Source organism: Parambassis ranga, chromosome 17 (assembly GCF_900634625.1).
Source record: "Parambassis ranga chromosome 17, fParRan2.1, whole genome shotgun sequence".
Lineage (NCBI taxonomy): Eukaryota > Metazoa > Chordata > Actinopteri > Ambassidae > Parambassis > Parambassis ranga.
Window position 1 is genome coordinate 5,177,783 of NC_041037.1, and position 63,308 is coordinate 5,241,090.

Sequence of the window (63,308 nt, forward strand, 5' to 3'; positions counted from 1 at the left end):
GCTCTTTAACTGCCACGCTAGACTGTGTAGTGTGTACTTCAGCAGGATTTCTCAAAATAACGTTTTTTATTGTAAAAGAGAGAAAGAAAGAAAAGCCGACTCGTAATCAGAGGAGGAAGTGCAGCTGCGCGCTGATCGAGTTAAAATCACGCAAATCAAGGAGACACCTCTGTGAAAAGTTTGTAATTCCACGCTCTGCTGTCACAATATTTACTGTAAAGTGTTAAAACCCTGCCCGACACCCTGCTGCTGCTGCTGCTGCCCTGCACGGCAGTAGATGACTGCGTTTGGTGACATGAGTCAGAGAGGGATGAAGTTGTGAAATTCAGCAGCGGCTGGTGATGGAGTGATACACTTCAGGCTCTTTTTTTTGTCTTTTTTTTTTTTTTGTCCAACACTGATCTAACGTTTTGGAAGAGTCGACTGGAATAAGCCATAAGGCGCACAGCTCCATACTGAAGTGTTTAAGTTAGTCTGAGGGGAAATTTAAAAGACCTAAAAATACAGCGTTGGTTTCTTCCCTACAAAGAATCATTTGAACTTCCCACCGCAGAGCGAGAGCGACATAAATAGTTCTGACATGTGGATGTAATTTCAGAAGAGGAAAAAAGACAGATGCATGAGAAATAAAGCGAGGCGGGCTGAGCATATATAGTAGATTATAGGAAATTAAATCGAGGGCAGAGCGAGGCGATTACAGAGTTATGATTTCACAAGCCGCCATAAGCAGCAAGAGGCCAGATGGAGTGAAAAAACACAAGTCGTTCCACTTTGAAGAGAGTTAAGTAGATTAAATATATTTCATCTGAGCTACATCAGTGTCTGTTTGAGCCCTGCAAGGACTCTTGGAGGTATAGAGCTGCCTCAGGTCAGGGATGGGATCCTCACTGCTGCTCCACAGTCTGGACTTTCTGCTCATCTCGCTGCTCAGCGGTTTGTGCCTGGTAAGTGTCATTTTTTTAATACACATAAACAGCATTACTCTAATGTTTCAGTGGTGTTTCAGCTGTGCACAGATCAGAGAGCAGCTGCTGTGATCCATATGAACAGGGAAACAGTGGGGAAATGCATATTGATGGTATTCACTCACTCCCAGCTTTTGTTTTTGTGAGCTTGTGATGCAAAGCCCAAATCTTTAACGCCATTCATAGTCATTCATTGTGCTGCACACTTTCAGTTTGCTGTGGAGTCAATAGCTTAAGCCATGATTGAGCACTGACAGACATTATAAAGAGTATTGACGGTTTCATAACCAGACTTAAGGGGCTGACACGGCCGCCAGCAGCTGCTATTACTGATTACACTCTTGTTCCATTAAGTGCATCTTCCACACAGTTAACAGCACAATAAGTGTTTGTGTAAAGCAGTGCTTGGTAACCCAGTTATGTTTACTACACATTGTTTCAGAGCTCTGCTGCAGCTCGTACCTGCTTCAACTGCCTGAAGCTGTGTGGTATAAAAAGGCAAAAAATCTCATTCATACCTCCAGCAGCTGAACAATTTTAGCCCCTTTGAGTAACAGCTGTAATAATTTACTTTGTGATTATTAATTGTGCTTTCAAATATTGCCATAGCTGTATCCTGAATCCCTGCCACACACACACACACACACACATGCACACACTCTGTGTGCAGGCACACCAAGCTGGTTCTGTGTGTTTTGGCTGAGGCTGTTGTGCATTCAACAGGCAGTTCGCCCAGGCTCTGAGGTACAGTGCATTTTCCCAGTGATGTGGTCCATCACTGTACCGCAGTGGACCTCTAGGCTCATTGGTTGAGATGGCAGAGGAAAACAATTATAACATAGCTGTGTATTTATAGCTGATTCAACATTCAGTCGTTAAAAGGCTCTGTCTGTGAATGCTGTTTACTCGGTTTTTTAAAGTTTGGTGTTTGCTTAGTCTTCCTCTCCACATAAAGCCTTTTTTTTGCAGATTTCACTGAGTGGAAAGTCTGTGTGATTTTTTTTTTTTTTTAAGTTGAGACATACAAATGTTAAGCTGCTGCAGGATTGTGGCACTTTCCAGAGGCTCAATATGTAAGTTTCAATATCAACATGTGAAAGTGTGCATGCTGGAAGGGCCTGTGTGTTATTATCTCAGCTTGGGATAAATAAAGTATTTCTATTCTATTCTGATATTCATCTGCAGCAAATTGGCTGATAGAAGAAAAGAGCAGGAATATCTCCGCTGTGTTTCCACCTCAGCAGGCTGGCTGCAGTGACACCTCACAGACAAAAGCACTATGTAACTCACAGAGCCTGCGTTCGATGTGACTGCCTGTCTCGCTCAGTTATTACATTTGTTAGGAGGAAGCACTGCTTTCAGGAAACCTTAGCGAGCATTTAATTTCTACCTCATGACTGTGTTTTCCTCTGTGGTGACTTGCATGCGTCTCTGACAGTCCTCACTGGAAGGACTGAAGACTGTATGTCAGCTCTGGATGCAATCTGACAGGGAGGACTGTCATGTTTTGTAGTGCACAAGGCAGTTTTTGACTAGTTTGACGAGATGTGGAAAATATCAGTTGTTGACAGCTTTGGCTCCAAACTTTTTTCTGGCTGTTGCAGAGAAACAGCGACTCTGTTCCTCCATGTGGCCAAAAGTTCTTGGTCAGGTTCTTGTGTTGGCCCTGAAACTGTTCGTTTAACTTTGAACTGAGCTGTTTTTTATCCTCAGAGATGAAATGACGATGTTTTCTCAGCTGAAATTGCTCAATTGATGTTCACAATCAGTTCATCTAAAACCACAGGATCACCGTGTAGTTATCAGCTTCATTATAATGCATGAAACCAGATAAAAGCACACACTTTGATAAGGTTTATATAGAACCAACCAGTTATGCTTATAGGTCACCTGTGATGGATCATCACAGGTAGAAGTCTTGTAGGTAGAAGTGGTCCTCATAATAACCTTTCAGAGTAGCTTTATCCATCTCTGTCAAATTATCCTCAGGGGAACCCAGTAACACAGATTAGAGTGCTGGATAATCTCATCTCAATCTGTCTCCAGTAATTAGGGGCAGCACATATCTTCTCACTAATTCAAATGAACTGCTGGTGCATCTGTGAGATAGATTTTCATATTAAAATTAATTTCTGCATGCCCCCTTTTTGACTGATCTCCAATATGACCTATGATAATTTTTTTGCAACGCTTCATCTGTGTGTGTGTGCGCGTGTGTGTGTGTGAGAGAGAGAGTGTGATAGAGTATGAATCTTCATGAATGTATTCCACAAACGTGCTTTTTACCTAATTTACACAAAACAGCTGAGACTACGGCCATTTAATTTGTCCTATTTAATTAGTCACTTCACAAAGTTAACTTAACAAACTTCTGAAGTTTCTGGTGTACACTTAAATTATAATAAACATTTTGTCCTTTTTTTGCATGTTACAAAAAGTGTGTTATTTTCTATGCTATTGATTTGCATTTGAAGAAAACTAATAACATGAGATATTATCATAATATGAGTAAGTAAAACTGTATTTTATTTTTTATAAAGGTGGTAATGATAGCCTCAGTCTGTCACCTATCATTAATAAAAAACTGCTGCATGAATAGGATCTTTCTTTTTCAAATATTTAGCTGTGAATGTGAGTGTTATGATGATTCTCTGAAGGACCTAAGGCCAATAAACTTCTCTGGTAAAACTAGTTAATCAGAACACATTCTTCATACAAACACAATAGAAATGAATAGAAATGAATAGATATGAATGGCCATGGACCTACAAGTATTACCCTTTATCTGGAAAATATTGTTTACAATGAATTTATAACATTTTGGGACACTGTATCCATGGAGATCGTTTTAACAACGTTTTTTTTTATTATTTTACTTTATTTATTTATTTATTTATTGTGGTGGAACTAATGTTATCCTTTTGTGTAAACAGAAAAATACTATGTGGAGCTAATGGCCGTGGCTCTAAAACTTAAAGTTATCTCTGTGGAAACCATCTATTCATGCATTAAAAGTCTTTGTGATGATCCTGAAACCCAAGAGTTTCTTGTTTTTTTTAAATGCCAACTTTGCTTCAAATTATGACATGATGAATGGGCTTAATTTAGAAATTGTCATTGTCCATTGTGCATGGACAGTCTGTACAACATATTGTGTGTTTCTTAACATAATACATAGTTATTTTGAGACTCATTAAAGTCCAGCATGGTCGTTCATGCATGCAGCCACACCAGTTTAAGTCCGGAGTGCACTGCATGTGTGAGTGGGGCTTACATGTGATCAACACAGGCCCAGTATTTCACTTCATTTACTCGGGGAGTTCAAACAGTTTAGACGCAGCCTTGATCTTGAGTCCCCTTCTTACCAGGCCCCATTAGGACACAGAAGGAAAACAAAGCCCTGCCAGCAGCAATTTACACATCCCAGGCTGCACCGATGGTCAACCGTGTGTCATCCTGTACCCGTGTTATTATTACCATTAGTTTGTGATGCCTTCCATGTTGTAAGGGGTACTTAATGATGCATGTTTATGGATGTATGTGTGCTTTTGTACATAATTGGATAACAGCCTTTGTTAGGAGCTAAGGAGTGATGACAGGCTGCCAAATGTTCATACTAATTTTAATTTTCATTGACTGTTTAGAACTGCGGGCATTAATAAGGAGATAAAAATGTGTCTTCATCACTTCTGGGTAAACCATATATGAGCAAATTGGAGCTGGAGCGGGCCCTTAATAATCTGTACACCTGACATGAATGGGTGTGAACTTGGGCATTTTAACATAGGGATTGACACACTTTTTGTGCCACCCTCAAGTGGTCATTGGAGGAACTGCAGTTTGTTGGCTTGCTGTGTTGTATTTACAAGATGTTTTAGTTATTTACTGATTTCTAGGTGCACGTTTTCACAGGTAGCACTTTGTACTGCGATAGTTACAATGAATGTCCTCACAAATATAGAAGCAGACTGTGTGTGTGTGTGTGTAGTTGATGCATGACCAGACTTCATATTATGACCTTTACTTCTCTCAAAGGGAGCAAATAGGTATGGGGTGTGTCAGCAAGTAGCAGTCTTTTTCAGGAAGATAGCATACAGACGATGTTATTTTTGTTTCTTGCCGTACAGTGAATACACTTCACTCAGCCTCACCGATTGTTTTGGGATCAAACACTTTAATGCATTATCAGCAGGTTTTAAAGCAATTAAACAAAGGAACCTGCAGTCTTGATACATTTTATATCTCACCTTATCTAATTAGTTCAGCTAAGGATCTGTGGAGCAGATTGCTAATTGTTACTAAGCTTGAGTAAATGGAGGAAAACTGGAGACCAGGCCATGGGGGGGCAGGGGATCAGCCATCTGGCTGTGTGAATCCACCAAAATCTACACCAGGGAAAAAAACAACATTGTTTGCAAGAGCAAAGCTGCGATGGATGCATTTCAAAGAGGCCTTTCTTGGTATATGTTTATGTTCCAACGGGATAAAAATGGATTCCTAGCTACTTTAAGGTGCTTTACATGTGCTTTAGTGTACTTGTGAGTGTAGCTTTGTTCACCTGGAAATATGATTGCCTAATATTTCTGGGTTACATGAAGCTGAGCAACAGCTGTCATGTGCTAACAGCAACACCAAAACTAATGTGGCATCTGCTTGGCGTGAATATATTTAACGTGTGAAGATGCCTGTTTATTTTGTGGTGGCCCTCCGTCAACCTCGCTGCAGAAGCTTTTATGTTGGATCCACTTCACACTGTGCTCTCTGTCACAAAAAACGTCAGAGCTGCAGAAAACAAATGCATTTACAGAAGGCAGAGACGGTTTGATTGTTCATCACTGGAGACCTTATCGTAGCCTACCTCTCCAAGTTACACCCCATTTGAACCACGCAGTCCCCCTGCTAAGAAATCACCAAACATCAACAGCATGCTCTGTGGGGCACAGACATCACTCATTTCTGAAAATAGAACATGAAGTGCTGTAATCAACCACTTTCTTATACTCAGTTTTACTCAACCTGCCACTACTTTTACTCCAGTTCTACATTTCACGTTACAGTGAACTAAGAAATTACTCCTCGTAATCTGGTCCTGTAAAGCAGAACAATATGATCCAACAATTTATCCAGCAATTTATAGTTATGGGCCAAATTAACAGGCCCCCTGCTACATGTGCATACATATTTTAGCTGTGAGGTTTTCACAGATGACATTTTTGATTTGGTTTTATGCTGATCTATTAAAGCTGAAGCCAACCGGGTCACAACTATCAAAAGTTTGAGTTCCTCAAATGGCCAGTGGAGGCTTGTCCCCACAGACGTTGATGAAATGTTACAACAGAAATAAATAAATATGTCCACTTGCTGCTAGCCAGGTTCCTCAGCTGCACTCATGCTTGATCTATTAGCCAGCCTGTCCTCACCATGAAAACATCCATCCATCCATCTTCAACTGCTTATCTGAGGCCAGGTTGCGGGGGCAGCAGTCTAAGCAGGGACGCCCAGACTTCCCTCTCACTGGACACTTAGCTAGCTCTTCCATGGGGAATCCCAAGGGCATTCCCAGACCAGCCGAGAGACATAGTCTCTTCACCGCGTCCTGGGTCTCCCCCGAGGTCTCCTCCCGGTGGGATTGCCTGGAAAACCTCCCCAGGGAGGCGTCCAGGGGGCATCCGAAACAGACGCCCGAGCCAACTCAGCTGACTCCTCTCGATGTGGAGGAGCAGCGGCTCCTCTCCGAGCTCCTCTTGGGTGACCAAGCTTCTTACCCTATCTCTAAGGGAGCGCCCAGCCATCCTTCGAAGGAAACCTTTCAGCTCAGCTCCTTCTTCACCACAACAGACCGGTACAGCGACTGCATTACTGCGGAAGCCGCACCAATCTGCCTGTCAATCTCCCACTCCATTTGTCCCTAACTCGTAAAATGAAAACATAACATGAGGCAAATATTGCAGCCCTTGAAAACAGTGTCACCACACCTTAATGTGTAGGACCGGCATAGGACCATGGTAGCCAAAAATCGGGACTGCAGAAGGGAGCAGTTTTCCTTGTAAAATATGTTTAATGTTGTGAGTTTGTGATGTTTAAGACGAACCATGATCTTTAATTAACCCCTTAACACTTTTTTTTAAACCCCTAACCTCTTTTTTCAATGCCTGACCCCAACCACACGTGAAAAAGAAACTTAACAGCATGTGACCATGAAACAGCACGAAATGTCAAGTGGAAGTGATCCCCAGTCAAAGTCTGCCACCATCTCCAGCTTCCATACATCACAGTTATTGGCAGCTGTATCGGTCCCACGATCAAAGGACATCAGGCCATTCAGCTCAAACGTAACCAACACGTTGTCTCTGGAGAATGCATTGTCAACCTATGTTTTTGTGATGACGTGTTACGTTTAGAGTATTGATGGTTAAATATAAATTAAACATACTAAAGCAACACATGTAGCCTTTTACATCCAACATGACAAAATAGTAAGTTTAACAGTTGTTGTGAGCGGCGCTGATTTTTTTCTCTAACAGTCTTTGGCAGCCTGCAGGGAGAGAGTGTCCTCACTCATTTTGGCCCTTCATCAGGACCTATAGATTTAATTATTATCTGATGCGACCTGCCTTTCACATTTGAAGCAGTGAAAGTGATGACTGGAGGCTGCCTCAATATTCTGGACATTGATGTTTGCTAATGAGAAAGCAAGAGGAGAAATAGATTTTTTTAAAACCCAAGGTTTCAAAATGGATCCAGTGACCATGCGGCCAAATACACCGTCACATTCTAATTGTCCCTCTTATCTGCAGTGAAATGTTTACAGTGTAGAGCCTGGCAGTCATTAAGGTTAATAGCATGCACACAGCAGTTCTAACAAGCTGAGGTGGGCAATACAGTGAAGTGCGCTACTTTCATGAACGATCGGATTGTGTCCAATGGCTCCTCTAAACAAGTGGAAGCTGGTGAGATGTTTTGTGTCTTCATTTCACAGCAGACTCTTTACTTGTGGTGGAAGGTGGTGCAGCGTGTGTGTGGAAACACAGTTTTGAGGTGTAGAGAGTAAGCTAGTGGTAAAATACAGGCTAATACTGCCTCTGAGCATTTGTAAAAAAAAAAAAAAAAAAAAAAGACACCAAGCCATAATTAACCAGAATCCCATATCTGATGTCACCCCTTTCATGTAGACAACAGGCCGCTGCTAATTCGAACAGGCGTTAGTTCAGTCAGTGTTTCAAATCATTGTGACATCATTGTAATGTAAATTAAGTCTAATTTGGCATTGTTTAAAACACAGTGTGCTGCTGTACCTCCACACATCTCTGTGATCATATTTTAATAGTTAAAAAGAAACAAAAACACTATAATTTCAGATGAATTTTTTACTAATATTCCAGTTAACATGAAGCAGGATGTTGCAGCAGATGCAGCAGAACACCACAATAAAGATGCATTTTTTAGCACAAAATAAAACTGCAAATAATTTTATGTTTTTCTTATAAGGTCCATATTTATTTTGTAATGTGAGACTTTATGGGAAAAATAACTTTGAGAGACTTTCAGAGCTTAATCCATGTTTATCACCAGCAGCAGCTTGATGGGAATTAATAAGAGGGATGACAAAAGGTCAGGAAAACTTTTACATTCGTGTGTGGTGTAGTCATGGAGAGTGCATTAACCACAGGAAGCTCAGCGGAGAAGGTCCACAGATGACACGCTCGCATCTCAAGTGAAAATGTCCCATCATGGAGTCACTGAAACACACCATAAATAACATGTTTACACCCTCAGCATTGAGAGCGTGGTGTAATTGTGCATGATGGACTGTGGAGAAATGGAAATCAGCAGTAGCATGTGAAGCTGAGAGCTTTAAGAGGCTGTATTCTGCTGCACAGATGGTATTTATACCCACCTTGGTTAAGATGTAATTTCTCCATCCTAATAAGATTATGTGGTTGGCAGATTTCAGACATCCTGTTTTGTAATTTAGTTTTACAGCATGTGTTGTAGCTTTAAGTTGTATGAAGGTGTAAACTCTGTATCGGCTGCTGTACGCGGCTTGTCGCTGTGGATTTTGAGTCACTTGCTGTCGTCACTGGTCAGTTTACATGTTTGCCTGAATTTTCCTGGGATCAGCATGGGGATTGAGCTCACAGAGGCAACTTGTAGTGGGGGGAAAAAAAACCTTCACACACATATGCTTATGCTCAGCATTTGACTGCAGAGCTTTACAGTAGCTGAGAGGATTCTTACCCCCTCTCCCAGGAGCACGTACACATCTCCATATCTTTTTTTTTTTGTATTGACTGTCACATTGTTCTTAGCAGGGCTGTGAGTCAGGCTCGTAACACATGCGTTAATAGCAGAGTCTTCAGTTTCAGCAGCGTGGTAAGGTTATACCATGGCTGTGTTTGACTCAGGAAAAGGCTTGTTTTCTTGACTTATCGTGACCTCTGCTTTTTTTCACAACTTTTCCACTCGAAGAATGCAAGAGTATGTGTAACTCAATGCCACTTTTACACCTCACTGAAAAAGTTACACTTCTAACAGATATTTTAATGATGCCCCTCTGCCCTGTGAACTGGAACCTTCAGAAAAATGTGCTGTTTAGCTGTGTTATGTGTAAGTTTAGATAGATTTTTATACTTTAATTTTGTACTCCTGACATCCTCAGATGTGGTGCAGAACGTATGAAGAAATGAGTTCAGTTACATGAAGTAAATCTCTGTGTTTCAAAATAAAAGTACCATTCTGGATTATTCTTTGGAATTGAAATGAGAGTAGCAGAGTGAGGATTTAGGTCAACACTGTGATTCACAAATCGTGCTGTCATGAAACGATACAATAAATTAAGTGACTAAAAAAGGGAAATGCATTAGTCAGAAAATCATGCTGCACACTGGCTCCTGTACGAAATAATCAAAATGTTTAAACTATTTCAGGTTATGGGTTTGTAGAAACAATGTGTACGGCACAACCCCCTCCTCAGAGTTTGCTGCACTGTACAGAATGTAAAGATTATAATACTCCTTACATCAGAAGGAGTCTGTCCAAAGACAGTTAACAGAACCTCTGGACATACGTCCACTCCCTTTACAGACTGCTTCTATTTCCCATTGTTGAAGTGTCATAAACTGGCATGTCCAATACCAGAGAGGTGGTGTATGTGGTGATGTTATCTCATTGGAGGTTAAAGCCATGGTCATGTGACTTATGTGACGGGCTCAGACATTGATAAGGTTGCCTTGGTTCTATCCCTGATACGCTCAGTGCTGCTGACAATGCCCAATTACAACACTGTCTTCACTCAAGCTATGGAGTAAAAAAAAAAATAGTTGGACTGAATATAACTCGACAGCACGTCTGAGACCCACGCCGTCTGATTTCCAACACTGTGATGAGTTTGTGAGCTATGTGGTCCTTTTTCTTCAGTTACCCGCTGTATCAATATTGTGGTGCAGACTTCCTTGTGGGCAATATGCATGGAATCCCAGAGTACCTCACTTGAGTTGACATGTGAAAATCCTCAGCTATGCCGATGCCGTTGACCGACAGTTCAGCCCAGCCCTACCCCCATTGATGGTGAACAGATTGAATTTCAAATATACAGAAGCTTCCACTTTCATTCTCCTCTGCTAAGTGCAACAAGATTGGAAGTTTGCAGACAATTCCGAGTCACTGCGTTCATTACTGAGAGGAAGAGGAGTAAGATTTCATACAGAATTTCACCAGTTGTTTACGTAATTTGGAAGCGGCTCAAATTTTGGGCAGGAATACTCCCCTGGCACATGGCATATGGCTGAGAGGAGGCCAGATTTCTTAAAAGAACCTTTATTAGTTTCATTGCAAAACTCTGGGGCTTATGGGTTAGTAAGTATGCAGTTCACAGCTCCAGATTTTCCAGCAATAAGTAAGAAATCCTAACACTGCAGTACGGGGTAAATCTCAGCCAATTTAAATTCAGATAACAGAGCAAAAGGCTGCCTGGACTTTCCTGCGTTAACTCAATGGCATTTGAAACATAAGCCATTGAGAGAATGTGAAAAACTGCACAGTTTAGAGTTCAAGTCGACACAGACTTGAAGTTGAAGTGCTCCATATGAAGACACTTTGGGAGAAATGTAATTAAGGTTGTGCACTGACTTTTACAAGTGTGATGTTAATCGTGTATTCGAGGTCGGATAGATGATTAAATCCACGTGCAAATGTTTTGCACAAGTTCCTCCAACAAATACGGCTCATTAGTCGGAGTTCCCCCCGTCACTCCCTGCTTGGTGGCCAGTTGTGTTCTCCAGCCAACACCGAGGCCTTGAAGTGGAGTGGATCCTAATAAATACATGAATAATGAACACATAAAATGTTTAATTTAATTTTATTTATTTATTTGTTTTGCATTATCTTTGGTGGCATGAGTGACAGTCATTATTCATACAGTGCATGGTTGGTCATTCAGTCATACACCATCCGTATGTGTACTCACACACGCACTCAATAAAAAGGTAGCCTGCTGTGCACATGCGACCTAGCATTTTTTAATACTGAATTTATTTACTTATCAAAGTTCCCACGTGACTCTGGAGCTGGAACGACATCTGTTAGAAGCTGTGGCTTAATTCTGCAATTATTTTTATTGGACTGTTATAAAGGCCACATGCACTGTGAGATATATTCTTGTTTTCCACAATTAATCCCGAGTCCAAATTCTACTTCTACACAAAGTGTCTTTATAGAATATCTCTCAAGTCACAGGCCCAAACAAATGAAGTGAGTGTGGTTTACACTCACAGAGGGGTGATAAATTATCTCTGTGTCCCAACTGTAATTACATCACGTTTGCATAATGAGGCATGAATGTGTTCATTTTCACAGGAATGATGCTAAAACAAAAATATATATAAGTAATAATGATGAATCATTTTAAGTACCGTGACACTGGAGGCAAAAAAAATTGATGCATTTGCAATTGAAGTGCAGAGTAATTAGAGTGATTATGATTTACTAGCTCAGACTATAACTGCACTGTTGCCTTGTGGTTAAATCTTTATTTCAAAAAGAAGAAGAAAATATGTTTCTAATGGTGAACATTTTCAGACCATCCTCACAAGGAGGACATTACATGAGGTTGATATTTCTTGAGGGGATTTGTCCCGATTGCAGCTGAAAATGTTTTTTCTTGTAAAATGTGTTTTAAGGTGACCTTTACCAAAACCAATACCCTGTCTCATCTATAGGTTTTATGCCAAATTTAACCACGGTTAAAACAAAAACACAACTTAGTAGTGGTGTCGGGGGGGATTCCCCCGGCTCCCTCACCTTCACCAGCCTGAACTCTCACTTGGATGTTTGCAGCTGTATCTATTTAATGACAGCTTGTATGTTTGTATGTGTGTGGTGTGTAGTTAACGTGGAAGGTTCTGTTAACATAAACGTAGCCATGTGTTGTATCTTGTGGATGTATGATGGTGTAGGTTTTTAGGATTACCATCAGTATGACTGGATTCACCTTATGTATTTCATCACATCTTGTTTTGCTGCCACATTTGTGAGTCTTGGTTGTTTACACTGTCCATCCAGAGACTGACAGTGTCATAGGAATTCAATACCCAATCAGTGAAGGACCCTTTGAGACAATTTTCATTTGCATAAATCTTGTTTTGAACCGTATTGGTACTGTATTTGACAAAGGCAGGCATTGATTAGTTCGGGATCAATTTGAAAGAGATCAAATATGCAGATTAAGAGAAACTCATACCACCATTTCACCATCAGTGGATGCTGAGTATTTTACAGCCCATAAAGTAAATGTAGCTGTTTTGCTTCTCAGGGTGACTGATTCCACAAAAGTTCACTTTTTTTTTTACCAGAGAGCTAAATGTGTGATAGTGACGTGTGTGGTTCTCCCCTGTGCACACTGCCTGCCTATTGCTGCTGCTGCCTCGGCCTTTTACTGGCGATTTCAAGCAATTTTCAGTCAAATAGAAACATGGTTCAAAGACCTCAGCACCAGTGACCTTGTAAGTGGAAAGTGGAAAGCTTATGCTGACAGGTCAGTCGCAGGCCTCTCAGCTGGGGTGCACTGTGAACAGTGGAGCCCGTGTCCACATGCATGATCTTCACACACTAAACAGTCTGAGCATCTCTGTCCTTATCTGTGTGCATTAACATTAGCGTCACACTTTAAACACTTAAAGCCATTTCTAATGTTATCTGTAAATGTGTGTAGTTAATCCACGAGTGTGCCATGCAGAGGCTTTATGTGAAAGAAGCTTTAACAGGGCAACTTTTATACTTTTTGTATATTACAGCATCAGTCTGTGGCTTGATTGAAGCTACAGTGTGCGTATGATTTAAAGCTGGTGGCTGGTGTTTTTAAAGTGGACGTGTGTTTCTTGGAAGTCTTCCTGGGAATTGTTCCATGTGATGTGTGTCCACTCTTAATAAAGCAGGGCTCTAGGGGAAATGACATACAGTATGCAACATATGTACATTTTGAATAGCATTTTAAAGGTCATAATATGATGTTCCTTTCATGTGTTATTCTTCTCTTTACAGCAGGGGCATTTGTTTCAATGATATTATTATTATTATGTCCCTGCAAGGGCAAATGTTATACCGGTTCACCGTTCACTAATTAACCTAGTGTAAGATGTAATTCTTACTCTTGCTTTGGCGTGACTTTACCTTTGCTGTGTAATTTGACATGCTGTTTGTGATAGGAAGGCTCCTCTGAGCAGCACTCCAATCAAGGGACCCATCTGCACAAGGTTCACTCTCAGCAAGCACTTGAAAAAGCAGGGCAGATGGGTGCAATATCAGCAGGCAACAGGAGACACCTTGGGTGATTAAGAGGTGCCTAATTAGTCTACACTTTAGAGGCTTTATTGGGAAGGCAGTTACAATTAAGTGACCCTTAATTGTGACTTCCTTCAAACACTGTCCTCGTCCTACTTCTTAGCAGGCTGCAGGCTACTTGATGCCCCTTTCGGCTAACTGTGGAAAAGGGGCTGATTGGAGTGTTGCCCTCTGCATGTGTCACCTTTCTGGCACCTTCTTCACTCAAATGTTAAACGATGTCCACAGCTCTGATTGCTCTGTTAAGCTCTGCTTTTTTTCCGGCCATCACACAAAGTGCACTTTCCACAGTTAATTGGCAAACTAGCTGCTAATTAGATTTCTGGAGATAAAGAGTTTTGTTTACAGTACTGCAGGTTGTAAAATGGTCATTTTTTGGATTTCACTGGACATCATCCAACTGTGGCATCGTGTCATGTTTAATTTCTATGACGGCTTTAAGCATAATTAGGAGTGCAGCTGCTTTGAGTGATAGTAGGCATCAGTCAGGTGGCTCGCTCTCTGTGTAGTAGGTGAAGAGTGGTTAAGGGGAAGAGGAAGAGGAGGTGGAGTGTCACATGACATTCACATTTAATCCTCTCGGTCGTGCCATGTCTGCATATTTTATTTCAGCTAGATTCTCAGTATGTCATGTTACATTGTTTCTGTTGTCACACGGTGGAATGAGTGTTAAAAAAAATGAAAGAATCGCAGCCTGTTAAGATGTGAACCGAGCTATTTCCAAGCAGCTGTTAAAATCGTTCCTTTTTTTAAGCTCACAACAGCTGTGCTACAAATCAAAGCGCCCTCCGATCAAAAGGGCACAACCAGTTATAATGCATTAATTATATGACCTAAAAGTCCCAGATGTTTGTCGTCACTGCTCTTGTGATGATTCAGGATGACTTATCCAAGCGAAGCAGTCATTTAGCTCGACAGAACACACATGTAAGTGTGCAGCCCCTCACAAAGCTCTGTGGTGATTGGTGTTCATTTAGCCTTGTGGATGTGTTTTGTTTTATTAAACAGTGTAACGTAAATTCAATAACTCCTGCAGGTGGCTAATCAGACAGCATACTGGAACATGGCTGAGGATTTGTTCTGGTGAGCTCACATTTGTGACGGATACGGCGGATACTTCACCTGAAGCACAGAAAGCTACATAAGCAGACACTGAGTTCACTCTCATCATTCATTCATGAAAACTCTTTGTGCTCAGAAAGCTTTCATAGAGCTCAAGGCCTTACCTGTCACAGTTTTGGTGAGAGTGTCCTTTTAAAAATGAATGAATCCATTAGAATGTATCTGCTGTCCTTGCTGATAAATATTGTAGAGCCCTACTTTCTGCAGCCTCACCTGTTTAGTTTTCACAATTACTGTAGGTCAAGGCCTGTTTGCAGGTATGTAATTAGATTGACCTACAAATCTGACACTCGTTCATTCATCAGTACAGCACGAACCAATGATACATTTTCAGCTTTGGATGGCTGCAGCTTGAACCGTATATTGAGAACAGTGTCATCGTCTCATACGTTATTATCAGCTGCTGTCATTTGGAGGATTACTGTTGATGCTGCCAAGCTGTGACTGACAGGGTATCATGTTCCATAAACGCTACAGTAAACTGCTACATCTGAAAAAAAAGAGCTTTTATATGGATTAAAATGTATATTTTTAACCCCTAATCCTCATAAACCATACAGATATTTAGTGAGAACTATTGTCCTGCTAGCAGCAGTCTGCCTCATTGACACTTAAGATGACATCTAATGTCCAGTGCATTTGATTGTTGCATAACCATTAATAGTTTTTAAGCTTTTGATGCAAATTAAAAAACGCTGCATTACTGGAGGAATTTTGGAGTATAAAACCTGCTTACATAATGCATTGATTCTTTTTAATTTCAGAAAAAAAAACAACAACAGTCACTGCTATCTTGCCTTTTTTTGTATGCCGCCTCTCAGAGTATACACACAATGTTTCCATCAAGGACAAAAGTGCTGTTCTTCAGGCTTACGACCAGAGCAGGGTATAATTAGGAACTAAATGCTGCTTTAAGTCAGAATGTGGTCTGCTAGCATTTCCAAAGGACAACCAGTCTTGTGGCTTGTGGTTTTTATCATCAAATGCAAATTGCACAGTTGAAGAGGAGTGGCACTGACTCATAGAGTTTATAATATCCAGGAACCTCATCCGCTAAAACATTCATGCGGTGCAATATGTCAAGAGTAACATATTCATGTTTTTTCCAGATAGCAGACAGGCCGTTAAAAAGTAGATTCAGCGAAGTTATAATTTTCTTGCCCCCCCCCCCCCCCCTCACCCCAAACACACACACACACACACACACACTCCCCCCTCCATCCCTATTTTGTGAAGAAATAACATACAGGAAAGTCCAAAAGCCCCTGGGATCAAATTTTGAATATATGCCAACAACAAGGAAGTGAATGTTAGCCTATGGTGTAAAGAATGGCAAATGACCAAAACAAGTACATAAAACAAACATTCAACTGTATTCCCATAATAGAGGCGCTTTACAGCGACCAGAGTAAATATTATCTGTATATTATTTATCATCCATGCGATGAAGTGTGATCTGGAAGGGAAAGTCTCACTTTATACGAGCGTTCACCTAAAAAATCTCATCCTCACTGACGGATCAGCTAACACAGGGAGGCATTATTAGACGGCTCTGATGTGATAGAGTAAATTAATAGGGTTTGTGTTTCCAGTCAAATCACTGCCAGGGTTGTGATCTTGCATTAAGTTTTTTTTTTTGGTGCAACCAAGTTATGGAAGAACATGGTGGGTGTTTGTTTGTACATCTCTCAGTGCCTGATTAATTAGCGCGACGACCGAAGTACTAGAAACATAACAATTTATCTTCAGCATTGAGAAAAATAAAATGTCACATTTGATGCATCACATCTCTGAATTGCCTGCAATCTGCATTTAAATGTATTTTCTTCGTGTGAGAGATGAAGACGGAGAGGCTTTGAATTTCAATCATTACCTAAAGCAGTGGCTCTCAGAACTTATGGCTCTCTTTATTCAAGGTCAGATTTTCACAGCGTTTGTTTATAATACTGAAATGTTCAGTCAACAGACAGCCTGCTGGGAGGAGTGACGGCCATAGTTTGCCCGAATGCTTGATCTTGGCACAAACAACAGACACTCTCACCCAACGCACAACAGAGAAATAAGCTGCATCAGCTACATGATCACCAGGTTTTTCTGCAGCATGGGCGACTTAACAAATGCATCTCGCTTTGACTACTTCCCCCTGAAAAAAAAATACGAATAAAATCCTGCTGCATGCATAGACGGTAAATGTTTAAGTTAGTTTGTACTTTCTTTCTGGTCCGACCTAACCAGGAACAACAGGATTTGTCAGAATGTGAAGTCTTTACGGATATGCTCCCTCTAGTGGTCATGTGATATAAAGCATCTGTAAGGGTGATGATCGTAACTGTGGAAGCCGGGTTGTTGCAGAGGGCAGAAATCTGCCTGGTAAAATGTATTTATGTTGTGAAACATACTAAAACACAATCTTCTCCTTAATCTTAGTAGCAATTTAGACTAGATCAGGTTAAATGCACAGGCAATGGAAATGTAACTTGTTTATTAATCACATAAATATAGCTTAGGTTTCAGCCAGACTGTTGCAGTGTAATCTGTAATCTGTAATCTTGCCGGTAGGAACCCAAAACTGAGGTGCTCATTTATTTACAGTATTTATGTATCTGCAGCACTCAAAGCATTATTCACCTTCAGCTTTGCTGTTGTTGTTCTTCTGAGACACAGCCAATGAGATCACAAATCCACTGGGGATTTATTGCAGATCATTATTTGCCATTGATCTCAGTGGTTTTTGTGGTTCATTTAAACTTTTTGTATCCTACAGTATTTGTTTTGTGCTGTCTAATGAAAGTTTACCTCTCAAGCTCCAACGTTTCACTGTCTGATTCTCTGTAGAGCATTTCAGGAAATGATTTTGGTTAACCACAAAAAAAAACAGAAGAAGAAGAAAGAAAAAGTCTGTCCACAATTAAAGCTGTTGGTAATGCACCGGAAACCCAGTGTCTCCACTCGATGTATGCATGGCGTCTGTGACTTTTTTTTATTTAAAAAAAAAAAAAAAAATCATGTCGCACCAGACAGGTTCAACTTGTATTAAGATACGGAAAACCAAATGCTGGGAATAGAAAATGAAAAGTGTAAAAGTACCCTCACTGTCCCGCTGTATAGTGTTAGTATTTAGTCTTAGCGGTTCAGCGCTCTCTCGACAGAGCAGCCTAAATACGGTTCTCTCAATATTGGTCTTATATCCTCGCAGAGAGCTGCAGTTTAAGTCATCAAGCCGCAGTTTGCGAAGACAAATAGAAACTTGTGGTTTATTGGAGTGGAGTTTGCATTCTAGCGAGCGGTGATGAAAACACACATATTTATATGGTGTGTATTTTTCTAATTTTCATTTTGGCGCACATTCAAATACATTGAACAAAAAGAATACTGTGTTTAGAATGAAATGCAGTAAATAAGAATGTCCATGTTTCTCCCTGTGAGAGTCATGTTTACTTTGGAGGTTTGGACTTTGGCCAGTGGAGGAGGAATAGTTTTCAGAAATAATCAGGGGGCACACTTATTACCCAGGATTCACTTGAAATGGTAAATGATACTCCTCTATGTCCCAGCTAGCGGGCGTCTGCAGATGAAGGAGGAATTCCTGTCGCTGAGAAAGAAAATAAAGCCCCTTATTTCAGGGCTGAAGCTCCATGCCTCGGTTTAGTTTAATGTTTCACAGAGGCTTAGGCTGCGCTGTAAAGGTTAAGGTGTTTGTTCTTAATGTGTTGGAACAGCAGTCTCACTTACAAACTGTAACTGATGTGCATGCTGGGATTTCAAAGTGCACTAAACTAGCTGACATTTTAACTTCCAATAGATCTTAAACTGTGAAGATATCCTGGCTTCCTATTGGCCTAACGTTCAGTTAAAGTAACACCAGGCAGTCATTCAGATGAAAATAGTGCGAGCGTCTGAGGAGCTGTCAGTGGAATATTCTATATTGGCATAGTTAGTACAGTAAACAGGTAGTATCTATCCTTGTTCGCCTGTGGTTGAATGTTGTTCCATCTGTGGTTGTTTACAGTGCAAAGCCATAAACGTCTTCATTCTGTGACCTTATTCAGCTCTCAGACTGGACATCCTTATTTCAGGGCTGAAAGTAGTGAAAATATTGATGGATTGAGGTATTGTGGGTTTGTATGCAGCTAACCCACAACGGCTCCATGTTTACATTTTCATTTTTAAAGTTCGTGAAATTACGCACTTGCAACAGAGACAATGTATAAATGTCTCTGCTTTCAAATGCTCCCTGTGTCTGCAGGAAATATTTAGATGTTACTTTGTTGGGTTGGGTTTTTTGTCAGATTATACACAGAAAAAGAAAAGATTGCAAAGTCTGGAAAATAAACATTTACTTTTCTGCAGAAGCTGCACTTCAGTGAGAGTGACAGCAATTTAACTTCAATACATATTAGAGAGGAATTGTGGTTTTTAAACTCTATTAATTCTTTATTTTATTTCTGAAAGCATTTATTGAAATATATTTTTGCAGTTTTACCACAAATGCAGGACTACACAGCATCTTTTTAACACTGCACTTCAAACAAAATGTGAAATTGTTCTTATTTATATCAAAGCTTGCTGGAGGCCTGGACACAAGTGTTATTATTATGCAATCAAACCTTCACATCTGTGCATCTTTAGCAGATAAACCATGCAGGTGATGTTAAAAACAAGACATGTTGTATATGTTAGTTTCCATTTTGGAGCAGCTCAGCTATATTTTGCTGTTTTGTTTTGATGTATGCATACGTAATTTTGTGAAACGTGAAAACGGCTCTTAATACATGCTCAGAAGTGGAACTTTTCCACACTCGCTGGCTGGTTTCCATCACTATGTGCACTGGCTTGCTTATTGCTTTGATAGCAGCAAAAGCAATGTGATTTCTTTACATCCAGACGTGCAATTTGTGTCCAATACTGACGGATGCAACTGCAGCCAGGGAGTCAGCTGCTCTGAGTAAAACGCCTGTCTTTAATTTGTGCTGTTTGCTCTGGATCACTGAACCAAAAAAAAACAAGACTGGGAGTTTTTTTAGCTGCACCTCCGGGCACACTGTACAGCAGACGTGTTAGCTTGTGTTTCATTGTGAAGATACATATTGCTTTTTTTCATTTATTTTTTGCTGCAGTGTGGCTTAAAGCAGCATGAAAGACCCTTATATGACAGTGTAGAAAATCACGGCGATATGTGCGCTGATCTTTGCTTCGGTTCGACCGCTGCAGCTTGAACTCCGTGTTTTCATTTCCACTTTTCTTGTCACGCTCTGTTAAAAATGAATGCGCTCATTTTCAATACAGTCACATTTGTCATTGCCTTAAAGCGATTCCCAGGCAAACAGCAAGTCAAGTCAGAGTGACCTATTAGACTGGAAAATGTTTCCTTGACTGGAAAACCAACACCTGAGCTCCCACATCACTCTTAAATTTTCAATAGCTAAAAGTATATGAGTTATAAAAAAAAAAATAATAAAAATGTCTTTTTTTTTTTGTCAAAGTTACAACATTTGTGATGTCCGAATAGCCAACTGGAGACAATTTCCTTGGCTTTATTGAGACAGAAATAAACACTCTGCTCAGCTCATTCAACACTTTGACATGTGCACTGATGTGGTCAAAGTACAATGTAATCTAACCTTCCAGGCTGTGTGACATCCAGGCCGCCATGTTGCTGTCACTCATATTATTCTCTTTGAGGAAATGTCACAAAGGTGCATTTAGGAGAACATTTCACTGTAGGGTTTCAGTCCGCGCCGTCCACGGCCCTTTGAGCAGCGGTTACAGTCACGTCTGGGTGTTGGCCTCACTTTTACTCGGAAGCAGAAGCTTCAGCTCCAGAAGGGGCAAACACATCTGCAGTTATATATTTACACAGCTTTTGAAATGTATTTATTTATTTTTAGAATAAAACCTGTCAATTATTATGTTAATGAAAGGGTTTGGTGTTGGAGCCGGCTTGTGTTTCACGCCACTTTAACTTTTAACCTCATCTCTCTGCTGTTTTGCAGGTGTGTGCAGACGACGTGCTGACAAAAGATGAACAGATAAGCCTGTTGTTCAAAGCCAAACGGAAGTGTGAAGGCAACATCAAGTCAAAGCACAAGGTTCCAGGTGAGTACAGAAAAAACTCTGCACAAAAGTCACAATGTAGGTATAAAGATAAACATGTGAACATGAGTGCTGCAATGCAATGCTGCAATGCTGCAATCTCCAGGGCTGAGACATGAAGCCCATGCAGAAGTGTTCAAAACTGCAGTTCACCCTGCAGCCTCTAGGGGCTGGCTCCAAAAGTGAGTCCATACCAATAGACTCCCATGTTAAAATAGCCATCTTTACAGCTGACATAAATTATTCTGGTCTCTATTGATACATTTCCTTTTTGTGACAACTGTACGTGTGAATTTTTATTATAACTCACACATTTTTAGGTCTAAAAATTCTGCATAATTATGGCCATGATCCTTTGCCATACACAGCGAAAGCTGCCTGTTCCACCTCTTTGCCTGTATTTGAAGTTTAGGTGGACTGAGACGCTGTCAACATGGCGACAGTCAGAGCCTCCAACAGACACCTAAGGGTGATGTCACGGAAGCTTCATCCATAGTTATAAAGCTGCCTCCACTTGAGGGAGTCAATCCGCACAGACTCACAGACTTCCATTACAGATCATTGTTTTCATCGTTACAGCTAATTTCACAGTTCATAACTGTTGTCTTAAAAAGTCATGGTGTGGTCAGGTAGCATGATGGACATGCCTCCTCACATCCTTAAGCAGTCACAGTTTGCACTCCACCCTTTTGCTCATATTCAGATTACCTGAAAGTAAGCTGGAGTATCCCCAAGTACCAAATGCAGACCTTTGTTAAGTGTTCAATCACAAAATAAGCAGCAGTGTACATTTATACATTATAAGGCACACAAAGATCGACTGATACTGGGACATTTTATCATTTAAATAAATATGGGTGGTGGCAATCATATTGTGATCGATTTAGTAAATCTGTAAAATCAAACATGTTGCTCTTTATTGACAATGTTGTGGATCAATAGTGTTTAATGAGCTATACACAGCCAGTATGTAACACGGAGGTTAACACTGGATTTGAATACTGTTTATTTACATAATAAACACCTAACATGTATAGAGTGGACTGGCAGATACTGTGTCTTTTGTATGCAGGATTAAATTGTTGATCATACTAATTGCTCAGAGCACTGGGGTTGCAATCCATAAGCCCTTCCTCTTTGAACCAAGCAGCTGGTTTAGCAACAGGTTAATACAACCAGATGAAGCTGAAGGACACCAGTTAAACAGAATTTGTGAAATTAAAACAGGATCATGTGCTTGCAAGGTGTCACTTCCATTGCTCTGAATAGGCTTTTTTCAGTCTGACTTTCCACTACCTGCTACCATTCTTTTGAAAAGAATTCTGTCAGAGCTGCTTATGTCAAAAAGACTGAGCCCTTTATCGCTGAAAAAATGGTTTTATTTGTCAAAAGAGGCTCTGCTATTGAGAAAGCTCCCCCATGAATTCCAGCTGGAGGGAGAGGTTAAATGGGGAGAGCATTAAATCCTCCTGGGGCTGTACAGAACAGAACCCGACGGACGCCGATTTGAAATGCAACGTACAAAGCAGGGGATGCCATCAGACATAAGAGGAGAAGCAGCAGGAGGAGGAGGAGGAGGAGGAGGAGGAAATCATCAACACTCGCTGTGAAGTTTGCCAAATTGTAAACTGCATAACTCTCAGCAGTGTAAGCACGATGGTCGCTGTAAGAGTGAAGCCGCCCATTACCATGATTGAATGTGATTGGTGTCTTGTTCGAATGTGCCTGTTGATTATACAAGCTTATACTAATCAGCTGGTGTGCACATTCCAGCGCTCTGCAAAAGCTTATTTTTTATGAAGCTTTCTTTTTTTTTAAGGGGGGGTGGTTTACCTTTATTTTTGCTGATAGTTCAAATCTAATACTCTTCAGAGGGGGGTCATTCAGTTGATGGTGGTACATGTAAAATGCTTCTTTGTTTCCTCTGTCCCTCCTGTGGCTTTCCAGAGTCTGAGATTGGATGCTGAACTGATCCGGGGTCTATCCATGGGTGTCTGCAGAGCAACCATTTTCCAGCAGACTCCATCTACTGTATCTCCGTGTGGTTTACTGTCATTTTCTCAGTTGATTGTTCAGAGAGGATTTTTAAATTCCACGGCCAAAACCAGTGCTGTTATTTTCTCTCTAACCCCAGTGCATTGTGGTTACATTGAATTCTTTGACCCTCCAAACCATACCCCATGTAAATGAAACACATAATTAAAAACGTTTACTTCCAGGCCCCCGAACACAAAAGCTATTGTTGTAACTATTCCCTGTAGTTGCATTCCCTGTGTGGTATTTCCCAATTTTGACATGGTTTTGATAAATGTCCACACATCTCAAATTAGATTTAAAGAAAAATATGACAGCACTGCTACTATTGAGAATTACAGGGGTGAATTGGCAGTTTGTGTTGGAAAGCGTTTATGTAACAACAACACTCTGCTTTCTCTCAAAGCTTACTGAACACGACGGCCATAGGTGCTAATGCAGAGCAGTGCTATCAGTCAAACAATGGAGCTCTCAGCTGAGGCTCTGCCCTGCTCATCTGACCACTGTCATGCTTAATCTATCGTGGCATGTCGTAGTGACTGGAAAGTCTGGTGTCACACTTCAGCATACACCTCCGAGCATACACACACTATTTGCAGCATGAACTCAAGTGTCAGCAATTTAGGGATTTGTTGCGTTAAATAAAATGAGACATTTTGCTCAATCATTAAATATGAGTACATGTCAGTTATTTTAAACTAGTTGCGTATTTTGGAGATGTATTGATTTTCTTTCTTGCAGTGTGATCTGTGTGTGGTAGATGTGCTACATCAAGTTATACAAAAAACAAAAAAATGTCTAAAAAACAGACAAAGAGAGTTCACCCATCTCCCGAACAGCATAGTGTGGTCTGAGGTCTGACCAGTGACTTTCCAGTGGACCACATGGGTCTGCTGTCATCAGCACCAGCTTAGCTCATTTCACCTCAAATTCTAGAACAAGAGAAAAAAGCATTAATAGTTGAATATAACAAAGAGAAAACATATATTTGTGTATTTGTTGGGCCAATATATTGACATACAACTTGATTACATGGGGAGATTAAGACACAGCTAGCTTAGCTCAGTCTGAAGATATCAAAAGCAGCTTTTGAGCTAATTTGGTCTCTGAGTTGTGCTAAGCTAAGTTAAATTGCCAGCCAGGAGTAGCTTCAGTGGCATCAATTTTCTTTCTCTAACTAGTGCCAACAATGTTTTTTCTCCTCAAAATATCAGACTATTCCTTTAGCTGTGAATGTGAGTGTAATTACTGCAATTCCCCTGCAGTATATAGCTTGATCAGTTCTTTTAACTGATCAATACTTTTTTCCCTTTATTTATTTATTTATATATATATATATATATATGGCTGCTTCTATTTCAGTGCCCCACATCCTCGTTCAGCAGAGTGTTCCTCTTTGTATATCACGGGAAATCTTGAGGGTGAATCTAGACTCTAACAAGCCCACCAGGAATGTGTGTCTGACTGGGTTTCTGCAAAATGCTTTAGGTGCTGTTTTGGGGGGGTCCATCAGCGCAAGAGAGCTGACCTGCATACCTGATGATGCAGGCACCGTATGTGACTCATCCTGCATGTGGTGGCTGTTTTCTGACCTCTTTTGGAAGGTTGCACATGTCCGTTCAATCACATAACAGTTGAAGAAATGAGAATAAACATATTACGGTAATAAAGAGCGGGGAAAGACTGTGCGGTGTGGTTGTACCGTATGCCTGGATAAACACATATGTGCTTATTTAACATGCTTGATTTGATTTCCTTTTTTTTTTTTGACTTAATGACACATTAACTGCTTTGACTTTAGTTCATTTGAACTTGATTTGAACTTAAGAGTCACATCTGGCTCTTTGTAATTATGGAAATCATTTGAAATCTGGGCAGTGGGTTTTTCTGTGATGTAGACTCGAAATTGTGGTGACTGTCAAGATTTAGAGATAAAAGTTCAAGGGACACATTAGTTTCCCCTTTTAAACCCTGTGAATATTCTCCTTGAAGGTCCAGTAAGTCCTGGACATGATTCACTTTTGTAATATCTTCTAAAATCTCTCTCTCTCTTTCTTTGTTTTTTTGGTCATATTGTGGTGTGACCTTGAAGCTGTGGTAAACAGATAATAGCAGCTAGAGTGCATATTTAGGACTCTACCACCCCCAGAGGTTTTCTGTCTTTCTTTTTTTCTGGCACTGTAACTGTAAACGTGTGGTTTTCTGAACTATGGAAGACTAAGAATGATGACTACTTTAAAATAGCGGCGTGAAATGTAGAATTTGTCAAGTGTAATGAATCAATCGCACTAATAAGGGATGGGTAAATGAGGAAGAGATCAGTTGCCGTGTGAGTTGTATTTACATGTTTTTATTTCACATTTGTTCTTAAAATACACAAGAGTCTCCATTACCCAGCAGAGACAAGGTTTTCTTTGAGGGGGGAAACACTGAGGTTTGCCTGGAGAGGACATTGGAGGGATGTGGGTTCAAATCCCCAGACTTTGCAGTGTGAAAATAGCTCAGCCTTCAAGCTTGTGGTCTGAGTGTAGAATAACATCAGCGATCATTATAAAAAGCTTGCATGTATCAGGAGAAAATGCAGTGTGTGTTTTGACATCTGCAGGTCAGAATCAAATGGGTTGGGGGGCTAAAGAAAACCTTCCTAAAACCCCAGTGACATCACTAATACCAAAGTCCCACCGTAGTCACGTTTATATTTAAACCGTGGTCAAGAAATTTACGGGAAATTACATATGTGTGTGTGTTTGGTGTTTAATTTAAGCCTGTTAGTAGGTGGTCCTATGGTAATAAAACCTATGGCAAAAGTGAGCAGCAATTCTACTTTTACTCCCAGGATGTGTGGTCAGTGTGATTTTCAGAACTGAACTCTTGTTTCTCTCCCAGCAGCGATCTCTCTACGACTCAGCCAGCTCCTCTCGGTCTGCTCTTTAATTTTGCGCTCCAAGTGACAGCCAAATAAAAAGCGAGTCCTCATTGCGTCAGATGTTTCTTTGTAAGTTTGATTACAGGAATGAGAAAATAATGGATCTACTGCAAAGGGAGGATAGTTTTAGTTTTATCCTCAGCTACTTATTAGTGGTCACAGTGGGGCAGATGTTTTCAATAATGCAACATAAATGCCAAGCCATGATGGAGGCTTTTTTGCCAGGAATCTGTGGTGACTTTGCTCCCACTATCAGCAGAGGGTTGAGGTTCACGACAGACAATTTAATTTTTTCCCCCCTCTCCCTTTGAACCTGCAGCTTTTTGTCCAGACTAAGTGTACATGGATTATTGCCTCATGGGTATATGTTTCTCTGGAAGTTTCTCTGAAACCACACACAGTCGTCTTGTAGGAAAGTGAGGAAATATACTGAGAAAGTTTATGTTAAAATGATGCAGGGTGGAGTTTTTACATGTAGACTTTAAATAAGGATGGACCACTCTCCCTTGATGCCTCGGGGTATCTGAAAAGTTCACACAAGCTGACAGCTGAAGCATCTGTCACTTAATTATGCATACATTTAAGCCTAATTTAAAAGGTTGAGTTATTGAAAAATGCACCTTTTTTATATAAAAGGAGAAATGACATGCTGCATTTAACCCTTTCCACCCACGGCCCCCATAGAGGGCTACAGGGATTGACTCACACAGCCTCAAGTGACGACTTAGGGAACTGCAACCTCTTTTTTATTTACTTATATCTTTACTATATCTTTACTATATCTTTATTTCTTCAGAGGTTGCTGTCTATTTTTATATAATTGTCGTTTAAACTCTTGATTGTTGTTATTATTTGGTCAAATTATGCAACAGTTGAAATGTAACAGTATAGAAATGACTCCTAGACCATCACTGTGCCCAAGAATTGAGACCAATTTAGCAATAATTAGCTAAAATTATAGATTATCTCACTGTTTGTTGCAATAGACATTGTCCTCCTCAGTGATCAGAACTGTGTCCATAACAGTGGTGTGTGTGAAAATCCATCATGGGCTAGCTGTGTATTGATGAAAACTCATGATAGTAACTGGAAGTGAACTATACAACATGGAGCTTTTATTTGTCCGTTATAGGCTGCTTAGAGTCTTACAATAGTGCTAGTGTTGCAGGAAATCTTTTAAATGAGCACCATGCTAAAACTAATTCCATACAACAGTAGCTGTGTCATCAACAATGGAACTGTTATGAATATGTGCAGCAGCTAACAAACAAGGCTTAATGCGGGGAATTTCATGATTGCAAGTCCTAATTATGTTACGTTAGACAGGAAGTGGACAAGTATGCGTTTCCCCCCTCAAGCAGAACAAATGAAAGGTCTAATTTACAGCCACAAATCACACGGCGTCTTCTAATTTACATACATATACACACAGCTCATGCATCTGGCCTACTTTTGTAAAGGACAGAATCCTTGAAAACAGCAGCACCCTGTGTGGAGCTCTGTGCTTAAATGTCATCACTCCTTTTGTCTCTGCAGATGGTTTCTGCTCACCAGAATGGGACGGCATTGTTTGTTGGCCTGAAGGGCCTCCTGGAAAGCTTGTATCCACCACCTGTCCAGAGTATATCTATGACTTCAACCATAAAGGTAAGGCCGGCCCTGGATGCAGTCAGTAGATGATATCCTGAAGCACATTGAGCACAGCGTTACATACTGTACAGTCAACCCCTTAACCTCCACTCTTTTTGCTATTTATACACAGATGCAGGGTTAAACTGGTAATTAAAAATACCCCTTGTTGGTTTTTTTGCTTGATGTCTAGGACTAGCATACCGCCGATGTGACAACAATGGAACGTGGGAGCTGGCCTCATCCAACAAGACATGGGCCAATTATAACGAATGTGCAAAATTCCTCTACCATTACAACCACAGCTATGAAAAGGTGGGATTCATCTCATTTCCATGTACATGCTCATTGACCCAATAACACCGTCTCCCTTCTAAAATCATTAAGAGCAATATAAGTCTGTGTGAATGAATCACCCGTTGTCACACTTAAAGATATTGCAGCCATTTAGGAAACTATTGCACCATTCCACCCTGCAATTACAGTCCCTTTGAAATGTGTAACACATTTGTGACATCCCTTCTCAGCAATGTGCAGTACGAATCAACCTTAATCATATTTAACGAAATGCTGAGATGATGACGGGGAGATAATGACAGGCTGGCAGTGTGGTTTTCTCGCCATATAGCTGTAATTAACAGAATTTGTGTTCAAATAGAAACAGAAAGGAGTGTCACATAAGCTTTGGTTCAAACAGATGAAGCTTGCATCATATATGACTAAACCTGGGAGTCACTTAATAATACAATAAAACACTAGACTTTGACTCAAGGACTCCTGTAAAGTTGGAGTCATGCTGCCAGTGAGAATTTACATTTCTCACTTTCAGATTTCGGATGGGTGTCTTTGTTTTCTCTTCTCTCTCTTCTGAGCTGTTTTAAGTGAAGCACTGAACTTAACTGTCTGTATTTTATGGATGTCCAGTTTCCCCTTTATAAACTCACACACCACATATCCACTGAAAGAATGAACTCAAACTTGGCTGATTATGAGTGGCGTGCTGGTGGAATGGTTGGCGCTGTCGCCTCACAGCAGGAGGCTTCCTGGATTGAATCCGGCTGGGGCCTTTTCTGTGTGGAGTCTGCCTGTTTTTCTTGGGTTTTTCTTTCTTCCCTCCACATACCAAAGATGAGCATTTTAGGTTAACTGGTGGTTTTATGTGTGAGGATGAGTGGATGATCTGTCCAGGACGTGCCCCCGCCCGTTTGGCCCATTGACAGTCGGGATAGGCTGCATCTCTAGAACATGGATGGCTGATGATTATCATCTACTTTTGACACCATGAACATATGGCATCCTTTTAAAACAGCCGTCAGTGTCCTGTGAGGGCTTACAGGGATTTGCCTTGACATGGCCACAAGAGGCCTGACGATTGGTGATAAGCTCCGGCGCCTGGTCGGCTCTCTGACTCATCCCAGGTGTCCAGAAGGTGTTTGATGGTGTTGAGGTCAGGGCTCTGCACAGGCCAGTTAAGTTTTTTTCTTTGTTAACTTTGACAGCTATTGCTCTATGGACCCAGCTTTGACCAGGGGAGTACTGAAATGGGAACTGCTTTCGTCAGACTGAGGCCAGGAGGTGCACTATTTGCACTATTGTCATAGTGTTGTATGCTGCAGTATATAACTGAAGGATAGCTCCAGAACAGGAGCATCATTTTGGCCATTCTGTTTTCAATTTTAGTTCATTTTTTGTCATTTTCTGTTGTTATGGTTGAAGGAAACCCTAATTACAGTGGCAGAGTTAATGTGGGGATAATTGCCGTTTCATACCTGTCCTGTCTGTCGCAGGCCATTTCCTTGTCATGTATCACGACAGCATGTCAAACGGTTGCACATTTCAAGCAGTTTTCTGCTCTGCTAAACTACAACAGCATCATTGTGAGTCTTCCTGGAAAAAGTTGTGTATATATATATGTAACAATGGTCACATGGACGTCAGGGTTTTTCCCAAGTTCCTCTCTTATACACACAGTCATCTACTTCCTGTGTATAAAATCTGAACATAATCACTAACACAACGCTGTGCAAAAAAAATGTACTGAAAACGCACCCGCCTTTTCCCCCGTCCCAATGTGATGGACAACCAGTGTGTCTGCACTCTCAGTGAAACGTACATGTAGGTTATTGTGAAAATGGCGACATATGTGTCGGAAGTTGTTGAAGAAAAAGACGTCCCATTGAAATGCCATGAAACAGCACAGCACAACAGAGCCAACCTCAACATGACTGTTGCATGCAGGCGTTAAAGCACACCACAGACCACCACCACCACAACTTTAAGACATACATTTAACTGGATCCTGATGCTAAATGATAACAGCAGTGCAGTATCTGTTTGCATCACAAAAAGCTCTTGGCCCCTTTTAGCGTGTCGATGCACGCAGGGTTTGCTCAGTGGCTGCTCCTTACAGTGTCCTCTCGCTGCCGGCTGCCACCAGAACATCAAACGTGCCCCACCCTGCCGTTCCCAGCTCCGTCACACACGTCAGATGCTGTTGCCATCAGTAACATCTGAGTACTGGAGGCATCTCGGTCAGCAGGTGGCAATGTATTTTAAAATGAGGGTAGAAGCATGCTGTGGACGTTTTAATGCGGAGTAAATGTTAAAGTAAAAACATAAAAATAGCCCCGAAGCATCAGTGGCTGCTTAAAGTAAACTAAACAAACAGGAAGAGATGAATCCACATTGCTAGGTCGACCGTCACTATGTGTGGAGACATTCCTGCACAAATTTACCAGCTTGTAATTTGTTATCCATTCATTCAGCCATGTACCATCTCTTAGTGTTTCTATCCTTTTTATTTTGTGGCCTTTTGACACTCTAACAAATGATCCTCTTCCAACAGGAGGTCTTTCACCGCCTGTATCTCATCTACACCGTGGGCTACTCCATCTCTTTGGGATCCCTCATGGTGGCTGTCGTCATCTTGGGGTATTTTCGGTGAGTCAATGCTGATTTTTCAATCAATCATTTTAACTGCACATTTTCCCATGAGGGGAAGCGAGCGATGTTGCTGGTACGGGGTCAGAAATTAAGGTTAAAGCAAATTGCCAAAGGGATCAAAGCAGCACGATGGAAAGCTGCAGACATACAGGAGGAGAGGAGGAGAGCATATTCATTCCATGATGGATAAAAGAGGGTCTGATATGAAGTCGTGCCATTGTACCCCCTCCCCCTGCTGGATAATCACGCAATGAGATAAATATTGTGCCTCTGCAACAACATACACACACACACACACACCGTATCAAACATTACCTTTGACTTTTACTTTGACTTTTAGCAGGCTATGATATATCTACCTTTGAGGAGCAATCTGCCTCTGGGCCTGCAGTAAAGCGTGCATCATCATCTGACATTTAAGTTTTTTTGTTATTTTCATGCTGATTTCAGGTTTCAATGACAAACAACCAAAGCTTGTTCAACTTCACTATGGTGTTGGTTTACCTCCTTTAAACACAGTAGAATTTCTTAACTCTCAGGGCCCCGAGCAGTTTCTCTGCATGTTTCTACTCCAGTCACACTGGCCTCATTTTAGATTTATTTTAGTAGACCTAATTATGTCACCTGTATTATACAGTTATAAAGCTTAAAAAATACATAAATGAACGTTGATCCTACTAAAGAGAGCTGGTGTTTTAGCCAAAAGTGTGACTGTTTGTTTCAAATGAACCAATGTGATTCTAAAAAGACGATTTTGGTAATAAATTCAAAATTTTACCATTTTAAGCCATGATTTGGTTCTATTTTCCTAACAAAACCCTGTGGGAAATGCTTCATGTGTCAGCCTTACGATACTTTAAAAAAAAAACCTTCTTTTTGAATTTATTATTTATTATTTAAATACAAATTTACAGGTTTTTGCACATAGGGAGCATCAGGAATCGACATGTTTACCAGTGGTCCCAGCTGTGTCACTCACTGTACAGGCGGGTAGTCAGAAGGCTTTAGGAATGCTCCCAACTGGCACCGGGAAAACTACGAGCCAGTTGAGTTTAATAAGTTATCCCAGGGGCCCATCTGACATTCTGGTGCAGCCATGTCTCCCCTTCAACACATCAGCTTTTAGACAGGAGAACTCATAAATGTTTTCCAGGGAGAGATTAGCAACTGTGTTCATTTTACACCAGGGAAGTGTACTCTAGATTAGTTTTTCTGAATCAATATGGTTCTCTGTGTGTAGCTTGTCAATAATTCAGGTCAGTAATGAGGATTTAAAGATAGAAAGTAGTGGATGGAGATAATAAAGGGGTCTAACTTCAGTGTCCACTAACAGTTAAAGATGTTGGAATGTTCTTGTTGGCTCCTGGAATTTTTTGGCACTAATGAATATTCAGTAAATATTATCACTGACTTGTGTTTCCTGGCTGCAATAACGTAACCTTTCAGGCTATTGATCCAGCCAATTGATTCCACCCTGAGCACAACGGCACAGTAAAGCTGTTTTTCTTCTTTTTTTTTTTCTCACATATAAACTCATGCTTGTCCTAAAAACTTAATTTGCATGCTCTTGCAATTACTCAACACATGCTTGCAATTTGTTTTTTTTGTTGTTGTTTTTTTTACTGCTCACGTTGAGCGTAGCAATTCGATATTTGTGTGTTTTTAAGCCTCTAAATCTCAAGAATGTGTTATAGTCAGTGAGTATTGTCGGTGTGAAAAATACTTAACACTTACACGAAGGTGTGCCAGCGCACATAAAACACACATCTTTTGTGCGGATCTGTTTCTTTGACCTTGCTGCTGCTGTTTGTTTTCTCCTCAGGCGGCTGCACTGCACCAGGAACTACATCCACATGCACCTATTCGTGTCTTACATGCTAAGAGCTATAAGCATTTTCGTTAAAGATGTTGTTCTCTACTCTGGAGCGGGACTAGAGAACATGGAAAGCGTCACAGTGGAAGACCTCAAATCCATTACTGAAGCTCCTCCTGCCAACAAAACACAGTTTGTAAGTAAACCAACACACATAAAACACACATATCGGTGTCAACATGAAGAATTGAGTCCTATATATATGTACAGGTTATTTATGGAAATCCACATGTCCTTTTCAATGTTCTCTGGAGAAAATCTAACATGTAATCGATCAATATAATCAAATATTGATTGCTGCTGCCGTGCTTTACATGCACAGATAATTTGATTTGTGGAATAGTTTGGTGTTTTTCTCCCAAAGAGGAAGTTGTAGTCCCACCTGCTTTTCCAGTGCTGGAGCAAATAAACTGTTTTTGTCATCATGCCAAGGTTTTGCTCGGCCAGTGCTTGCCTTCCCTTTTCACACTCCAGTTTAAAAAAAAAAAAAAGGTCTGAGAGGTCTGTGTACTTTTCATGGATGCTTTAACGCACAAACAATTTGCGCAATATGTGTCGGGGACACTTTCATCCTGTGTCTCTCCTGATTGAGTTTACTGCATAAAAAAGTGTTTTTTTAAGTAAGTCATGCAGAGTTTGTATTTGTATATATGTGTGAGTGGTGTGTGTGTGTTTGTAAGGTCCACATGTGACCTGTTACCCTAATTTAAACTGGAGCTGGCATTTTGCAGCACTTTCATCCTTTAACCAGTCGTAGATATGAAAGAAAGTCAATGTGAATAAAATGACCTTTTACAATGAAAGCATTTCCAAGAGTATAAATATAGACAGTATTTGATGCTAGTTTAATTTTCTGATTTTGACTGCATCTTTATCAGAATTGAATCAGCCTGTCTGACCCCTATTCAGCCGTTTTATTAGTCTTGGCCTACAAAGGCCGTACTTGGAAGTCACTCACAACAGGGAGAACAACTTCAAGACCAGCAGCAATGTGAGTTTTCTTCTTAGATGTATAAAAATAGATGGACTGTCATGACTTTCGTATTCATCATACACGCAAAGCTCTTTGTATATTTCTAAAAAAAAAAACTCTCAATTAAGAATCCACACAATGACTGATCTGCGGGCTTTCGGGTGTTAAAAACAGGAGGGTCTTGGGAAATGTGCACTGTTCAATCTATAGCCATACTGCTTCAAGAAATCTGACACACATACTTTTTATTGATTTCTAAGAGAGAAGAATGCTGAATGATGAGGACAGTAAAAGAGCTTATAAATCATTTTAAATCAGATAAACAAAACCATAAAAAGCAAAAGTGTCATGATACAGTGAATGTTTCTTTAGAGGGATCACAAACTTCAAACCACAAAAAATGAGTAAAACTCATTTTTCACAATTAAAAAAGCTTCATAATAATGACCCCCTTTGCTACAGGCCACTTGTTAGAACACCAAGTGAGGCGCTAGGAGTGACAATAATAAGACTATCAGAGGAAGGAGCTCTGAATTGGTGTGATAATAGAGCAGCAGCAGCAGGAGCGGAGGTTGACCTGGTGTGGATCGATGGCTGACTAAATCAGTGCTGGCTCCTGGGACTCACTAACTTCCTTCCTGTCAATACACCAGCTCACAATACAAACTGGATTAATAATATGCTGTGTTTACACACAAAGAATCTGGCCACAAAGGCATAGATGAAAAATGTTCATTTTAAATATAACAGCTTAAGATATTGTCTAATGAACTATTCATGCCACATCATTCTGTTAAAAAAAGTTAAAAAAAAGCTATTTTCAGACTAATTTGTGGACAAAATGAGCGGGGCAGAACCTCCAAGGAAGCTCGGGATAAAGCTTTGTGTTCCCCAAGTGCAGATAATGACTGTAGACGGTGAGACAGAGAGATAAGTAATAGGCTGTCAATAACGCAGGCTCCATCTCAATTTAAAATGTGTGGATTTAGACACGCATGTACACATAAACACACAGTAGCATCAGAGACATAGGAGTCAATAAACATACGGTAGTTTCTTTTCTCCATATCACTGTATTACAGTAAATTGATCCCCCGTCTTATGTCAGATGAAGGAGAGCAGAGTATATCTGCTACAAATGCACATATATAAATATCAACATTCAGGTGCTGCTTTTATATTTTATAACCTTTATGTGTTTTTATTAAAAAATGAAGCACTCTGAAAGCAGAGCTGTGTGTCTCTCAGAATTATGTCCTTATTGGATGTGTCTGCACGTAGGCTAAACAATTCATCCAATAATAAATTGGTCGACCACATCCCACTGAAGCACAGACGAATTCAGAATCAAACATCCACAGACACACTGAAAAGCTGCATTTAGGCGCACCAGCGCTTTGAGCAGCAAGTTAACTAAATCAACAATGATATCCTCACACTGAGCAGGTCATCTTTACCAGCTCAGCTCACCAAACTCTGCATGAAAGAGTGATGAAATGTCATTATTTCTGGTGTTTGGTTTCTAAGTAGGAGCAATGTTGGTGGCCTCATGGTGGCGCAAATTCAAAACATAGGAGATTAGTGTGAATTTAGCCTCCATGCATGTCCATGTAAAAAACATTAAACTCAAAATTAACAAATATCAGCCTCCAAAGACAAATAGAGGGACCACACATCGTCACAGTGCTGACTCCCCCACTATAAAATCAATAACGACCTACTTTGATAGTAGTTTCTTTAGTGACGCTCGTATTGCACCTCAGCCTCCTGGGCGAAAATAAGCATAATAGCACATTAGCATAGCTACAAACAAACTGGTTGGTGTTCACTGTCAGTGCAAGAACATGCACATGACAAAGCTGCATTAAGTTAAAAAAAAGCTTTGAAACAGAATGCAGACTGTATGAGAACCTCTGAAGCTTCGATTCAGGGGAGAGGTGGAGCCGACCTGCAGTTTTATCGAGTATTCTGAGAGTTTATTTCAAATATGTGCAGCGTAAAAAAACTAAACTGAATGTTTCCCCTCTGTAGTTCTGACCCAGGGGGACAGTAAGGAAACCTCTCCGAGACAACCTGACAGCTGTGAATGCTTCAATGTATTTTGGCCCTAAACCGTTCACTGCTTTTAAAACCAATACTTTTTTTAACTTGAGTTAGTTACAGGCAGAGGAAAGCAGTGCAGTGCAGCATTGTTCTGAATCAGCTGGAGCTGTCTGATTAAATGCTCTAAATCGTGCTTCATTTATTTTTTTATCAAGGAACACGTATTCAGCCGTCTGGAGTGGAATATTCCAGAGGTGCTTGAATAAATCCTCTTGTTCACTTGTGGCTGTTTAATGATGTGTGACTGCGGTGTAAATGTTATGGTGTGTTAAAGGATGCGTTTGGTGTTAGGCTTTCTACAGTTTTGCTTGGCTCCAATGGGCTGCATGCTCCGCAGCTACACACTCCCTGCAGATTAAATCAGAGGCAATCAACCAAATAACAGAAGTGGAGACCTATCAAAAGTGTCCTTCTTGGTGGCGCGGTAACATCAGCCGTAGCTGAAATCAAAGTGCGTTCACGACCGTACACGTGAATTATGAGAGGAAAAAAAAATGTGGCATACAGGTGACAGAAATGTAATATATCATCTGTGACTCTTTGTCAATGTGATTAAATCTATTGATTGCAATAATCTGCTCTCCTTGTCTGCCTTTCTTATGTATAGATTAGCTGCAAAGTGGTCGTGACCTTGTTCCTGTACTTCCTGGCGACAAATTACTACTGGATCCTGGTGGAGGGTCTGTACCTCCACAGCCTGATCTTTATGACCTTCTTCTCAGACAGAAAGTATCTGTGGGGATTTACTCTGATTGGATGGGGTGAGCTTTGCTTTATGTACATTGTACACTCATGCACATGATTACAGTTTAATTAGTTGATTTAATTCTATGCAAATGAACCTCCTGTAAGTTTTTGATGCTTTAATGAGTATGCAGAAAAGTTTGACTGCATGAATGTGGGGGTTACAGCTCCTGCATTGTACACACTGTGCGTATAATTTTACATAAGCACAGCGCATACAATGTGGATGCTGTGATACCCAGCTTCTACCTGTACGGTATGAATGAAATTATGAATGTGCACAATGATTGTCATTCTATAAAAAACAAGGTTCATGTTATTTTGCAGGAGTGCCAGCTGTGTTTGTCACCATTTGGGCAACTGTGAGGGCCACTTTTGCAGACACGGAGTAAGTCACCTGCATGAAAACAATTCATTATTGTTCATTTTAGACAAAGGTCTGAGTTATTGAAATAAAGTGTGTTGGCTGCTGTTCACCCTTCATAATATGATTTTTGATTCTTAGAACCTCTGCTGCCTCTGCACTGAGTTTAGATTTGTGTTGAAAGCGATCAATGAATATTACCAGTGACCTGCTGCTTTTACAGGATCGCTGCTCATTCAGACATGAAGCCAGGTGCTACCCCTTTAATGCAGAGTGCAGGTCTAAAAAAATCTTAGCCTCTATAATTCACAAATCAATAACAACCAAAAAAAAACAGTATGTGTGGACAGGTGTTCAGAATAAGCACCCTCATAGGGAGAAAACTACCCCACACCAGCTGTGGGGGGATGTGAAGCTCCCCCTCTGAGCAGCCATATCTGCTGTCTCCACATTGGTCCTCCACCGTGCTCGAACGCTGAAGACTGTGGAGCAGACAGCTTACAGCTAAAGTGGTATCCAGTAGCTGTAGAGTGGAACTAAACCACGTGTTTCACTTCTCAGTCAGCCGGAGAGCTGCAGGACATTTCTGCTTCTCTTTTTGGGCTGAAAAAACAACCCAACCGTGATAAAAACCGCAGCTCGTACATGTGCCTTCGCTTGGCCGAATTGAGTAGAAATAATTACACATTAAGCTAAAAATCAAATCAGTCTGCAGTTGTTCAAGATCATCCTAATCAGGCCCTATTGATGACTTTAGTCTACAAATGTATGACTTTTTTTCCTTGTTGCTAAAATATTAAATGACATTTGGAGCCAACTTTGGTACAAACTACTAAGTTCAATTCATGGAGAACATCATTTGTTTGATATGTGTCTGTGTTGGGTAAATGTGGTGGAGAAGGGGGGGTGGAGCCACTGCCCTATCTAAAGCTCTAAGTGCTATTGTGAAATGGTGGCAGAGATCATTGGAGATTCCAGAAACAGAGGGATTCTGTGTCATCACATCTACCAGCTTTATCCTCCCTCATCTCATGCTGATCCCTGCTTTGTTGTTGTTTATTTACTGCAGGTGTTGGGACTTAAGTGCAGGCAATTTGAAATGGATATATCAAGTGCCTATCCTGGTGGCTGTAGTGGTGAGTGCATGCTTGGGGCTTGTACCTTTCTCCTGCTGGGTGGGAAATGACAGCTTTTCACTGCACCTGTGACATTATAGCTGCTGGATAAGACACCTTATTATGTTAGCAATTACACTTAATTGTGTCATTATGTTTCTATTTTCTCCTCAGATTAATTTTATGTTATTTCTAAACATCATTCGAGTCTTGGCAACTAAACTACGAGAGACAAACGCCGGGAGATGTGACACGAGACAGCAGTACAGGTACGGAGTTGTAGCAAAGTGGTGATTATTTTCATTTTACATCTTACTCATACAACTGCTCCCTTTTGATGCATTCATCATGCAGCACCTGCAGCCAGTGTCAAATCAGGATCAAATCGGCATCATGAGAATAAAAATAATGATGCCCTTTTCTAGCCTTCAGAATAATAAAGGCTGCAGCCTTAGCAATATATTAATGCTTATTGAGACAAGACTGTCAATGGTTTTTTTTTTTAAACTAGATTATTTTTATTCATAGAGACGTAAAAGACAAAACAAGTGGATTGCTGATGATTCCTCAGGGTAGTATGATTAGTGAGTTATGAGTAGTATGATTTTCCAGGCTCTGTGTCCTTTTGCAGATATCTGATGTATGGCACCTTTCATTTCCATATATCGTCTGTGCTGATACTGAAGTATCCACATATTTTTTTTCCACTTCATTAAAGAGGTAGAGGGGAGATCTCTCCTCTAGTGAAAAATTAACATATTAAGTTTCATAGTGCTGGCAGATGTGATGTCTTTCTCATGACAATCACTGAGCAATCATTGCAAATTATAAAGCCATTACTAATTCACACCAATGACTTGCTGCTATTATCGTGCATTATGCATTCCTCGTTACAAAGGGGGGGCCTCTCCAATGTGTGTCAGGCTTATGCACCACTCTTTTGCTGCCATGGTGACAACTCTCACCCTGACTGTGAGATTTTACATGCACTTATAAGCTACGTAAACATCGAATGTTTAAACCACTACTGTTGTTTTCTGCGGAGGATTGCTGATCATATGGAAGCTGCTCTTCAAGTAGCATGGCTTCATCTATTAATTACTTTTTTTAGGCATTTAAATAATGTTCTTGTGTTAAGGCTGCCATTATGTTACTGTTGCAGAAAACTGTTGAAGTCCACATTGGTGCTGATGCCACTCTTTGGCGTCCACTACATCATATTCAACGCCATGCCGTACACAGAGGTGTCTGGAATTCCGTGGTTGATCCAGATGCACTATGAGATGCTCTTTAACTCCTTCCAGGTAAAGCTGCTGCGGTAAAACTCCCAGAAATGCAAATGTGCTCTTAGAGGTCCAACGTTAATATTAATGTGTCCTTTCAAACTGAACAAGTCTGACTGACCTGATCCGGATATACGACATGTCCTCAGGGTTAATGTTATCACCAGGAAACAGTTACCGGATGTCCAATGTTAGGTTATTGTGTAGTTGCGGATATGTGGTTAGATCCTAATTAAGATGAAGAGAGCAACAGGGATAACTGATGTTTTAAAATATCACATGTAATGCCAAATTACACAGTTTAAATGTCATACTATCAAGTGCTTTCTAAGGGTACCTAGTTCATTGATAGTGTGGGTAAAGTAGTTTTTATTTCTCTTTTTCAGGGATTTCTTGTTGCAATTATTTACTGCTTTTGCAATGGGGAGGTAAGCACTGGAGTTGTTTTGGTTTTTTATAACATTCTTAACACGATGGAGTTTCTCAGGCTTGTGAATTCAATGATATTTTTCCCTTCTAAGGTACAAGCTGAGATTAAAAAGTCTTGGAGCAGGAGAACTCTGGCCCTGGACTTCAAAAGAAAAGCTAGAAGCGGCAGTAACACTTACAGCTATGGACCCATGGTATCACATACCAGTGTTACCAATGTCACTGCCAGAGGCCCCCTGGCCCTCCACCTCACCACCAGGCTGGGCCCGGTGCCTGTGAACGGGCACAGGAACCTGCCTGGGTACGTTAAGAATGGCTCCGTGTCTGAGAACTCAATACCTTCATCAGGACAGGAGCTCCACATTCCTGAGGAGGAGCAGTCTGCTCATACACGGCCCCTGCAGGAGGAGAAACCCTCCCCCGTGGTCGAGGAGGAGAGGGAGACAGTCATGTGACCTCCAGGGCGACATGAGTAGCAATGAAAAGTAGACAAACAGTTCATAAAACGGTCTCAGGATGGTCTGGGAGGAGGGGCGGGGGGGGTGGCTGCATGCATCAACACTGCCAGTTTTTTTCTCCTGTGAATTGAGCCAGGACATCACAGACTGATGAGGCTCTAGGAAAAAAAGGGTGTATCACTTTTTTCTGAGTTTATTTGAGGAATGATGATAACCCCCAACTGTTGTGGCAAATACACTCAACTTTCACCGACCACCTGCCACGCTGAATGTGTTAAAGGCTGAAAACAGACTGCTGTTTCTCATTCCTTTTCCACTGTTGTCGTGTTTTCTGTTTGGCTCTTGTCGCAGACGTCTTGTGGTCATTATATGTGCATAAACTGGGTTAATTACAGTAGTTACCAAGAACAGCCTTAGTCACCTAAAGCTAGGTGTGCTTTGAGTGTACTTAGTGGCACAAATGTGCGCAATTCCATCCTCAAGCTTTCAGATAAAGTGTGGGCTTGGCTTAAACAGAAATGATTCATGGTACTATTTTTGAGTCATCAGTTCATTTTTCCTGGCATGATTTCTCATTTGTTCTGCATTGACTAAAAATCCACTTCAGTGTAAAAGGGAAGTTACTCAGGTAATTGAAGTCCTCTGTTGTTGCACACATATTTTTTTTATACTTTTAAAGTGGTGTTTTAGCATTCTTTCCAGAGGATGCTTGTTCATGCTTTGTACAGTTTCTACTGTTTAGAACAACACAGTAAAAAAAAAAAAAAAAGCTCCCTCCGATTATTATACAAGATTTTAAATGGTTAAGATGAATGTATCACGTTCAAATTTCCAAAGTAAGAATGCCAAAGTAAAAACATTTCATTGAGGGCTGCCTTTCACTTTGGGGTTTATTGTTGGTTTTGGAACAGAAATGGCTTCAAATATTCTCACAGATTCATTTATAAAACACAGGGTAGGTCATTTATTCCAGTGGAATGCCAATTAAATAATCTCAGTTTGCGCTGGAATTCAAAGAGCGACGTTTGTGGTGGATATAAAGAAAACAACTCAGATTATCACAGTCATTTTTTTACAGATGGTTCAATGTTGTGCTGCTTTTTTCATGTAAATACAAGTCACAATGTTTACAATGATCAGAAATACATTATAATTGTGAGCTATAAGTGTTCATATGTATGTTATAAAGCTGTATTATTGTATTATTTTGTTAATGTGTTTGTTTATGGAATGTTGGCAATATTTGATTATGTACATAGTCCAAAAAAACAGAGCTGGTGAATCTTATATTTACAGGTGACAGAGGGGCATTCATATTTCCATTTAATGAAGCATTCCACAATATATTTGAAAACTCTTAACTTGTAATTTACTGCACGGTTGGCAGGGTATGTCACATTATCTAATGCATACCAAAGAGGGAAAAGGCACGACGTGCTGCCAGATAAAAGGTTATACTGCAGAACTTATTTGAATCGCCGTCCGTATCATCTTGTTTACTGCGACTAAATCACCTCATCATTGCAGGAATATCCGCCAGCAGTGAGCAGAATGAGATAAACATAGCACACAATGATGGGCCGATAGAAAAGCTAATTGGGGTTTTGTTTTGTTTTTTTGTCTCATTTTTTATTTGAGCTCACAGTTTAAAATTAGTCACTATCAGTGATGCTTAATTGATGCACAAAACTTTCGACAAGTGACCTTTTTTTTTTTTCACCATTTAATTGCGAGCTCATTTCCCCCTCTTGCTGTCTTGCTTCGATCACACTGACTCACTCTTTGTTGTGTCGCTTCTGGTTGTGTGGTGGTTGTTGTTGTGTGCTTCTCCTGACTGTTTTGTTATTTGGACTTATTTGTCCCACCAGCATCATTATGCTGCATCTTTTCACACACCTTAACAGATCATCTTCACTGCACTTCCATTACATTCCAGTTTTGTCAGTAATACCACGACCAAAACCTGCAATGATTTGACTTACAGTGAAGGTATACTGTCAGCTGAATAACCTGGTTGCTTCTAAAATCATTTTCTGCTGTGGCAATAATGCACCTTAACGCTGGTTGACACCTGCCATAAAGACAGGACAAAGAAAAAGAAAGTCACCATAATTTCAGAAGAGATGATGAAAGCCAGGTCAGATAATACTCTAACAAAACAAAATGAAGAACTCACTGTGTTTTTCTTTGACCCATACCGTACATCCACTGTGTGACATTAACCTTATTCAAATACACCAGATGTGCAGCTGCAAATGGTCCCTGACAAATGCAAGACTCCTGTTTGTTTTTTTTAATGTCTCAATAAGTAGGTTAGCATTTAACACCAGCAACACCATCCAAAACGTTCATTTGAACAACATCAGCCAGCTTAAAACATTCCCACCATGGGGGTCGACCATGATTGTGGATGGAAGGTTGAGCGGACTGACAGTAGTCACAGGTGCATGGCAACTGGCTACAGAGATGGTGGAAAAAAAAGAAAACGGCATTACTTGAAGGAACCATTGCAATTTTACTGCCACAATAATGACCTTATTTTTCTCTTTATTTTTTCATGTATAACCCTTGGTTGATTAGATCATGAAAATCCTCTGTTTGAGCACTTTAATACCCTATAATACAGTATTACGTTCTGATTGTATCATGTTCAATGATTGTGTTTGGAACTCAAGTGTACAATAAGACCAAGAACCATAGAGCTAATCTTGTATTTCATCATTTTAATATAATAGCTCTCATGAAGTGTTTCATTGTCATTTATTTATCTCGTGCTGAAATGTACTCAGTGGAGTGGATATTGTAGTCTCCATGCTTTAGATGCAGTATGTGGGCCATATTTGCTGAAGACACCGTGGCTCCATTGTGATGTGAGCATGTTGTAGATATCAGTGTAAACTTTGGATCAAATAGGACGATGTTTTCTGCTCTCTAATGTTCATCAGTGAATTGTGAATAAGACAATAAATCTATAATTCTACTGTACTCTTGATATTCTCGCATAACTGTGATGATGAAAAAGACGACGACGCATTTTTACACATATCCGCATTTATTTATCTTAAATACAATCTATCATAAAAATTTCATTTTAGAAAAAATATGTGCTGTGAAAAATATGACATGATTTAGTTCCGAGTTCACTTTTGAGCTTTCTTTGCTCCCCCTTTCGCCCCTCCTTTGCCACCTTTTTCTCCCTTGTCACCTTTGTCTCCCTTCTCTCCAGATTTCTTCGCTCTTCCTTCACCATCTTCTTTCTTCTCACTTTTTTCCCCCTTCTTCTTTGTTGATGCGTCCTTTTCATCTCCTTTACCTTCTTTGGCACTCTTGCCCTCTTTCTTGCCCTCCTTTGTCTTCTCTTTTTTATCAGCGTCCACTTTCCCGGAGACTGTTGCTACCTCCTCCTTTTCTTCTGCTTTTGCGGCTGCAGAGTAAAAAGTAGAAAACCCCCCCACCAAAAAAAGGTTAAAGGCTTTATAGCAGCATCAGGGTCCAGAGAAAATACAAGCAGCAGAATGTCAGGCTAAGTAGTTTGCATGTAATGAAGGCACATCTGTTTCTATCTGGTCTAATAAGCATGCTCTGTTTATTCTTTTAATAGGGCTGTTTGAAGTGCCTCAGTGAGAAATAGAGAACCAAACTTTGCACACACAGCTTTGTGTGTATTGACAGCAGTGACAGTGTGTTTCTCATTGTTATGCAGGAGGTGAAACCCTAAGGGAGCGCAGCGGAGGTAGATGAATTTTCTTGATGAAGTTACCAAATTGAGGTTGTGGAAGGATACATTTTGAATTCATATTAGCTAACAGAGCGCTGTGGATATCTGCATACTTGAGTATTTCCTATATTAACAGCAAATAAATCAAATTAAAACCTTTAGGAGCCTATTCCATCTGGTAATTGAGGAGAAATAAGAACCGTGGGCAGGTTGCCTGTCTGTCACAAAGGTAACGTTTGTAAACATGAGATTGATTTTTCAGCCCTTGAAAATAGAAAGTGTGGGGGTGGAAACTTATCCTGACCATCCGGTGGGCAATACAATCATATCTTACCATAAACGCAATCATATGTCAAACTTACAACATGTAGGTTGTGCATCTGAAGTAACGATGCAAACCTTCACTTGTGGCACACAGGCTTGGCATAAACAGAACAGCCAGCGCACACTCCTTTACATCAATATGGCACCATCTAAATGTAAACGAGCACTTCAACCCGCTCTTGGAAACTTTCATCATGAACACAAGACTGATACAAGATTACAACGAAGGCTTCAAGTGAGAAAACAAATTCTGGCATGAGCACACTTCCAAAGACCCACTCAGACTTTTGACAGACACAGACAGAGGCTATAATGAAAGAGGGGCTGTCTGCATCCAGGAGCAGAGGGGAAGGGAGATGCCATGTAGATGGCAATGTGGAAGGAGATGCAGGAGGCTTTGAACAACCAGTCAAGTACTGACTTGTACACTGTGCCTGTACCGACCACTGTGCTGTCAGGCTAAGTAAGCTATGTGGTTCTGGATTGAGTGACTGACAGCTGTGCATAGTGAGAAGCAGCCCACTGACATACACAGATCTAAAGCAAACACTGGTGAGAGTTCTTTCGCTACAAGGACATACCAGCTATGGTCATATGGAGCGTTTTTTTTTTTTTTTGTTCCATTAGAAAAGCAAACCTTTTTCCAATTACTCTGCTGGATACACAAACAAAGACAAAAAAATCAAATGTCAAACACAAAGCCAAATGTCAAAAGTTCCCCAAGGGGGTCAGAGTAAACGTAAAATTATTAGAGAACTATTTTCGCTTCATTGAGTAAATCCAGATGACTTAAGGTAATCAAGCAATCATCAGAATGTTTGTGAACAGATTTCTTAGTGTTTTGACTGAATTACACTTCATGCAGAACCTGGAGAGCTAAAGCCCCAGTGTAAGAGGTCCAAGCCTGGATCAGATGTTACATGTCATTTACAAATTGTGACTACACTTGGAGCTTGCCTTTTTTATCCAGTGTCCAGCTGTTTACATCCTGTGTATGAACCACGCCTTGCCCCCCACACACCATCAAATATCAAACATTCAGCTCAGATTCAGCTGCCACAACTTTTTGGTCAAACTTGAGGGTTCACTTTGTTTTGGCATTGTGACATTTAAATCACATCTTCACTTATTGACAAACAACGTTTCTGATATGGTCTCATATCATACACCTGGTTATGTCTTCTGGGGAACAGTGCTCGGTGGACTTCATTCCCCTTTTCTCCCAATCATCAATCGGCATGCTGTGAACCTTCCGCTGCCTTTTCCTCACTACTTATTCCAAGCTATAGGAGACAGATGAGTGAGAATTGTAGTCGTCACAGTATAAAATGCAAGTGTTCTGTGATACTTGTTCATTTATCAACTACGTTCTACTCTGTAGGTAAGAAGCAGCAGATCTGGTGGGAGAACATGGCAGATATGTCAAGGTGGCAAATTGCACAAAGTGTTTTACAGCGATGCCTTTTCTGTGCTGCATTTTATTCAGGTGTAAGTGCCTTATATATGGAGAGTAAGGGATAATAGCTAGAATGACAACTTTGTGCTTTCCATCTCTTTCGATGTTTTGGCCATGGAGCTGAAGCCAGAAAGGCTCTCCACTTTCTTTTGTTCGTTCTTTCTTCTTTCTGTGCTTTTTGACAGATTATTTTAACAGATTTGTATTCTTATTGGAAAATGACTCCCTAAATCGGCTGTTTTTTAACTTATGCACAACACACACAAACAGATAGGTAGGTAAACAAGTCATGTTCATGCATACATCTGCGGGATAAAAAAGTGACATTTAATTAAGGTTATTTTCAGTGCTAGTTTTTTGCTGATTGCTTTGGAAGAACATTTTATGAGTGTACTGTTGCTTTGCATAATCAAATCCTCACTTGATTAAAAAAAAGATAAACTTGTGAAAGTTTTGATTACAAATTTCCAAATATCTCTGCATTCAGCCACACTCGATGTCCTCTGTATTATCTGTAAGCAGTCATTTGGCTTGTCAGCTGTTAAAGCTTATTTCATTTGTGTACCCTCAGCTGGGCATAATAACCGCAGAAACAATTTGAATATTTGCTTGTACAATCATGTTGCCCTCAAATAGAACAGTATTTATGTTTTTTTCACATTCATGGTTGAAATCAACAAATAAATAAGCATTTATCCTCACTCTTTTAATCATGGCTGCATACATTTACCCTTCAGCCCCTCTCCAATCAAGCCATCATGCTTAATTAGTCATATAGTCCAAAGGAGAGCGCTCACTGCAGTGCACATTAGATCAGCTTTCCATTTGAGAGATTGCAGGGATATCTCACCACAGCAGATTCATCATGCCCCCTCCCGTATTGACAGTTGAGTACCTTTTCCTATCATTAATGAATTCTGGAATAACAAATAATTCAATTTATACACATGAATGCATGAGATGCAGTTGAGAAGAAGCCCTCAGTCTGTATCTGTCGCAATGATAAAACCTAGAAAAATCCAGCTGAAGGGGCTTAAGACAGACACATAACCACGGTAACACTTATAAGTGCAGTTCTACAATAAAAGCATTTACACTGGTAGCACACAGTGTCAAAGATTTGATTTATTCTAGTGAGCAGACAGACAGGTGGCGAAAGAGGCAATCACATAAGGTGTGCTGCATGCTGCACTGTTCCACATCTCATTATTAGCTTCTAACATTTACATGCAAAATATCTGCATAAAGCTACAGTTTAGTTTTCTGTTGCATTACTACTACTGTACTAAACAGAGGATGGTGATCTTGTGCTTTGTATTTTGTATTTATAAATGTCAAAGTGATGTGCTCGTATCTAAATTCCCTCTGCATCCCTATAAGCTGTTAGGAAAGCACGAGTTGGACTACATGCAGGGTAGACTGATGCATGCGTGACAAATTCACCAAGGGGACTTTCATGGCTGAACACTATGATTTTTTGAGGTGATTTAGCCAAGACGAGTGTCTGAAGGACGATAAGAGCAGAAAAAAGAGGGGGCGGGGTGTGGGGGTGGTAGGGGGATCAGTTAGACTCTGGCAAAGTGTTGGAGCCAGGGAGCTCCTCGCTGACCCTAACTGCTGAGAGATGGCTGTTGTTAGCACTTTGAGTTTGGACCTGTTCAGAGACTGTCTGTGCTGCAGCAGCATCAGTGGTAGCTGGAAAAAGAGAGAAGAGGAGAAGGAAGGAAGGAAGGAATAAGGAAGGAAGGGAAGGAAGGAATAAGGAAGGGAAGGGAAGGGAAGGGAAGGGAAGGGAAGGGAAGGGAAGGGAAGGGAAGGGAAGGGAAGGGATAGTAGATTTAGTACCACAGGAAAACAACACACTGTGTGTTGTGAGGTGAAAAGAGGAGAGAAAATATAAGAAATAAAAACTGCCCGAGAAAAACATAGATATAGTAGATATGCAACCAGTGCATTTCAAAATAAAAACTCATCAAACAAAAAAACTCATCAAACAAAAAAACTCATCAAACCAAAAACCTCATGTGCCTTAAATCTCCTGTACCTCTTTACCCACAGCGCTGAATGAACTGAGGTTATTTCCCCTGTTTTTCTGTGCTTTGAACTGCATTGTGCTTTTTTGTAAAAAAGCAATCACAAACTGGTCTAAGATTGCACTACATACTCAGGGCACTTTATCGATGTCGTACAAAAAGTGTATGGAAAGTTGGCAAACATTTTGTGCCCTTTCTTTGGCTGGAAGATTAAAAAAACTGAGTAAAAACAGTGAAAGAGTTAAAAAAAACAAGAACAATCTGGTAAACAAAAGCTAAAGCCCACACTCAGGCTGCTGCCTACAAACATTACCAAGGAATGTAAGAAAGTTTGCGTTGTACATATTTAGAGAGATGATACTTACATCCTGGGATTTCAGTCAGCTCATTTAGAGGTGGCACTGTCTCTAACGTGTTGGCATATTTCTTGGCTGCCTGTCTTTGTGCGTGCCGTGCCTCTATTTCCTTCTTGGTTCTCGGGATCCGGCATTTGAATATGCAGCACAGAGTGATGACTGAAGGAGAGAGAAGCAAACACAGACATTTGAGAGAAGATGATTTTTCATAAATATCAAAGGTTGTAGAGGGTCAGTTCACACCTTTTCAACAATTCACTTCACTGTGTTTGTGAGACTGAGCATCTGACTGTGGTGACTGTGTGTGACTGATGCAGCGGTTGTTTTCTGGTGCCATAATTTATCAATGTCCCCTTCAATCTTTATATGCGGGCGATCAGGCACTGAGACTAGCTTGATGGGAATATTGATACATGTCAATATAATAAATATACGAGTCCAAAAGTGTTGGGTGGAGTTTATTCATAGCAGATGTCCTGCTCCTTTACCAGAGCACTAACACACAGACACACACTTGTCCTCAGCACTTCTTCTTCTTAGACATTTTATCTAGCAAATTCTGTACCTGTGATAAAGTACCCTTTTCTGCCTTTCAGTGAACAAGATGTATTGATCTTCTGATGGTGTGCTGAGTTTTAATCCCCTTTAGAAACTTCCTTTGCTTAGACAGCGGACTTCTTACACTTTCACCTGCTCTATCACAGTAAAACTTCTGCTGGACACTTAAGGCACAGCCACATTTACAACAGCTGAACAAGGGCTGCAACAGGACTTTCCTAAACCAGCCTCTGAACAAATGTTGGTGAGAAAGTATTAGACATTTTAATTGAATTTTATAACTCTATAATCTATATAGGAACTTAACCAAAAAAACAGCAAATTATCTTCCAAATACAACATTATGTTAGGTTTAGGTGGAGAAACATATGATTCTACTGGCCAACATCATCCGATCAAGCAACCAATACAGTCACAAGTAATTATGGTGAACAGCTGACCTGCCAAATATTGCAATATTTATCATGGAAAATATTTTTTGTATGCCAAGATCAGGCCATAGATTAGCTGTTTAACTGTGAAACACATCACAGAGGTCCACCAGGTGTACTGTATAACGATGCATTGAACAATTATTGGCTAACATTTAGAAACAACTGGATTTTGAGCTTTATGATTCAGTCTAAAACACTATTAGAGACACTAGAATGAATGTTTGTCTGCCCTCATGTTTCTGTCTTCATGCTTCAGTTGCTGCTATCGCTTAGATGACTCACTGAAGACAGGGAACACAGAGGGGATCCTTCTTCCCCCCCGACATAATATCAGTGTTGTTACTGCTAATCACACTGTGCTTGACAATGACTCTGTGGACACATAATTGAGGACATCTTTGGTCTGCAGTTTCTTCTTAAGATTGGCAGCTATTTTGAGGATGTTGCTGTGTGAATGTGACAATGAAGTAGTGTCATGAGACATACTAACCAACTGCCAACACAAACATTGCAAAGATGCCAATGACCTGCCATAATCGCAGCCCCCAGAAAACAACAGTCTCTGAGGTGACAGGGTCGGGCTTCTTTGGGGGATCTGTGGGTAAAAGCTGTAGGGAGAAAAACAGAGAGAGAAAGCACTGATTTACTTTTAAGCATCTGCACACCATAAATAAACCTGCACAAACCACAGCACATGGACCTCAAGGGGGAAAGATCTGAGAGAAACTCACCCACATCACCAATTATCATCAAATGTTATTATTACTGTTGCTCAGTCAGACAATGTCAATAAAAATATAGGTCACCTCTCTGTCTCTCTGACATGAAAACAGGATTAACTGTTTCTGAAGTTGTACAGTAACAGTTCAGATGATCCCTGACCTTGTAAAACCCCATCTTTCACTCTGAACAATGTGCATGTCAAAATAGCAGAAGTTGAAATAATATTCAGAAAATGGACAAAACGTGCAAGATGTGTTTCTCTTCATCATGGCACCGGTTAGTGGGTGGTATATATTAGGCAGCGGTTAACTTTGTCCTAAAGAAACAATGGACAAACGCATTTGACAAGGGCCAAACTGTGATGGCTAGGCAACACCTCTCAACGACAGCTCATGTCAGGGGTGGCAGTATCTATCAAAAGTGGTCCAAGGAAGGAACAGGGGTGAACAGGGTATAGGATCATGGGGTCATCTGGGACCAACATGGGGAGCGAAGGCTGGCCTGTGTTGGTCATCTGTGACCAACATGGGGAGCGAAGGCTGGCCTGTGTGGTCCAATCCAAAAGACAAGCTCAGGAAGTCAAAGCTGGTTCTGAAAGCAAGGTGTCAGAATACACAGCGCATCAGAGTTTGTTGTGTATGTCCAGGTGCGTTGCTTATCTGAGGAAGCACGTGGCACCAGGATGCAGTATAGGAAGAAGAAAAGTCGGCAGAGGCAGTGTATTGCTTTGGACAATGTTCTGCTGGGAAATCTTGGGTCTTGCCATCCATGGGGATGTTACTTTGACAGAAACCAACCCTGATGGTTGTGGCTTCTTTCAGTAGGATCCACAAAGCAAAAAGGGGTCAGGAATAGTTTGAGGAGCACAACAATGAGTTTGTGGCGTTGACTTGGCCTCCAAATTCCCCAGAATTCCCCAAATTCAATCCAATCAAGCATCTGTGGGATGCGCTGGACAAACACATACAATCACTACAGAGGCCTGCTAATAAGTTCTTGGTGCCAAATACCACAGCACAACCTCAGGGGTCTAATGGAGTCCAGGTCAGGGCTGTTTTGGCAACAAAAGGGGGACCAGTGTTATGTTATGGGGGGAGTTTGGACCCAAATGCAGACGCGGAGGCTGAGGTGAACTAAAAGAGAGCTTTTAATGAAGCCAAAACAGGTCAAAAACATAAAATCCCGGAACACAAAGTACAAATCAAAGGAGTAAAAAACAACTAACTAAATCACCAAGAACAAACAGTAAAAAACAAACCAAACCTAAAGGAGATCCAAAAGGGAGGAAGGGAACACACACAGGAACATGGCATGGATACACGGACGGACTAACAAGAACAAAGGGGAGCACAGGACTTAAATACAGAAGGGTAACAAGACACAGGTGAGACACATCAGGGTGGGGCAAGCAATCCTAAAGGCGGGAAACACAAGGAAGTAAAACACACAGGAACACAAGGGGAAACATGGACTTTCAAAATAAAACAGGAAACACAAGACACAGCTGCAAACACACAGATCACAGACTCAGGGCAGGAATGAAAACTAAACAGAAAACAAATCAAGAAACACAGAATCCTAACAGTACCCCCCCTTCAAGGGACGGATCCCAGACGTCCCAGGGAAAAAAAAACAAAAGTCACAGCTGAGCCGGGAGGGAGGGGGGAGGTCCGGAGGAGGGATCAAAACAAAACCACAAGGATCAGAGTTCAAACAAAAGGGGACCCAACGGGCAGAAGTTCAGGAAGAGGGAAACGAAGTTCAAAGTGGCCACTGTGAGACCACAGAGTCAAAAAACGGCCAGGGGGCCAAAACAGTCAGGGGCCTGGGACTCTCTGGGTCCCGGCAGAAGCCCAACAGAGGCAGGGAGAAGGGCAAAAGTAGAGGCAGAGTCATGGGCCCTCCAGGGTCTGGTCAGAAGACCAGCAGGGACAGGGAGGTGAACCCTCCAGGGTCCGGGCGAAAGACCAGCAGGGACAGAGATCTGAACCCTCCGGGGTCCGGGCGGAAGACCACCAGAGATGGAGACGCGGACCCTCCTGGGTCCGGGCGGAAAACCACCAGCGATGGAGATGCGGACCCTCCTGGGTCCGGGCGGAAGACCACCAGCGATGGAGATGCGGACCCTCCAGGGTCCGGGCAGAACACCAGCGAAGACGAGGCAGCAGACCCTCCTGGGTCCGGGCAGAAGACCAGTGGAGATGAGGAGGCTGGCCCTCCAGGGTCAGGGCAGAAGGCCGGCAGAGACGAGGAGGCTGGCCCTCCAGGGTCAGGGCAGAAGGCCGGCAGAGACGAGGAGGCTGGCCCTCCAGGGTCAGGGCAGAAGGCCGGCAGAGACGAGGAGGCTGGCCCACCAGGGTCAGGGCAGAAGGCCGGCAGAGAGGAGGAGGACCCTCCAGGGTCCAGGCAGGAGACCAGAGCCGAGGACCCTCCAGGGTCCGGACAGGAAACCAGAACCGAAGACCCTCCAGGGTCCGGACAGGAAACCAGGGACGAGGACCCTCCGGGGTCCGGACAGGAAACCAGGGACGAGGACCCTCCGGGGTCCGGACAGGAAACCAGAACCGAAGACCCTCCAGGGTCCGGACAGGAAACCAGGGACGAGGACCCTCCGGGGTCCGGACAGGAAACCAGGGACGAGGGAGGACCACCAGCAACGGCACTGGAGGCCAGAGGCGAAGGGCCACCGGCGTCGGGTCTGCAACTCGGGAGCGGTGGAACACCAGGGTCAGGGCAGGTCACCAGAACAGAGGGTCCATCAGGATTGAAGTGAGAAGGTTCCCCAGAGTCTGAGCAGGCAGCCCATAGTGGCTGTGATGGAGCCCCCCCATAATCCAAACTGGCAATCCCCAGAGTTACAGTCAGAGCCACCACTGTCCCAAGATATACAAACTCCAGTACCTCAGCAGGAACTCCACTCAAGGCAGCACTGGTAGCCTCTGAAACAGGTGGTGACACGTGGAGTCCAAACAGCATCAGGCTAGCCTCTGGTCCACCAGCTAGCTCAGGAGCAGGAACACATGAGGAAGGGGGTTTAGCTGGCTCCGCAGACGATGGGGGGAGAGCCCTAGCGGGCTCAGGGAATGAGGAGGCGGGGGCCATAGCAGGAACTGGAACAGACAGGGAGGGACGAGCAGGCATCAGACCATCAGCTGGCGCAGGAATACGTGAGGGGAGTCCAGCTGGCTCCGCTGAAGACGAGGGGTGAGCCTCGGCAGGGCAAGGGGATAAGGAGGCAGAGACAGCAGCTGGAGCAGGAACTGGAACAGCTGGCGCGGGCGAAGATGTGAGGCTACCAACCTCTGCAGAAACCCACGAAGGAGGAAGTCCAGTTGGCTCCATAGAGATTGGGGGGCGAGCCCCCGTGGGATCAGGAGATGAGGAGACGGAGACCAAGGCTGGAGATGCAGGAGATGCTGGTAATGGCGAGGATGTCGGATCACCAGTTGACACAGGAACACACAGTGTAGACCCAACCGGCTCCATAGAAGGCTCAGGATCACCGGCTGGCACAGGAACTAACGGGAGGAGTTCAGCTGGCCATGGCGTAGACGTCAGCCCACCAGCTGACACTGGGACAGGCGGGGAAGGGAGTCCAGCTGGCTCCGCTGAAGACGAGGAGGGAGCCTCAACAGGGTCAGGGGAAGAGGTGGCGGAGAATTCAGCTGGAGCAGAAACAGACAGGGAGGAGTGAACTGGTGGACATGAAGATGTCAGACTACCAGCTGCTGTAGAAACCCATGAGGACGGTAATCCAACTGCCTCCGTTGAGGACGAGGGGTAAACCTCGACAGGGTCAGGGGATGAGGAGACGGAGACTGCAGCTGGAGCCGGAGCAGGAACAGACAGGGATGGACCGGCTGGTTTGAATACAGGCTGGGTGAACCAGGGGGGAAGCATTGGGGCCACTGGCGTGGGGAACCTCTCCATTTCCTCATACGCAGGTAGGAGCAGGTCAATTAGCCAAGGCTTATCCTCCAAAGTATAGATTATCCGGGTAGATAGTCTCTCCTTTTCGAGGCATAGGTCCCCCAGCAACTGTAAAACCGAAATCCGGTAGGAGACCCATTGCCGGATCTCCTGATTGTCTTGAGGGGGAGGAATTAAGGAGTCCACCTCGTCCACCTCTGCTTGGAGGAATCTCCATTGTCTTTTAATAGCCTTCCAGGCTGAAACACAGTCTGCTGGGTCCATTTATGGTTAGTCCGTTCTGTTATGTTATGGGGGGAGTTTGGACCCAAATGCAGACGCGGAGGCTGAGGTGAACTAAAAGAGAGCTTTTAATGAAGCCAAAACAGGTCAAAAACATAAAATCCCGGAACACAAAGTACAAATCAAAGGAGTAAAAAACAACTAACTAAATCACCAAGAACAAACAGTAAAAAACAAACCAAACCTAAAGGAGATCCAAAAGGGAGGAAGGGAACACACACAGGAACATGGCATGGATACACGGACGGACTAACAAGAACAAAGGGGAGCACAGGACTTAAATACAGAAGGGTAACAAGACACAGGTGAGACACATCAGGGTGGGGCAAGCAATCCTAAAGGCGGGAAACACAAGGAAGTAAAACACACAGGAACACAAGGGGAAACATGGACTTTCAAAATAAAACAGGAAACACAAGACACAGCTGCAAACACACAGATCACAGACTCAGGGCAGGAATGAAAACTAAACAGAAAACAAATCAAGAAACACAGAATCCTAACAACCAGTACAATATTAGGCATGTGGTCATGTCATGGCCGATCATTGTATAACCAGTGAGGTTTTGAGCTGTACAAAGTTCTGTCTTTTGCATTTCAAAACACCTTACTCCTTACACACAGTGTGTGTGTGTGTTAGATCAATGTCTTGCATCACTAGAGCCAGCCAAGCATCAGGTCCCTAATAAAATCATCTTCCTGTCTAATGTACATCGATCAGATGATTTGATGATACAAGGTTGTTTGGGAAATTCTACATTGCAGTCCATACACCAACAAGCAACAGATCAGAAAGTGGACGTTATTAGATTTGCTGCTTTTACTGCCAATATTTTGATGCTGTAGAACAAAAAATACAAGGGGACTGTGATGCAAGGAGTGAGTCTTCAGAAAACATATGATGAGAAATCTAACATGTCCCCACACAATGATTCCTGTAACAACACACTGTCTGGCCACAGTAGTGCACAAATAGAGGAGGTAATGTAGATGTTATCAATACGCCAAGTCATCACCCTATTACATCTAATTAATTTGATAAGGTTTGGGCAACAGAACTTTCAAGTTTCTTTCTCACCAGAAATCAAACCTTGTAGAGCACCGACTGTAAAAGTCTGCTAAAACTCATCCTAAATATAAACAAGCTTTGAAGAATGGAAAATGCGGTATGTTAAGTTCTTCCACTGGAGATAGACAAATGAATCAGCTGATCTTACTGTGATCTTAGAGCCCAGACATAAGAATGCTTCCTGTGTTTCTTTTGTGCAAGCACCAGGGCAAAATAATCCTGTTGTTCTGTGCCGTTTGTCAGACCTGATCGGCTTCTGCAATCCAGCGTGCCAAATGTGACAGTACAAGCTGCTTCAGGGCTTCTGCACTGTTTTGTGTACTGAGGAGGACACAGGAAGGGCTGTGAACTTAAACAAAGAAGTTGCACACACAAAAATAAGAGGTTGCTCTACTCATTTTGTCTGTGTGAGTGTGTGTGTGTGTGTGTGCAAATCCCACAGAAGGATTAGCCTCAATGAGGATAGTTAACACTGCCTCACAAAAGTTTTTCTTTCAAGGATGATTATGTAAGTCACTCACTCCAGAGGGGGTTTTCATGTGGTGGGATTAGTGGCTGTAAGCTTCAAGTTTTCTCCTGGTGGAACAAACATAACAGGAACATAACGACCTCAAGTGACCTCGTTATTACATCCCCACATATACGCGTTTGTTGGAGGACTGTTTGGTTTGTCTGTTACATATTCAGAGGTGTGTTTGAATAATTTTCTTCAAGTACGTGTTTTTCTGTGAGGAATTCATAATCACTAAAGATTAGTATAATTTAATAGGGGGATTAACATTAACAGAAGCTGCACACTGAGATGAAAGCTGTCCTACGTATTACGGAAAAAATATTAATTAATGAGAAGGATTTAACAAATGCTATAAAGGATGTCACCTGTGATTAATTTCCGAATTGATCCAGCCTATGCTGGGACTAGTATATGTATGTATTTGTTAGGCATCACTCTTTGTTGGAAGCACTGAAGGGATCACTTGAGAGAGAGGGAGCTGCTGGTGGAGCTTTCCTCTGCTCTCTCTCTCTGATCTCCTGTAAAAAGCAGCTGATCAAAGTTCTGTGGATGAAGGTGTCACATACCACAGCATTGTTATATACCGTAGGTATAAATAGTAAAAAAATAAAAACAGGCTCAACCTATTATAATAGGGTACAGGCACACGTGACACAGCCCCTTTAAAATCTGGCCCTCAGTCAGGATCCAATTTGATGCAATTTCATGAAGGTTTAATCTATTTGTCTACAATAATTGCAAGTGTAGAGTCACTTTGATGTTATATAAGAAGGTTTTGTATGGATCTGTATCTCCTTCATGTTTCCACAGTGTCTATTTTTGGGAGCTGAAATGTTTTATCTTGTTCCCCTGAAAACATGATGAATTTTAGCATCTTCTGTCAGAAATCTGCCATATATTTCCTCCAAAAGCACAAAAACAGCAAGTTTCTCTTCACATTCACCATGTTATCATAGCCCACATTTAAACATGTGTTGATTCACTGTTCGTGTAACCTACACACTGTCTCAGATTTCAACATGCACACTCCTTGTTGTTTAGTAAAGCAAACAACAATTCAGCCGACCAAACAAAGACCATAAATCACACCTAAAGAGCTGCGCCCACCACAGAGAAGCCCTCAGGATAATCCTGAAAGGAACCTGTGGAGAGAACCTGTAGTGATGTATCGAGCTCTTACCTCAGGATCCGGAACCTGTGAGAACACGGAGGACAAGCACTGAGACAGCAGCACTGTTCCCCAGCCCTGCAGTAGGAGCTGAGGTGGACATACAGGCTGATCCCCAACCATTCTCTCCCCCTCTTTCCTCCTGCAGCCACCCTGCCCCCTCTCTCCCTCTTCCTCCTGCTCTCTTCTTCTTTCTCTGTCTGCCCGCCTGCCTGCACTGGCGCCGTTTACAGGACAGGACCACAATGGCCCTATGGGTGATTAATAGTGACTCTGGTGCTGAAGGCTTCCTCCCATCCACAGCTGCCTGTTTTCTCGGCTCCTCTATCTGTTGCTTTTTCACCACAACCCTGCCGCCCAAAGACAGTAGCAGTCACCACTGCAGCCAGCTAAAAACCGCTCCACTACAATGGAGGGAGCCAGCCTTGCAGTAAGGGTACATTAATTAATTAACAGACCTGGTGTGGTTTACAGCCAGCTCATCCTGCTGGGGACAGGCAGTTAACTCAGAGGGTGTGTGTGTGTGGGGGGGGATGGGCAGTACAGTTGACCATGATGAGGTGGCCTGCGCAGGATGGGGAAACAAATGGCTGTGAGTCATCATTTTTATAGCCTCAGAAGGCTGAAGTGTAAAAAATCCTCACAGCCTCATCCTGCCAATGTGGCAAAATAGAAGGAGCAAAGCTGCTGTTGAGGTTTTCAGAGTGCACTTGCTCAAGGAAAGCGTCTTCAGGCATTTATTTTCAGCTTATAAGTTAAAGAAGTGTTACTTCTGGTTTCTTTTCTTTGTTTTGTTGTTCCTCTGTTTGATGTAAAGTAGCTGACCTCTATAAATATAGGATTTTTACTTTGCTGGTGTTTTTGTATATCTATATTTCAGACAAGGCATTGAAACAAGACATGGAAATGGCACCCTCATGACAGAATTCCCTGTAATGAATTTTCCTTGCTGCCTTTAAAAAGGAAAGTTGACCACAAGTGAAAACAAAACAACGTGCAGTGTTGGGGGAAGTTGAACCTTGGACTCCTGAGTGAAAGTCCACTTCGTTGCATGTACCCCCATCATCTCCAATCTACCTCCTCATCAAAATTTTGTATTGTATTGGATGTATATGGTGTATGCATGATTGGATGTCATCAGGCAATATGATGAATCTCAGTCAGGACTGATCTCAGCATTTATGCTAGCTTAGAAAATGGTGTATAAATTGGTCACAAATGGTTTGGTCATGGTCTCATGTTGTTGTTTTCACGGTTTTCTGTACCCTGTTTTTGTCTGTTTCTTGCCTTTTGAGATTCTCTTGTATTTCCTGTTTTATTTTGAAAGTCTTGTCCTCTTTGTGTATCCTCACCTGTTTTACTCCCTTGTGTTTTCCCTCCCTTGTGATTGTTCTCTCCGCCCTAATGTTTCTCACCTGTGTCTTGTTACTTTGTGTATTTAAGTCCTGTGTCCTCTTTGTCTTTGTCATTTTTGTCTTTGTTCATTCCTGTGTTGCACTCAAGTGTTGCTTCTTGTGCTTTCCAGGTGAGTTTTCTTCTTTCTGGTTTGTTCCTGGTTTTTGTTCTATACCTCTTTCATTTGTACTTTGTCCCACTAAAAATATAATACCTTCTAACATAAGTTTAATATTATGAAAAACTGTGATCACTTTCTGTGATCTCTCACTAGTAATCCTGGTAGAAGTATCATTCAGTTGCCTCTAAAGTGGGGTTTAGACTCTTATGCATGATGAACACAAGACTGTCGATACACAAGTGTTACGTCTGTCAGGAGTCCACGTTCTAAAAGCTATTAAACCAATTGTAAAGATGTGTGCTGTAAGAAGGGTCAATGGGTGTGTGAGGACTTGCATTCATCCAGGTCATGCTATATTCCAAGAGTTTAAAATCAAGGTTCAGTCCAAGGACAAAACACAAAGGGACACACAGAGCAATGTAGTCTATGCAGCTAAATGCATTTAGAAATGCTCTGACCTGTACACTGGTGGAACTAAACAACCATTTCACAAATGGATGGCACAGCGCAGGAAAGACAGGGAAAGGAAAATGGTTTGAGGAAAATGCTCTCCGAGCAGAGGAGGAGGGCTCAGACATCAGTTCTCACCTGCTCATAAGTCTTTGCATTTCTTCCTAGGAGGATTTGTTCCCATTAACAAGGTGAAAACAATGGGCTGTGACAGTTCAGGCTGTTAGCCAACCATTGACGACAAAAGGGCCTTAAGCACACAGGTAGGTAATAGACAACCCTAGTTATATGGCTTTCACTAGAGAGACACCCACAGAGGTTCTAAGCACATTAAACACAGTCACACCACCGCAGCAGCAGCAAAAGAACTAATGAAGCTGCTCAGGGAGAATTGGTGGGTGGCGGATGTCTGCAAAGAGGTCTGCATTTTGCAGCTGAGCAGATCTGAGCTTTTTACCCCATTGCATCCCTGAATTATGCAAATAGGACATTGGTCAAAGTGGATTCTTTGTCCTTGCAGTGCCATTTCACTATCCAACATTTTCTTATCCCTGAGTAAATCTTAAATTACCTTTGACTGTGACAGACAGAATCTTATCAGCTGAAATGTGATATAGATTCTCCAGTAATCACCACAGAATAGAATGGAGACTTAAGTACAACAGTAGCAGCATGAATTAGAAAAGATCAACCAATTATTGTTTATTTAGTGTTCTTATAGCCAATAGGAAGAAACTTGACCCTCTGTAGTGACTTCTTGTCACCAGCCGAGCTCCCAGCATGCCACGCTGTGATGGAGTAGGGGAACACACTCTGGATAGTGGACTGATAGAAGGACACCAGTAGCCTTTGGTCCAGCCTATTTTTCCTGAGCACTCAGAAAATGAAAACTTGTCACTCTGCATTATTTGTTCTGATGGATGAACATATGCTGAGCACACTTCAATCTCACTTTCCTGATTATGATCAGCAGTAAATGTATAATGATAATGAGAACCAATTGTCTGCAGCCTTAGTCAGAAACGGCTTCTGGTGATTGGCTTTTGTCAGAGGTGTTGGATGCAATCACTATACCTGTGCTTGATCAGCCTTATGATGTCCATCTGATGGCAAATAAGAGCCTGCCACATTGTTTACTGAGTTTTCACAAAGCTTTGGTTTCCATCATATAATCTGTCTGTGTCAAATGGTGATGTCTAAAAGCCAAGAAAATCTGAACTTGTGTTCCTGTAATTTGGTATTCTATTTAAGCAATACTATGGGCTGTTTGGGTGACAACCTTCGGTGGTGATAATGTGTGTTTTGACATTTATTTTTAATCAGACTGAATTATAACGACAGTAGGCAGGCAATTCACATCCATTTGAAAATTACCATGACACAAGGTCACAATACTGGAAATGTTACCAGCTGGTATTTGTAGTTTGTTGTTTGTGATTGAACCCTGTGCACTCACTTAGACGTTTAAATTGTGTATCCTTTAATTTTGTATTATAATTGCATTATTCATTAAGCAGAAATGTGAACATTAGAGAAAGCAACAAGTAACATCAAAACCTCTTAAATAGGACAAAGGTTCAGCAGTCTTTCGCAAACAAGAGATTATCAGAGAATTTTTTCCAGCATCTCAAACCTGCTGATAAGATTTAAGTGGTGTTCACAGGCTGATGATCATCATCATCATGTTCTATGGTGCAAAGGAGTACTGCTTATGGACTAGCTGGTAAAGCGTCACACTTTTAGAGTGGCCTATTGATTGGACCCGTTAGCTATAGGAGGACATTATAGGACAGCTATAGGAGAGAATCAAAAAGATTCAGCACTCCTATTGAGAGGATCTTCCACCAGTGTTGCTTTGGTCCATAGTGGTGATGGCTGCTGTCCAAGAATGTAGATTTGCCCTTTAATCTCTGCAGAAGGAGCTCAGTGGATATTTTGACAATTATGATAATTTTGTGGACCACTTTCCATAGTTTGGACATACTTGAGGAGGCGGTGTTTAAGTATAAATGTGCATTTCATTTCAAGTTCTTTTATTTTTCAAGTTAAAAAATCCCCTTGTGTGGTTCACAAGGTTATACCCTAAAATGGTTTAAGGCAAATACATGAGTGACTGGCACTAAGTCAAACACATGAATGACTGGCACTGAGGACACCCATGAGGACAGCAGCATCATTTTTACCCTTCATGAGCATTCGTTTTTACTGGTTTGTATATTGCTGTCTTTTGTGTTTGTCAAATATAGGTTAAGAGTGACATGTTGCATCTTCAAGCTTCAAACTCAGAGGGTCACATGACTTGTCTGATTGTTATACAGGGAGTCAGAAGGTCTCCTCCAGTGGCACAAACTGTGAGTGTTTGACATTTTCGTCCTATGCTGACTGCTGTGCTAGATTCTGTGCAACAGAGGAAGCACACTTGCAGCCATTGCAGCCTGTTATCAGGGGGTAAAGGACAAGTAAGGTGGCAGATGCTCCACTCAGAGCCTGAAAATATGCTGTATTTTTGCCTTTTTTTACTGAATTGCAACCTTCCATCTCCAAATAGTTTTAATATGACACATTACATTTTTGGGTTGTGTGCAAAGATTCAAAGAGCATCTTATTTTTCCTTTATTCTTATTTGATAACATCTGACTGTATAAGCTGCAGCATATGAACAGACACATTGAGGACCTATTAAGTATTAATGCTGTGTCACAACAAGCGTCCATACATTTATATTCATAAAGCATAGAGACACTATTTCTATGAGCAATAAGCAGCCTCCTGAGGCGTCGCAGTGGCTCAGCTGGTGTGTCATCCTCCTCGGTGTCTCCCAGTTATTTCTGTCTCTCTCGTCTCTGTGAAATATCAGATAAAGGTAAAACTACAAAACTCAGCAGCCTGTTATCAGTGGTGCTGATGATGACATTGTGTCATTGTGTTAAGGGACTTGCCTTCACATTACTTTCGCTCCTGCCTTGAGTCTTGATATGTGCGCCCACTGCTATATTAAGGATATCTGCACCAGTGATGATGGATACGTATGACACAACCAATGATTCGAACTTCCAGCTCTGCTACAGTCAGAATAAATACACTGTATACGCTGCAAGTGATATTAAAAAGCAACAATGTTGTTGAGGGAGAGTATGCTTGTCTGAGTATACTTGAGATAAAGCTGTTTTTTTTTTGTCATCTCTTCTGAACTGTCATGAGATGTCAGGTGGATTGTTTTCAGTAGAAACTGATTATTTCCAAGTTTGACCGAACATGGTGAGCAATTCAATTTAGACTGAGAAAATTGCTGAGGGGATGAGAAGCGGAAGAGCCACTAGTCAAGAGTGACGGCTAGGTTACTACAGAGACTTGGAAGGAGGGGGGTGCAGCCTGTAGTGACGGAGCGTGCAGAGTGTGAGGATTGTCAAAAAATAGCAGTCTTCTCAACAATACTGTCTCAATTGCAGAAACAGTTTGTTTTTGTGACCCTCTGTGCCTTTGCACTGTTGTCTCTCAGTAGCAGAAATGCAGCTGGTATGCTAGTCTGTGTACTCCTGTGTTTTTAATATAAATGAAAGAACTTTTTATTAATGCTTGGCTATTAAAACAAATTATATCCCTGAGCCATCATTGTATTATTGTAATATTCCATGTTTGTAGTCCAGAATCAGGAGAATTGTTAATGACAATTAAAATGTTGATAATGCACATTAAAGTTATTGATATAATTGACATGTGTAGCTTTAAACCACGTAACAGTCACTCTCAGAACCCCATAAGAAGTATGTAATGCAGCACATGACTAACCACACTGCCATCTAGTGATACTACATATTTAAACTTGTGTAAATAGGAGAGAGCATCTGGTATTAATTCATTAAATTAGAATATGTTTCACGTTTGTTTGCAGCAAACTATACTAAGAGAGAAACGGGCCCAAATACTGTAAGCATAGAGGACATCTTCACACCTTACATTGAAATGTTAGTGACTTAATGCCTCCACACAAATTTTTATTCTAAGGTGCTTATCACTACTCCACCCCTGTCTTAGCAAAGATACCGACTCATTACTGTAATTCTACTTACTGTAAATGAGCACATTAGGGCTCTGCTGTTTATTTTCTTTCCATTACATGTAAATGACAGGCACTAGGAGATGAATGGACTCATAGAGGTTCAAACCGTTTTCTGGCCTGAGTAAAGTTCACAGATCCTTCGTATGCTGATGGCTAACTTTAACCTCTGCGTTCACAGCTCCTCTATTTACTTTAGTTTCTGGATGCAGTCAATGGTCTGCAGGAAGCATCGGTCCAGAACGAGGGAATACCTCTGAGGAGAAGGATGGAGAAAGGAGTCATTCAAACCTGGAATGACAAATAGGTGAGGCTGTTTACGTACGCTGTGTTTACATAAGTTTGTGTTTGGTTTGGTGGGTTATTGGGCATTTTGGAATAAATCTACACCTTTCTGCGTAATACAGCTACATAAAACAATAATTAAATTGTTTGGTGAAATGTAATTTATTTGAAAGTGATGACACTCTTAAATAACTTAAGTCAACACGAGCAGTCATATTAATCTGCAACATTTGTTTAACCGAAATGACACAGTAACATGAGTGTTGAACAGCTTATTCTAAAAGCTTACTGGAAGGTTCCTGGCCTTTTCCCTATCAATATTGCACTTTAAAGATAAAAAAAAAGTAATTACAAAAACACAGGTTTTAAAATGAAATGATGCTTTGCAAGATTTAGAAAGTACAAATCCATCACGTTTTCACAGGAATCAGAGGCAGTGAGAGACCACAACAAGCATTTGTTCCATCAACACCTTTTCTGTCACAATCCAGCGGGACTTTCGATTATAAAAAGTTCACCCATCTGCTCTGCTCCTCTGATGACA

The 63,308-nt window shown here is 41.4% G+C and overlaps 2 protein-coding genes across 2 annotated transcripts; one reads left to right on the forward strand and one right to left on the reverse strand.

Annotated features, from left to right (window-relative positions):
- Positions 1–833: 833 nt before the first annotated feature.
- pth1r (parathyroid hormone 1 receptor) lies at positions 834–39,888 on the forward strand. The gene is made up of 13 exons (XM_028427778.1): positions 834–944; positions 20,918–21,020; positions 27,514–27,624; positions 27,800–27,921; positions 30,452–30,546; positions 32,372–32,558; positions 36,106–36,259; positions 36,570–36,630; positions 37,676–37,742; positions 37,896–37,990; positions 38,884–39,025; positions 39,391–39,432; positions 39,526–39,888. The coding sequence occupies exons 1-13, from the start codon at positions 876–878 to the stop codon at positions 39,886–39,888; spliced, it is 1,611 nt and encodes a 536-aa protein (XP_028283579.1). The 5' UTR covers positions 834–875.
- A 3,143-nt stretch (positions 39,889–43,031) lies between these two features.
- Positions 43,032–56,579, reverse strand: tmie (transmembrane inner ear). The gene is made up of 4 exons (XM_028428077.1): positions 56,469–56,579; positions 49,261–49,378; positions 47,788–47,937; positions 43,032–43,315 (listed from the first exon to the last, which is right to left on the reverse strand). The coding sequence occupies exons 1-4, from the start codon at positions 56,577–56,579 to the stop codon at positions 43,032–43,034; spliced, it is 663 nt and encodes a 220-aa protein (XP_028283878.1).
- Positions 56,580–63,308: the final 6,729 nt, after the last annotated feature.

Excerpts from the sequence above, each read along its gene's own strand:
- pth1r (XM_028427778.1), top strand. The coding sequence starts at position 876 with ATGGGATCCTCACTGCTGCTCCACAGTCTGGACTTTCTGCTCATCTCG. Across the intron at positions 21,021-27,513 it reads GTCAAAGCACAAGGTTCCAG|ATGGTTTCTGCTCACCAGAA; the intron begins GTGAGTACAGAA and ends TTGTCTCTGCAG. Across the intron at positions 27,922-30,451 it reads ACAACCACAGCTATGAAAAG|GAGGTCTTTCACCGCCTGTA; the intron begins GTGGGATTCATC and ends CTCTTCCAACAG.
- tmie (XM_028428077.1), bottom strand. The coding sequence starts at position 56,579 with ATGGTTGGGGATCAGCCTGTATGTCCACCTCAGCTCCTACTGCAGGGC. Across the intron at positions 49,379-56,468 it reads CACAGGTTCCGGATCCTGAG|CTTTTACCCACAGATCCCCC; the intron begins GTAAGAGCTCGA and ends TTCTCCCTACAG. Across the intron at positions 43,316-47,787 it reads GCTGACTGAAATCCCAGGAT|CCGCAAAAGCAGAAGAAAAG; the intron begins GTAAGTATCATC and ends TTTACTCTGCAG.